The sequence below is a fragment of the Microchirus variegatus genome (assembly GCF_963457635.1).
Source record: "Microchirus variegatus genome assembly, chromosome: 2".
Taxonomy (NCBI): Eukaryota; Metazoa; Chordata; class Actinopteri; order Pleuronectiformes; family Soleidae; genus Microchirus; species Microchirus variegatus.
This window is the reverse complement of record NC_139803.1, coordinates 2,172,832-2,244,920: the sequence shown is the minus strand read 5'-3', so window position 1 is coordinate 2,244,920 and position 72,089 is coordinate 2,172,832. Positions and strand designations below refer to the sequence as shown.

General features: G+C 36.8%; 1 protein-coding gene across 1 annotated transcript; it reads right to left on the bottom strand.

Annotated features, from left to right (window-relative positions):
- Positions 1 to 18,541: 18,541 nt before the first annotated feature.
- On the bottom strand, positions 18,542 to 56,196 carry fhl3a (four and a half LIM domains 3a; the record flags this gene model as incomplete). Its single annotated transcript, XM_083908659.1, has 5 exons — positions 18,542 to 18,693; positions 19,969 to 20,155; positions 20,301 to 20,470; positions 53,607 to 53,781; positions 56,041 to 56,196. The coding sequence occupies 5 exons, from the start codon at positions 56,194 to 56,196 to the stop codon at positions 18,542 to 18,544; spliced, it is 840 nt and encodes a 279-aa protein (XP_083764785.1).
- Between the last annotated feature and the right edge of the window lie 15,893 nt (positions 56,197 to 72,089).

The window sequence follows — 72,089 nt, the reverse complement described above, 5'->3', positions numbered from 1 at the left end:
GTAACATCAGGTTCACCATATAGCGAACGATTAGACGATGCATTAGTTAGCTGTTACTCGATGCTTATTCACTCCAAATAATGTGTTAATGCGGAGTAATGCATAGCTAACAATTACAATGTTACACTTTTATTAATTGCTTTATTACTGATTAACTAACTTTGACTAGTACACATTAAGTAACTGCTTATTAATGTCTTTATATGTTTACTTATATGCTAAGTAATACATACTAATGATAATGAAAGTTCATACATTATTAAACAGTTATTTAGTGTTTAATACTGCGCTACCTAACGTTAATTAAGGGACCCTTATTGTTAAGTGTTACCTATTTATTTTATTATTTAAATCAGGGGTCACCAACGTGGTGCCCGCGGGCACCTGGTAGCCCGCAGGCAGCCAATACGGTGACCGCGGGCTCACTTCACTTCACCTCACTTGCATGTATCCGTATGATCTGTCAGTAAAATATCTTTGATATTGTTTATAAAAACTGGTAATCGTTAGGAGTAAGCACTGGAATGAATGTGTATGCAGTTGAATGCATAATATTAATCCTTTAAATGGTAAACAAACAAAAAAATATTATATGGTAGCCCTCCATATTATTTTTTACCCTTAAGGTAGCTCTCTGACTCAAAAAGGTTGGTGACCCCTGATTTAAATATTGCATAGTTCAGTCGGTGCCGATTTAGTTTTGGGTCAGAAAGGAGACAACGAAGAAAATTATAAACATGGACTCTTGCTCGAGTACAACACGTTGTATAAAGAATACAGGATTATATTCACATATATAACAGGAAATGGATATAGAATGCGAAAAGAACGACTGATTATGTAAGAAAACGTTGAACGCTATAACGAACTGTGCAGGAAGGCAGGTGGATGAGTGACAGGTACGCCTGAAGGAATCATGTTTATTACAGTAAAATGTATTTAATGATGGCTATTAGGAGGTGAAGCAGATTCAAAGTGTGTGTTAGAGACCAATTACAGGCTACGGCTATGATCGCGAACGTGTAACACACCTTCAGTCGTTACGGTACGATCTTCCTCGAATGCTCCGAGAGGCCATCTTGGGAGGTGGACGAGCTAAGATGGTGTCATGGTCCCGGTCGCTGGCCAAACGCTGGCGCCTGGGCAGGGGTCGTAAAAGCAGAGACAGAAATAAAAACTAATGGTGTGTCATAGCCAGAAGGGAGGAGGGGGGGGGGGTGTGGGGGGGGGGGGTATACCATGTCTTGGCCTTGCAACCAAACAGCTGTTTCTCATTACCCAAAGGGGAGGGCAGGGGGAATGGTAGAGTATGCACCATAAATTACACATTCATCGCTCTTCCTGACCATAAATTCTTGCCCTGGCTCCAATGGATAGAGCTCTCCCTCACCTCCCACTCCCTCTTTTTTTTTTATTTTTTTTTTTTTATTCTAACTGTTCCCCACCCTTGTGTTTTCCTAGAGAAACCAATGGTAAATCCATGGGTATATATATATATATGGGTGCCCAATATGCCAAGATGCTCAACACTGGATGATTATATTACTTTTGTTTGGCCTTTAGAGTCCGGCGCCCCAGGGAGTGCATCACATCAATGGGGGGGGGGGGGGGGAAACACCCATGTCCATGCTTGACTTAAACACACAATTCCTGATCCAAATGTAAACAAAAAAGGGTACCACCACCACTAAAAACCGCAACTCTGACTGTGAACATGATATCACTGTCAAGGAAACGGAGCCTGGATGATGTGGAAGTTGCATGTTGCATGAATTTCCCCCATCACCTCTCCCCGTCCCGTCCCAACCTATGCAGCACTGGAGATATGAATAATAATCCTCATTCTGGGGCCAGTGAAAGAGACAAGTCACTTAATACGCATAAAAAAACATCAGTGTAATTATTTTTATTTTTCCACTTCTGGCCAAATGAAAAAATAGTTTCCCATAAATATTACACAATTGAAGGGGGAAACAGCTTTTTCGCATTTATAACTCTGGTACTCTGGTGTTGTGAAAGATGAAAACCGTGAGTTGACCAGCGAGTCGAGATCCTCACACACAAGTTCTTTTTTTTTTGTGTTGTCCAACTTTGAACTAAACAGCTGCGCAGAAAAGAGATGAGTCACACAAAAACAAACTTGCAAACACTTGTCACCAGCAGCTGGTCTAACCCACTTTTTAGTCCCACACTCTACTTCCAGAGGGTCAAGAATTAACTTATTTGGTCCCGTGTTTGCTGTTTTGCAGGAGAGGGAAAAAAAAAAAAAATATTATGATATCGTATTATGATCAAAAACACGCCAAACTTCAGTTTCGACATCGTTTCCCAGAAATAACGGAAAAACCCACTTCCAGAGGGGTTACCCACACACGTCACTGTACGTTTTCCATAAAGACCAGTTTCCCTTTTTAAACAGAAAAACGCTGGAAACCGTCCTCAACAAGGTCTGTAAATTATCTAAAGCAGCACGGACTTGGACGTGGAACGGCATTCTGTCGCGAGGACAAAACAAGACGCTCCGTTTCGCCTCGGCTGAACCTGTCCTTGTTCTGCAAGGTGCGAACTGGAAACTGTGTTGTTTTACACGACGTGACCCCCGTTAAACTCGGAGCGACGTCTCCACCAAACTGAGTGTGAAATCGCTGTCGGGTTGCATCAGTGTGTTTGATTTTCCATGTTTATCTGGAGCTATTACGACGCACGGCACCCGTGACATAATTCTTACAGACTACGCTTTAAGATATTCTGTCATAGTCTTGGGTGAATAAGAGGTCTGGAGGGTACGCGAGGCCACTGGAGTCAGTCGGTGACAACTGCCAGAAAAGTCCACTCGAGTCTCTCCTCTCCTTCCACCTCCTTATAGATCAACTGTCCCACATAATCTTTTCCATTTCTTAAGCTCAATAAGACCAAATCTGAGAGCCTCATCACTTCAAAAAAACCTATTATACGTATATGAACGCTGACGGCCTGTTTCATTAGAAAGAGAATCAAAAAATAACACATATATTGTATAATAACCTAGTTCTCTTTGTTAAAAACAAATAGTAATACGAGAAACAAATCTAACATCTGATGATAGCTACTAATAAAAACCACAAGATCAGGGGATGACGAATCACTGTTATTATTATTATTATTATAAACAAGTGTTTAACACGCACGAGCGGCAAACCTTTAATTTTCCCCTCAGCAAAGCTTCATCTTGTCCTAATGTGGTGCAAAACCGGTCTACAAGATGCCCTGAGGAATTAGGATCGTTGATATGTGCTGCCCCCTTTTGGAGACAGTGAGTACCACATTGGACAGAGAGGTTGACAACAAGTCTTTTATTTAAGCAGGGTGGTTCTCCAGGCCAAGGACCCAGTACAGGGGGTTTACATTCAATGTCTTAATTTGAGGATCGGATTTAAAGGTGCATTATGTAATAAATCTAAAGCAACTGGTCATAAAATCCTCCTAATATGTCACAGAGACTCAGGAATAATGTTCATATAACAAACTGAACTCACCAACAACAACAGCACAGCCAAAATATTTGCATAAAAAAAAAAACATTTTGCAGACTGCAAATCATGTTTATGTTTTGAAATCATGTTTTGGCATGTGGCGCCACCTACCGGCGTCTACCAATCATTGCAGTCAGTAGAGTCTCAGCTGCCGAACAACCACCGGTTGCCAGTTACGTCAGAAAACGAAACCTTAAAGACCTCAGTGTTTTGAATTTGAATGTAGTAACCGTTTTTTGGCCACGTTCTTACATATGGCGCCTTTAAGTTTTAATTTAAGTGTGAAGGTAAAATAATGGGGGGGAAACTGGCATGTGGCGCCACCTACCGCCATCTACCAATCATTGCAGTCAGTAGAGTCTCAGCTGCCGAGCAACCACCAGTTGCCAGTTACGTCAGAAAACGCCAAATGACGTTAGGATAGGATATCTCCACTTTGAGTGATTCTTAATCAAAAACTGTTTAAAGATTTGTACCATTTAATGAAATACTGGCTTCACTGATAACAATGGTGCAGCCAACATTTATTCACAAAATACATTTTCATTTGCAGGCCAGACAAAGTGACAAAGTGCAAAAAAATATTAAACATTATTAGGGGCAGCCTCTAATGTTCTACCCTCTAGGGGCAGGGGTCAACCTTTAGAATGAAAAGAGCCATTTTTGTCCCCTCTTCACCCAAATAAAATTAATCTGGAGCCGCAAAACCTATTTGATCCTAAAAATGAAGATAAAATCACATGAAAAGTAGTTTTTTTTACACATATTTACTCTATTTAAAGAACCACAGATTGTCCAAAGTTGATACCCAACCTTTAAAGTGTAGAACAACGACGAATAAAACAATTTTTTTTATAGTATTTTATTAGCTTTTGTGGGAGGTTTTTCAACTTGATGTGACGGATAAAACATCAAAACATTTTTATTTACGCCTTTATCTTGACAAAAAAGTGTGAACAAGTTTTGAATGAAGAAAAAGGAAGAAGGTCATTGAACATTTACCTTTCAGATTTTACAAAGATTTATGGAGATACATCCAGAACAGTAGAGCAGTGTTTCCCAACCCCGGTCCTCAGGGAACACTGCCCTGCCGTGTTTTAGATGTCGCCATGCTCCAAAAACACCTCGTTCAAATAAATCGCCAGCTCTGCAGAAGCCTAATCAAAAACTTTTGTATTTAAAGAAAGAAAAAAAAAAAAGTTCAACTTTTGTTCTAATCTTTTTTTTATTTTTTATTTAATGTTTCAACTTTTGTCAACTTTAAAAAAAAATAAAAAATAATAACATTTCAACTTTTGTTCAAATTTTTTTTCAAAAATATAATGTTTCAACTTTTGTCAGTTTTTTCCCAAAAAATCTAATATTTCAATTTTCAAATTTTACATTTTTTTTTTTTTAAATTAATGTTTCAACTTTTGTAAAAAAAAATTTAATTAATGTTTCAACTTAAAAAAAAAAAAAAAAAAAAAAAAATCAATAATTGAATGTTTCAACTTTGGTCAACTTTTGTCAACTTTAAAAAAAAAAAAAATATATCAACTTTTGTTCAAATTTGTTTTTCAAGAATTTAATGTTTCAACTTTTGTCAGTTTTTTCCCCAAAAAATTAATATTTAAATTTTCAAATTTTGAATTTAAAAAATAAATAAATGAATGTTTCAACTTTTGTCAATTTTTTAAATTAATGTTTCAACTTAAAAAAAAAAAAAAAATTAAATAATTGAATGTTTCAACTTTGGTCAATTTTTTTTTTTCCAAAAATGTAATGTTTCATCTGAATCAGGTTTTGGAGCAGGGTAACATCTAAAACATGGCAGGACAGTGTTCCCTGAGGACGAGGGAATATATATATATATATATAATATATAATATATATATATTTACTAAGTTTATATACGTTTGTAGTTATTATAGTTATTTACAGTATTTTATTGTTCTATATATTTATATTTTCTTATAATGTGGGGTCTTTACAGTGTAATGTATATCTCTTTACTAGGTTTATTTTTTTTAAAGTTATTTACAGTATTTTATTCTTTAGATATATAGTTTCATATTATTTTCAAAATTACAACCTTTTTCCGTGTTATTTCACTCATTTGGAATAACAAACCTTGACTTCATACATTTTTCATTGGTGTCAGATTATACATAGCATAATAATGATGAAGGGCCCCCTGGGAGTTTTTGCTTAGGGCCCCAACAGACTCTAGAACCGCCTCTGGCATCAGATCAGTGAAAATCTCATTCCTAACCAAGTTAAATTGGTATGAAAACTGAAATATCTCTAAAATGAAACGATATCAAACCAAATAGAAAAATGTAATTGACTTACCTTTTCGTATGATCGTATACAATTGCAATAAATATAATAACCACACGAGGGAGCCGTTCACATATCAAACACATTGGACGACATTCGATGTACTGCATGAGGACATGTATTTTCATATGTATTTTGCATCATCATCATTTGAAAGACCCCACCGCATTATTCGTGAAGTTATAGGAAAGGTTGTGGGTTCTTTTCTATAAAAATGTAAAATAATTTCAGAAACCAGGAAAGACAGCCATGATATTCTGTACACAACAAATACATTTTTCGCTCTTTTGTCTACAATTCAGTGCCAAAAAACACTGTTATGAAGTCTTTTTTTGTCATTATGCACAGACGCGATTAGCGTAACACTTGTGTGCTTGTTTAAAATTTGATCGTTAGTGTTCGTTTTATTGCAAATCCAATATTCTCATAAATGTCTGGATATGTAACCTTTCTTTTATTCTGTAAGAAACCCAGCCTTCATTCTGCTGGAGACATGAATTGGTCACCGCTTTACAAAGAGGTCAAGAACCTTCCTGCTTTGTTTCCAACATCGTTATACATCGTTTAGATGTTTTGAATTACACTCTATCGTGGTCGATCCACTCCTTTCGCATTCCAAACATCTCATCTACAAACAACTGCTGCGTTAGAGAGCTGTGCAGCTGCCGTCGGCACAGGACTGCAGGACTTGGACCGCTCCAAGATGGAAAGTTTCGTGTTTTCGACAAACTAGCTGTTTTACCCTGAAGTTTGTTGCCTGTAAGATAAACACATTCCACTTCAGAAGTGTTTTCACCAACAACCTCAGATTCCAGTGAAGCAGAAAAGTAATCAAAAAGGTCTTCTATTTTTTTTACGGTCATTTGATCAGTCTTTCATCATGGTCCTCACTCTTAACCCTGATTGTGATTGCTGTATTCTTTTACCAACAATCACCAGATAATCAGTGCATTGTGAACCACGCTCCACTGCTGCTTGCCATCTTTCGGTTTACCTTTTAGTACAACGCACTTATTTTCCTTGTCCTTCTTACCGCAGTTGAAAACCCTCCCGTGCCGCCGTCGTTGTGGCAAATTGACTCTTCAGATACCGCACGCGGCGTCGTGGCGAGAAGTCAGAAGCGAATATAGTAAGCGAGTAGTTTAGGAAATGGAAGCTTTTTCTATGCAAACTAAAGAAAATGGCTCCTCCCACATATACACCATGCATAAACCAGTGAAGAAGAAAGAGTTTTGGAAGTGTTTACATTCTTTTTTGGTACGTTAAAGCTCACATAGAGTGGTCCTGTTGCACATATATGTTAGTTATGGAGGTCTACTTACATACATTAACTTGTTTTTATGCTCAAAAACCTCCCAGTTGCTGTAAACTAGCCGATTGAAATCCTCTTTTCTGACGCTGTTCGTCAGCCACGATGTTTCAGAGTGAACTTTCACCCCCAGAAAGAAGACAGAGTCTTGTGATTGGCCAGTACTATTCAGCACACCTGCTCTCAGAAGCGCAGCTCCCCCTTCTGGAAGGGTGGATGCACTGCTCCTAATTATCAAAACATTGTTTTAACAGTGTTTAAAAATAGCTTCTTCACGACTCCCCGCCGCAGTCCCTTTGACGACCTTTGACCCGGAGTCAGAAGACACTGTCGCTCGTGAAACACCTCCACAACAGACGTTCTTATTCTTCTGTGGTTCAATGTACGCAACCGGATGTGCCCGGACTAGTGCCCGGAGCAGGAGGATCTGCTGTTCAGGAGAACCGGTGTTTACGTAACCATAACGGGATTTTCTGAGATCTCGTTGAGCCCCGAGATTACAATAAAACACAACGTTCTCAGAAGTGGCTGAACTGTTTGTTTAGAACCTTCAGGGCTTCATAAACAAGGTAATGACGCAGATACACACTAAAAAAACAGCGTTAATAGGAACTTCCGGTCGAGTTCCTCTTTAAGGCCATTAGTTGCTATCATAGGCAGTTAAAACTTTAAAATACTTATTTTGTTATATAGTTTTGTTGTTGTGATGAAAATACTCCACCTTATAATAACTACTTATATGAACAGATCTTTTGGTTTAGTGCTATGGTGTAAACAACTTCACAAAGGTCACTTCCTGCCTCAAAGTGTTTCTTGCACATTTAAAATGACAACTTTTCATAATTAATCGGCGTCTAAGTATCTTAATTGATTTAATTACATTTAAAGGTGCATTATGTAATAAATCTAAAGCAACTGGCCATAAAAATCCTCCTAATATGTCACAGAGACTCAGGAATAATGTTCATATAACAAACTGAACTCACCAACAACAACAGTACAGACAAAATATTTGCATTAAAAAAAAAATATTTTGCAGACTGCAAATCATGTTTATGTTTTGAAATCATGTTTTGGCGTCATGTGGCGCCACCTACCGCCGTCTACCATTCATTGCAGTCAGTAGAGTCTCAGCTGCCGAGCAACCACGGGTTGCCAGTTACGTCGGAAAACGAAACATAAAAGACCTCTGTATTTTGAATTTGAATGTAGTAACCGTTTTTGGCCACATTCTTACATATGGCACCTTTAAATGTGACATATTTGCCATATTTGCTTCTGTTGGTGGGGGGTGGATATTTTTAGAAATAGTGTTTTCATTTTTGCTGTTTTTGTAGTTTATTTTGATACGTTTATTCGTTGGGTCTTTGGGTCTATTTTTTAAAATACATTGCACGATCTTACCTCACACTTAAGCTCTGAAACGGAACCAAAAAGAGCCAAAGGATGTCGGCTAAGAAAATATTTGCTGACACAAAAATGCTCCTTTTTCTTTTTATTTCTGCACACCGTGCACAGACAAGATGTTTTTTTTTTTTTTATATATCGTCCTCACCAGACCAAATACCAAGAAGAGCAAAGCTCAACAAAAAAAAACCACAGTCACAACAACTGCAGACAACAGCGAGTAATATTCTTGTGTCCTGAGGACATTTAAGTCTGAAGTGCTTCATAAGTATTTATCACATTCCTTCGCTGCCACATTAATACACTGTTTTTGTTCCAAAACCTCATCAAATACTAAGAAATGAACAGGAAGGCAGAACAAACAAACACTGTGGTGGGTTTTTTTTTTGTTGTTGCAGAGAATGTGAGAAAATTAATTTGCAGTCTGTGTGTAAAATACAAGAACTATGAGCATTGGGTGGTTTCATGGATGAGCTACAGTATCTTCAACGTGTTGCTGAGCATCAACGGTTTATTATCACGGTGCACGTGTCAGGTATAGGCCTCATCCTCCAGCTGTGGATCCTGTCCAGCTGTCGACATTCATTCTTAAAGCATAACTAGACCGGAAGTTCCTATTATCGCTGTTTTTTTTGGTGTGTATCTGCGTCATTACCTTGTTTATGAAGCCCTGAAGGTTCTAAACAAACAGTTCAGCCATTGCTGAGAACGTTGTGTTTTATTGTAATCTCGGGGCTCAACGAGATCACGGAAAATCCCGTAACAGTTACGTAAAGCAGCGGTTCTCCTGAACAACCGATCGTCCTGCTCCGGGCACTAGTCCGGGCACATCCGGTTACGTACATTGAACCGCAGAAGAAGAATAACGTCCGTTGTGGAGGTGTTTCACGAGCGACAGTGTCTTCTGACTCTGGGTCTGACTCCGGGTCAAAGTCATAAAAGGGACTGCGGCGGGGAGTCGTGAAGAAGCTATTTTTAAACACTGTTAAAACAATGTTTTGATAATGAGGAGCAGTGCATCCACCGTTCCAGAGGGGGGCGCTGCGCTTCTGAGAACGGATGTGCTGGATAGTACTGGCCAATCACAAGACTCTGTCTTCTGGGGGGTGAAAGTTCACTCTGAAATCTAGCAGCAGAAAAACACTGTCAGAAAAGAGGATTTCTATCGGCTAGTTCACAGCAACCAGGAGGTTTTTGACCATAAAAACAAGTTAATATATGTAAGTAGACCTCCATAACTAACATATATGTGCAACAGGACCAACTCTATGTGACCATTAAGAAAGGAGGAGATATAAACAGAGGTCAAATCAGAAGGGGTGGACACGTCCGAGCCTGAACTGTGGAAAAAAAACGAGGCCTTGTTTTCCTGCTGGGAGCACTCGTTACAAGACGAGTGTATAAGCTCAGTCCCACAGACAAGTACAACTTCTTGACCTCACATTGGAGTGAATGGAAAGAATGGACACTCAGGCCAAGCCACAGAAGTAGACTCAAAAACCAGGCCAACAAGGCACAACAGCCCCTAAGAGTGTCAGCTTGGGACACGTATGTTTGTTTTTTCTCTCTTTTTACTCCTCCGTCCACAACATGCAACATGCAGTGAACTCTGTGGTGATTCAGACAAAAGGCCAGCGCACATTTAGAAGAAAGGTTTGAGTCAATATCATTTTTGTTATAAAAATAGCACAATGGGAAAATGACACACATACACATGTGGCTTCAAAACATGTGAAAAACACATGGAAGACACCAGGGCTGTTTTTTTTTTTGTTTGTTTGTTTGTTTTTTAAACGCAAGAGGTTGAGCTCATCACGAAGCGACCGAATTATTCGTGCATTTAATTATAAGTAAAAGTTTAAACAAAGACAATAAATTTTACCAAATCCCTCATTTACACATATCAGTAAAATAATAACCTATTATAACAACAACTCCAAGTTTGTCCCTTCAGTCGAGGAAGGAACCATTACTTTTGTTTTTCATTAAAGGTCACATAGAGTGGTCCTGTTGCACATATATGTTAGTTATGGAGGTCTACTTACATATATTAACTTGTTTTTATGGTCAAAAACCTCCTAGTTGCTGTAAACGAGCCGATAGAAATCCTCTTTTCTGACAGTGTTTTTCTGCTGCGAGATTTCAGAGTGAACTTTCACCCCCAGAAGACAGAGTCTTGTGATTGGCCAGTACTATCCAGCACATCCGTTCTCAGAAGCGCAGCGCCCCCCTCTGGAACGGCGGATGCACTGCTCCTCATTATCAAAACATTGTTTTAACAGTGTTTAAAAATAGCTTCTTCACGACTCCCCGCCGCAGTCCCTTTGATGACTTTAAACCGGAGTCAGACCCAGAGTCAGAAGACACTGTCGCTCGTGAAACACCTCCACAACGGACGTTATTCTTCTTCTGCGGTTCAATGTACGCAACCGGATGTGCCCAGACTAGTGCCCGGAGCAGGACGATCGGTTGTTCAGGAGAACCGCTGCTTACTTAACTATTACGGGATTTTCAGTGATCTCGTTGAGCCCCGAGATTACAATAAAACACAACGTTCTCAGCAGTGGCTGAACTGTTTGTTTCGAACCGTCAGGGCTTCATAAACAAGGTAATGACGCAGATACACACCAAAAAAAACAGCGATAATAGGAACTTTCCGGTCTAGTTCCGCTTTAATTACTTCTTGTTAAGATTAAACATTGTTAAATCTTCCTGTTGGTTTCCTGCTTCCTCTTTTGAGCACGGACAAACAAACGTGTTACAACCAGGAACCCCAGACACAGTCGGGTTGTAACATATTTGGGGGCTCGTCCGGGATCTCAAAAGCAGTAGTAGGAAAGCTGACGAGGTATATTTTTATGTGTAATTGATTTTCCTTCAACTTAACTGCTTCCCCAGTTCGGTAGGGGAGTGTCCAGCGGGGTTGTTGCAACCCCTCCATCGGGCACTCATTTATTATTTTGTCTTTTTTATTTTTTCGAGTAATCCTGGGTGGAGATGAAAAGGCTCTGTCGGGGGTAAGAGTTCCAGGACTTTGGTCGCTGGAGTTCATGCCTTTTAAAGTCGCCTCGAGCCCGGCACGCTTCAGAAGACAGATAGGTGAGTTATTTTTGATAGGCAGGTGCTCGGGAAGGTGGTTATATGAGGCTAAACAAAGGCCACCGTAGTTCTCTGCCTTATGTTGCATTTTGCAGTCTCAACCTTAGATGTCACTAAATCTTACAGACTTCAAGCTTTTATTTCCGTAAGAGTTCTTCTCTTCAACAGGAGCTTCGTGAAGTTACTATTAATTAAAGTATTTCGCTCTCTTTGTTTAAAAAAAAGACGAAGCCTGACTCTTAAACGTCGACCGCACTCTACGGACAAAATCATTTCCATCACCTCGCGTTGTTTACGTTGGACTGTGAGGATTAAAAAACGCGATAAGTGCTCCCCGAGCCGAGGCCTGAGAGGTGCTCCAGACGGCTGAGAACAGACATCTGGGAATGATACAGATGGGTTTGGTGCTAATCGGCCCTCGCTGCTGTTTTTTTATGGACCCAACTTTCAGTAAAGCCTCAGGATCTGAGCCTGTATTAACCTGATTCTATCTGCCTCCGTCTGCCTCTGATACTTTTACAAGTCGCCCCAAACCTGTGCTGTTAATTCGTCCTTTACTGCGCAAGCTGCAACCGCAACACTTAACGCATACAGTACATAGAATTACAGCTGTGTAGTAAAGTTATACATTAATTGCTATCTAGCATCGGAGGCGTGGTAACATTATCTTACGATACAGTGAGCTCATGTTGGGATGGAGTAATACTCACCTGCATTTTGCTTCATTTAATGTCTGAATCTCTTTTAAGCCGTTTGCAGAAATGCACTGATTCTCTGGAGGAACTTTATCTCGCAAACGCAAAATGTCTGACGACGTTTTGCAGAGATTCTCCTGCCCGATTCCTATGTTCAATCACCAGTTAAAGGTCACATAGAGTTGGTCCTGTTGCACATAAATGTTAGTTATGGAGGTCTACTTACATATATTAACTTGTTTTTATGGTCAAAAACCTCCTAGTTGCTGTAAACGAGCCGATAGAAATCCTCTTTTCTGACAGTGTTTTTCTGCTGCGAGATTTCAGAGTGAACTTTCACCCCCAGAAGACAGAGTCTTGTGATTGGCCAGTACTATCCAGCACATCCGTTCTCAGAAGCGCAGCGCCCCCCTCTGGAACGGCGGATGCACTGCTCCTCATTATCAAAACATTGTTTTAACAGTGTTTAAAAATAGCTTCTTCACGACTCCCCGCCGCAGTCCCTTTTATGACTTTGACCCGGAGTCAGACCCAGAGTCAGAAGACACTGTCGCTCGTGAAACACCTCCACAACGGACGTTATTCTTCTTCTGCGGTTCAATGTACGTAACCGGATGTGCCTGGACTACCGCAGGACGATCGGTTGTTCAGGAGAACCGCTGCTTACGTAACTATTACGGGATTTTCAGTGATCACGTTGAGCCCCGAGATTACAATAAAACACAACGTTCTCAGCAGTGGCTGAACTGTTTGTTTCGAACCGTCAGGGCTTCATAAACAAGGTAAATGACGCAGATACACACCAAAAAAACAGCGATAATATAGGAACTTCCGGTCTAGTTCCGCTTTAATGCCTGAGTGAGATCATGCGAGAACATTGCCAACGCTGGAGCAGTGTGACATTTAAGTTTACGTTTTTTTACGCAGCCGCTAAGCAGAGCAAGCCGATAGGAGCGACCTCCTCGCTCTGTCAACTGCCCTGTGATTGGTCAAAGTCTCACTCGGAAAGTTGAACCTTTCGTCAACTTCTACCACAGGCAGCATAAGTAAAAGGAAAGCAGCACATCCGTGATATGGATCGAGCAAATGTGTGAACCAGCTCCGATCAAAGTGAAAAGGCTTTTTCGTTAGCGTGTGTTATGTCACGCGTCATCACGGTTACTCCTCAATGACACCTGGAATCTCTTTAAACCCCCGGAAAACATGTTTTCTTAACAAACTGTAACAAACTTCATATAAGAATATGATGCAAAAGAGCCATAATAGTTTGCACAAACAAACATGAAGTTGGACTTTAGCTCCTATTAGTGTCCCTGAGCTGGGTTTAGTGTGTGAACTATACCTGGGTTTCTTTTCCACTAACAGTAATGTCCTCTCTTATAATATATATAAATATATAAACTCTTTTAGTCGTTATTCATGTCAAGTTCAGAGGCTAAAAATGTCACACTGTTTGTTGTAGCAGCACAATTGTTGGGCCTAATATCTCCCCCCTTAGGCCTGTGGGAACTCAGGTCTGTTGCTGTTTTGCTCACTTAAGGTTTTGACAGGGGCGCAGCTTGTGAACAGGCAGGGCAGGCAACTGCTTGGGGCCCCCCGAGCTGATAGGGGGCCCCCCGACACTCGGAGCCTGAGGGCCTGTTTTCATTGAAATGTGCAGTGAGCAGCCGCCTCCCCGTCCCCCTTAAACAACAACGGGGCGATTTGCAATGACATCTCAGTAGGAAACCCCCCCCTAAAGGGGCCCCACTTCACTTTAACCTGTGTGAAGTTATCGTTCTGCAAGTTGGAAAATGAAGAGGATTATTTACAGTGTAATGCATATCTTTTTTTACTCAGTTTATATATGTTTTTTTCAGTTATTTGCAGTATTTTATTGTTCTATATATTTATATTGTTTCATGTATTGTTTTTAATTAGTTTATATCGTTTTTAAAAAGCTATTTACAGTATTTTATTGTTCTTTACATTTATATTTTCACATACTTTTTAATGACAAGGTTTTTCATTCATTTTGAAAAAAAAATAATTGAACTCATACAATTCAGTCAGATTATTCATAACATCATGGTGATGAACACTGGTTGGAAGGAAGGGCCCCCTGGGAATTTTTACTTAGGGCCCCTACAGACTCTAGAATCGCCTCTGGGTCTTGATCTTTGATTCTGAGTGACAGTGATGACAAATTTAAGGATATTACTATAAAACGGAGAAGAGAATTAAGCTTAAAAAAACGATGGCTATAAAAAGCACAACAGTCTTCAAATGCAAATATATATATATAACAGAACCATCTCCTTCTGACCGTTTCTGCTTGTTGCCCATCTCCTCCTTTCAGTAAATCCAAAGGAGGCCATGAGTTGAGTTGATCCACCCCCCCCACCCCCCCCCCCCCCCCCCCCGCCAGTGAAAGTGCCATGGAGCAACTCCAGATGTGAACATCCTCCTTCGCTCCTCTCGCTTTCTCCCATACTTTTTTTTTTTTCTCTCTCCCTCCCCCTCTCCCTCCCCCCCGTGCAGCTACGAGTTTTCCATTTCCTTTTTTGGTGAAAAAATCTGAAACGGAGGCAGAGGGAGGAGGAGGAGGACATTTCACCAAAGCAGACAGGAGAGTGGATCTGGCCGCCTGTGGATGTGTGCTTCATCAAGGCGATCAAATGGTCGACTCAGCATAAACAACAGAGTGAGTGCATGTAGGCATTCAGCCTCGCGCATGCACACACACACACACATGCACACACACGCACACACACACACACACACACACACACATACATGTCTTTACCACATTGTGGGGACCCGGCATAATGTCCCCACAAGGAAAAATGTCCCCACAATAAAGGTGTTTTGCCACGGCGTGGTCCACACAAGCATAGAAAGACAAGAGTACCCACACACACACACACACACACACATCTACATATCTTTACCACATTGTGGGGACCACGGTCAGGACCGGGCATATTGTCCCCACAAGGAAAAATGTCCCCACAATAAAGGTGTTTTGCCAGGGCGTGGTCCACACAAGCATAGAAAGACAAGAGTACCCACACACACACACACACACATCTACATATCTTTACCACATTGTGGGGACCACGGTCAGGACCTGGCATAATGTCCCCACAAGGAAAAATGTCCCCACAATAAAGGTGTTTTGCCAGGGCGTGGTCCACACGAGCATAGAAAGACAAGAGTACCCACACACACACACATCTACATATATTTACCACATTGTGGGGACCACGGTCAGGACCGGGCATAATGTCCCCACAAGGAAAAATGTCCCCACAATAAAGGTGTTTTGCCAGGGCGTGGTCCACACGAGCATAGAAAGACAAGAGCATACACACACACACACACAAACATGTCTTTACCACATTGTGGGGACCACATTCAGGACCTGGCATAATGTCCCCACAAGTAAAAAATATTTCCCCACAATAAAGGTGTTTTGCCAGGGCGTGGTCCACACAAGCATAGAAAGACAAGAGTACCCACACACACACACACACACACACACACACACACACACACACACACACACACAAACATGTCTTTACCACATTGTAGGGACCACTTTCGGGACTGGGCATAATGTCCCCACAAGGAAAAATGTCCCCACAATTAAGGTGTTTTGCCAGGGCGTGGTCCACACAAGCATAGAAAGACAAGAGCACACACACACACACGCACACGCACACGCAGATACAGTATGTGCTCACTCTACCATTTACTGCATCTGTCTCTCTCTCTCTCACACACACACACTCACATTTTACACCTACCACTTTTTTGCTTTATTATACCTGTTTTTTCTCACACTCACAGTTTAATGATTCCCCCACGCACGCACGCACGCACGCACGCACGAACGCACGTACGCACGCACGCACGCACGCACGCACGCACGCACGCACGCACACACGCACGCACACACACAGTGTGTGCTTTCCTAGAAAGACTTTTTTGAGCACACCAGATGGGTTTTCTCCGGCTTAGACAGTAAACACAATTCTACAGAAAACCATGAGCTCATAAAGCAGTAATGTTTATTTTTTTTTCACTATGACCACAGAATACAAAAAAAAAAAAAAAAAAAAAAAGTTCAGCAAACATCAGTCAGTGTAAATGTACAAATAAGACTCGTAGCTTTTAGTCGATTTCCGTCTTCTTTTTTTTTAGAGCAGTAAGTTCATACTGTTATCGCCCCTTTTTTTTGGGCTCACTTTTCATTTTAAAATGTATAATTATTTGCCAACTCTGACTCACCAGCATCAAAGCTGAAATAATGAAATATAGACCTATAGACCTTCCACATACAAGTTTAAAAACTAACAATGAAAAAAAATGAAACAGCAACAGTGTTAACAGGAACAAAGAAAGGAAATGAATGTGGCAAGATCTTCTTTCGAGATATAAACGAAGGCTCTTTGAGCAAAAGTGATGCAAAAAAAAAAGTAAAATAAGTGTCATTGCAAAGTTTCACATGCAGATATGTAACTGTAAAAGCGTGTCGTATGCCACTGTCCTGTAAAATGTGTGTTTTATGTGCACATTACATCGGTGGCAAGAGATTATTTTATATCCAAAGTGCAAATGACTTTATTGATCGTGACCCTCATCCGTTTTTCTAAACCTAAATATCCCTCTTACGTTTACTTTATGACACGTTTCAGTTTTTGTTTTTTACTGAAATTGTACGGTGGCCCAGAGGTGTCAGGACAAATACAAAAGCCACAACACGAATGCAAAAGCCACAACACGAATACAAAAGCCACAACACAAATACAACACAAATACAAAAGCCACAACACAAATACAAAAGCCACAACACAAATACAAAAGCCACAACACAAATACAACACAAATACAAAAGCCACAACACAAATACAAAAGCCACAACACAAATACAACACAAATACAAAAGCCACAACACAAATACAAAAGCCACAACACGAATGCAAAAGCCACAACACAAATACAAAAGCCACAACACAAATACAAAAGCCACAACACAAATACAAAAGCCACAACACGAATGCAAAAGCCACAACACGAATACAAAAGCCACAACACAAATACAAAAGCCACAACACGAATACAAAAGCCACAACGGAAGTGAACGGTACCGGATGTTGACATTTTTTTTATTTTATTTTTTTTATGGCTTTTACTTTTGTGTTGTGGCTTTTGTATTTGTGTTGTGGCTTTTGTATTTGTGTTGTGGCTTTTGTATTTGTGTTGTGGCTTTTGCATTTGTGTTGTGGCTTTTGTATTTGTGTTGTGGCTTTTGTATTTGTGTTGTGGCTTTTGTATTTGTGTTGTGGCTTTTGTATTTGTGTTGTGGCTTTTGCATTCGTGTTGTGGCTTTTGTATTTGTGTTGTGGCTTTTGTATTTGTGTTGTGGCTTTTGCATTTGTGTTGTGGCTTTTGTATTTGTGTTGTGGCTTTTGCATTCGTGTTGTGGCTTTTGTATTTGTGTTGTGGCTTTTGTATTTGTGTTGTGGCTTTTGCATTTGTGTTGTGGCTTTTGTATTTGTGTTGTGGCTTTTGCATTCGTGTTGTGGCTCTTGTATTTGTCCTGACACCTCTGGGCCACCGTAAAATTGGTCTTAACAACAGTGTCACAAATAATTCTGTGTCGTTATTTACAGTAAGTTGTTCAAGACGCACAAAGCAAAAACGTACGCTGTGGAAAGATAAATGACACGCGAGAGAAAGCGACATTCAAAAAATGCATAAAACTGCAGTTAAAAGAGCTTTAAAACAGCAACTGTAAGGTTTTAGATTCTATACTGTATCAGTGTTCTGTGTCTTCTCTTCACCTGAAGTAGCAATTTATTCATATAAAATATTAGGGAATTGTTTTTTGGCAAAGTGACTAGCATTTGCTTTGGTTTCATAACACATAACATAAGAAATTTATTTTTTAAGGCACGCTATAAAGTTTAATTCACAAAACTCTTTGGTTAAAAGAAATGGGTGATTGTTGTGTTTCATGCACCAACACAGGATTTTGCACACGAGCTCCTCGATGATGAAAGTCTGATCCCAACAGAGACGATTAGGAACAGATCGTCCCTCGCGGCAGAGGCAGCATTCGTTTTGACTCGTGTTACCTTTCTCAGCGATGACTCTGGGACAAACAAGCACAAGGTCATTCAAGAAGAGACTATTGTGAAGAGTCGGCTGCTCTATAGGTTGCCGTGGCAGTCGCGGCACAGGATCCTCTCTCCGTCGGGGAAGAAGCCGGCGCCCACCAGGGACACGGAGCACTGGGAGCAGGTGAAGCACGGCTGGTGCCACTGACGATCCTCGAACGAGATGTACTTTCCTCCTCCGAAACCTGTGGGAAAACGAACAAATAAAGAGACTAAGGGCCAATTCCAATTCCTATCTTAACCCTCAAGCTCAACCCTTAATCTTAACTGGGCCTCGAAACCAAGTGTCGAGGTGTTATTTTGTCGCTTAGAAACGGGACACCCCTTAAATGCAGATACGTCTTCAGACTGTAGGGGGCAGAATAACGCGAAAGCCGCGTCCAGTCTGTCGACTCCGAAGAAGAAGAAGAAGAAGAAGAACACATTTACGTCAGGATTATTTATTACGATCCGTAATAAATAATTAAATAATAAATAAATACTTCATTTGTAGCGTACTCCTTTTCGCTGCTTTCGGCGCCATCTTTGTTATGTCAAAACACGCAATGCATTCTGGGTAGCCCTTGCTCCCAAGGGTGGTCTCGGAAAAAAATCTCAATATTGAGGGCGATGCGGCCCTTAAACTTGGCCCCTCGACTTAATTTTTCTGAGAATCGGGACAGCACTTGCACTAGAGGGAGCTCACATTTTTGAGATTGAGGGTGAAGCAAGGAATTGGAATTCACCCCTAAATTTAGCCAAAGCTGGCAAAAGAGTTGAGAGATCATTTCAGGAATTATTGATAGAGTAGTATAGTATACTCAAAATTTCGTGCCAACGTGTCTTATTGTTATTATTATTATCATTATTATATTGTGTCTGTGTAATGAATGAATTAATGAATGAAAAAAGTTGAACACTTGTGATAATACTGTCATTTACTGTGAATATTAAATCTCCCGTCGCGTCTCCAGTCTCTGCTCTGAACCATCGTAAGCGGTGCTGCGCTAATGAGCTACGCTAAAAAAAATATTTTGCAGACTGCAAATCATGTTTATGTTTTGAAATCACGTTTTGGCGTCATGTGGCGCCACCTACCGCCGTCTACCAATCATTGCAGTCAGTGGAGTCTCCGCTGCCGAGCAACCACGGGTTGCCAGTTACGTCAGAAAGCCAAACCTAAAAGACCTCTGTATTTTTGAATTTGAATGTAGTAACCGTTTTTGGCCACATTCTTACATATGGCGTCTTTAATTGTCTTGAATAACAAAAATGACTTTAGAGATGTGATTGGTACTAGTGACCCTCATGTGGAGGATTAAGTAATAGACAATAGATTGACTTTTCATGTATGTAGCAAATTAACAATACATCCTTAATATTGTTTTAAAATCCCTTCTTTACAACGTGTATCATAGTTCGTGGCACTTTATTCCTATATATAAACATATCCAGGTTAGAGGACAGTGATGCGGTCTCGCCTGTGATGGGTTTGCTGCAGGCCTCGCACTTCTTGGCGTACAGGCTGCCGAAGCACTTGAGGCAGTAAGGGCTGTCGTCCCTGGAGGTAAAGTGTTGACCCGCCAGCTGCGTCTTACAGCTGGCGCACACGAAACACTCCTTGTGAAAGGGCTCCTCACGGTAAGTCACACCACCTTTAGCCAGGGCCTGAAAACAAAAAAAAAACAGGTCGGATGTTGTTGAGATGTGAAGATTGCTCCTGTAAATCTCTTCCCATGCACATGGCGGCGGTGCGCGGAGCCAGGATTTCATCCCGCTCATGTATCCCATGTGTTTACATGGCTGCACTGACCTTTTTACAGCGTGTGCAGCGCGGGGCGAACTTGTCCTCGTAGCAGGCGACGCAGTAGTGTTCGTCCTTGTCGGGGATGAAGGACTTGGAACCGATGGGCTCTTCGCAGCTGTGACAGATGAAGCAGCCCTCGTGCCAAGTGGAGCCCGCATACTCCAACTTCCTGGTACCTACCACAGACAGAGAGAGACAGAGAGGGGGGGAGGTGAAGTGACTTTTTAACCTTTGACCACCAATCAGTTCATCCTTGAGTCCAAGAAAGTGAAAGTTTGTACAAGAATGGGGTCGAAATGTGACGTTACCGTTTTTGAAATGCCAAAATAAAATGAAGAAGAGAAGAGTGCGACGCCATTGTATTGTATTTGGACTCAATAAGTTAATACTTGAAAATTGCAAATGTAAGTACCCTTCAGCATTACTGCACTGGGAATAATTAATACATCATTATTTGCACAAAAACAATAGCAACTGAAAACAACAAATTAAATCAATATGACCCTGAATATGGTGAAATATTACAAGCATGCATGAACTTTTAATCGTGGTTTTTGTGCTTATTCGTTTCTCTGTTGGTTTATTCTTTCATATTTTGGTGTTTGTTATTGACTCTGAAGATTGTAGACATTTCATTTATGCATGATTTATGTTTCATTTAACTTTAACATTTCAAGTGTTAGAGGGGTTGAGCTTGTTTAGCTTGGTAAATGCATGTTGTATTTTTTTTTGTTTTGTTTTGTTTTACAGATAGAATTGTGGGTTGTTTTTGTTGTTATTTTTTTTCACATACAGGCTATGATTTTACTAAAGAAATACTTCAATTTCTTCAAATTTGAAGAAAATTCACAACAGATGACAGTATACAGTCGCAGCTGCCGTATGTAACCATTTAGTGTAGAATGCAACTTTTACTGTCCTCCACAGGATGGTTTAGGTATTTTTGGTCGTAGTTTTACTAAACTATTAAACTGAATACATGAGCTACACAAAGGCAAGTAAATAAAGCATTTAGATTCATTTCATTTGAAATCAAACCTCCACAGACCCCAAACCAATTCATCTTCTCGCCCGCCTGTTTTTATTTGACTGGTTGGTTTATTCTACTGTGACGCTGTGGTTTGGGTGATGCTGACATTTTGTACTTGTACTTTTTGTGCTGTCTGCACTTTGCTAATGTTTCACTGCTCCGGGCTGTGTGCTGCACTGTTCTCTAATCAAGAACACACACAAAAATCCCCCTCACAAACATTCCAGGTTATGAACTCACAGGAAATGCACTGGTTCAATGCGTTCATTTTTTTGAAAAACGTTTTTTTGGTCCAAAACTTGACAAAAACGTCATACTATACTATGTAGTACGTCCTACTATACTATGTCGTCCATAATGTGACCATTTTTTGAAAAAACGTTTTTTTGGTCCAAAACCTGACAAAAACGTCATACTATACTATGTAGTACGTCCTATTATACTATGTCGTCCATAATGTGACCATTTTTTGAAAAAAAAATTGGTCCAAAATTGGACAAAAACGACATACTATACTATGTCGTCCAACATCTGACCATTTTTTTGAACACGTTTTTTTGGTCCAAAACTTGACAAAAACGTCACACTATACTATGCAGTACGTCATACTATACTATGTCTCCAAAATGTAACCCTTTTTGGAGAAAAAAAATTTGGTCCAAAATTTGATAAAAACGACACACTATACTATGTCGTCCAACATCTGACCATTTTTTTGAAAAAGTTTTTTTGGTCCAAAACTTGACAAAAACGTCATACTATACTATGTAGTACGTCCTACTATACTATGTTGTCCATAATGTGACCATTTTTTGCAAAAAAGAAATGGGTCCAAAATTTGACAAAAACGACATACTATACTATGTCGTCCAAAATCTGACCATTTTTTTGAAAACTTTTTTTTGGTCCAAAACTTGACAAAAACGTCATACTATACTATGTAGTACGTCCTACTATACTATGTCGTCCATAATGTGACCATTTTTTGAAAAAAGAAATGGGTCCAAAATTTGACAAAAACGACATACTATACTATGTCGTCCAAAATCTGACCATATTTTTTAAAACGTTTTTTTACGTCCAAAACTTGACAAAAACGTCATACTATACTATGTAGTACGTCCTACTATACTATGACATCCATAAAGTGACAATTTTTTGAAAAAAAAATTGGTCCAAAATTTGACAAAAACGACATACTATAGTATGTCGTCCAAAATCTGACCATTTTTTTGAACACGTTTTTTTGGTCCAAAACTTGACAAAAACGTCACACTATACTATGAAGTATGTCATACCATACTATATCTCCAAAATGTGACCATTTTCGGAGAAAAAAAATTTGGTCCAAAATTGGATAAAAACGACATACTATACTATGTCGTTTTTGATTCTGACCATTTTTTTGAAAAACGTTTTTTTGGTCCGAAACTTGACAAAAACGTCATACTATACTATGTTGTCCATAATGTGACCATTTTTTGAAAAAAAGAAATGGGTCCAAAATTTGACAAAAACGACATACTATACTATGTCGTTTTTGATTCTGACCAGTTTTTTGAAAAACGTTTTTTTGGTCCAAAACTTGACAAAAACGTCACACTATACAATGCAGTACGTCATACTTTACTATATCTCCAAAATGTGAGCATTTTTGGAGAAAAAAAATTTGGTCCAAAATTGGACAAAAACGACATACTATACTATGTCGTTTTTGATTCTGACAATTTTTTTGAAAAACGTTTTTTTGGTCCAAAACTTGACAAAAACGTCACACTATACAATGCAGTACGTCATACTTTACTATATCTCCAAAATGTGAGCATTTTTGGAGAAAAAAAATTTGGTCCAAAATTGGACAAAAACGACATACTATACTATGTCGTCCAAAATCTGACCATTTTTTTGAAAAACGTTTTTTTGGTCCAAAACTTGACAGAAACGTCACACTATTCTATGCAGTACGTCATACTATACTATATCTCCAAAATGTGAGCATTTTGGGAGAAAAAAAAATTGGTCCAAAATTGGACAAAAACGACATACTATACTATGTCGTTTTTGATTTTGACAATTTTTTTGAAAAACGTTTTTTTGGTCCAAAACTTGACAAAAACGTCACACTATACTATGCAGTACGTCATACTATACTATATCTCCAAAATGTGACCATTTTTGGAGAAAAAAAATTTGGTCCAAAATTGGACAAAAACGACATACTATACTATGTCGTTTTTGATTCTGACCAGTTTTTTGAAAAACGTTTTTTTGGTCCAAAACTTGACAAAAACGTCACACTATACTATGTAGTACGTCATACTATACTATATCTTCAAAATGTGACCATTTTTGGAGAAAAAAAAATTTGGTCAAAAATTGGACAAAAACGACATACTATACTATGTCGTTTTTGATTCTGACAATTTTTTTGAAAAACGTTTTTTTGGTCCAAAACTTGACAAAAACGTCACACTATACTATGCAGTACGTCATACTATACTATATCTCCAAAATGTGACCATTTTTGGAGAGAAAAAATTTGGTCCAAAATTGGACAAAAACGACATACTATACTATGTCGTTTTTGATTCTGACCAGTTTTTTGAAAAACGTTTTTTTGGTCCAAAACTTGACAAAAACGTCACACTATGCTATGCAGTACGTCATACTATACTATATCTCCAAAATGTGACCATTTTTGGAGAAAAAAAATTTGGTCCAAAATTGGACAAAAACGACATACTATACTATGTCGTTTTTGATTTTGACAATTTTTTTGAAAAACGTTTTTTTGGTCCAAAACTTGACAAAAACGTCACACTATACTATGCAGTACGTCATACTATACTATATCTCCAAAATGTGAGCATTTTTGGAGAAAAAAAATTTGGTCCAAAATTGGACAAAAACGACATACTATACTATGTCGTTTTTGATTCTGACAATTTTTTTGAAAAACGTTTTTTTGGTCCAAAACTTGACAAAAACGTCACACTATACTATGCAGTACGTCATACTATACTATATCTCCAAAATGTGACCATTTTTGGAGAAAAAATATTTGGTCCAAAATTGGACAAAAACGACATACTATACTATGTCGTTTTTGATTCTGACCAGTTTTTTGAAAAACGTTTTTTTGGTCCAAAACTTGACAAAAACGTCACACTATACTATGCAGTACGTCATACTATACTATATCTCCAAAATGTGACCATTTTTGGAGAAAAAAAATTTGGTCCAAAATTGGACAAAAACGACATACTATACTATGTCGTTTTTGATTCTGACCAGTTTTTTGAAAAACGTTTATTTGGTCCAAAACTTGACAAAAACGTCACACTATACTATGTAGTACGTCATACTATACTATATCTCCAAAATGTGAGCATTTTTGGAGAAAAAAAATTTGTTCCAAAATTGGACAAAAATGACATACTATACTATGTCGTTTTTGATTCTGACAATTTTTTTGAAAAACGTTTTTTTGGTCCAAAACTTGACAAAAACGTCACACTATACTATGCAGTACGTCATACTAAACTATATCTCCAAAATGTGACCATTTTTGGAGAAAAAAAATTTGGTCCAAAATTGGACAAAAACGACATACTATACTATGTCGTTTTTGATTCTGACAATTTTTCTGAAAAACGTTTTTTTGGTCCAAAACTTGACAAAAACGTCACACTATACTATGCAGTACGTCATACTATACTATATCTCCAAAATGTGACAATTTTTGGAGAAAAAAAATTTGGTCCAAAATTGGACAAAAACGACATACTATACTATGTCGTTTTTGATTCTGACAATTTTTTTGAAAAACGTTTTTTTGGTCCAAAACTTGACAAAAACGTCACACTATACTATGCAGTACGTCATACTATACTATATCTCCAAAATGTGACCATTTTTGGAGAAAAAAAATTTGGTCCAAAATTGGACAAAAACGACATACTATACTATGTCGTTTTTGATTCTGACCAGTTTTTTGAAAAACGTTTATTTGGTCCAAAACTTGACAAAAACGTCACACTATACTATGCAGTACGTCATACTATACTATATCTCCAAAATGTGACAATTTTTGGAGAAAAAAAATTTGGTCCAAAATTGGACAAAAACGACATACTATACTATGTCGTTTTTGATTCTGACAATTTTTTTGAAAAACGTTTTTTTGGTCCAAAACTTGACAAAAACGTCACACTATACTATGCAGTACGTCATACTATACTATATCTCCAAAATGTGACCATTTTTGGAGAAAAAAAAATTTGGTCCAAAATTGGACAAAAACGACATACTATACTATGTCGTTTTTGATTCTGACAATTTTTTTGAAAAACGTTTTTTTGGTCCAAAACTTGACAAAAACGTCACACTATACTATGCAGTACGTCATACTATACTATATCTCCAAAATGTGAGCATTTTTGGAGAAAAAAAATTTGGTCCAAAATTGGACAAAAACGACATACTATACTATGTCGTTTTTGATTCTGACAATTTTTTTGAAAAACGTTTTTTTGGTCCAAAACTTGACAAAAACGTCACACTATACTATGTAGTACGTCATACTATACTATATCTCCAAAATGTGAGCATTTTTGGAGAAAAAAAATTTGTTCCAAAATTGGACAAAAATGACATACTATACTATGTCGTTTTTGATTCTGACAATTTTTTTGAAAAACGTTTTTTTGGTCCAAAACTTGACAAAAACGTCACACTATACTATGCAGTACGTCATACTATACTATATCTCCAAAATGTGACCATTTTTGGAGAAAAAAAATTTGGTCCAAAATTGGACAAAAACGACATACTATACTATGTCGTTTTTGATTCTGACAATTTTTTTGAAAAACGTTTTTTTGGTCCAAAACTTGACAAAAACGTCACACTATACTATGTAGTACGTCATACTATACTATATCTCCAAAATGTGACCATTTTTGGAGAAAAAAAAATTTGGTCCAAAATTGGACAAAAACGACATACTATACTATGTCGTTTTTGATTCTGACAATTTTTTTGAAAAACGTTTTTTTGGTCCAAAACTTGACAAAAACGTCACACTATACTATGCAGTACGTCATACTATACTATATCTCCAAAATGTGACCATTTTTGGAGAAAAAAAATTTGGTCCAAAATTGGACAAAAACGACATACTATACTATGTCGTTTTTGATTCTGACCAGTTTTTTGAAAAACGTTTTTTTGGTCCAAAACTTGACAAAAACGTCACACTATACAATGCAGTACGTCATACTTTACTATATCTCCAAAATGTGAGCATTTTTGGAGAAAAAAAATTTGGTCCAAAATTGGACAAAAACGACATACTATACTATGTTGTCCAAAATCTGACCATTTTTTTGAAAAACGTTTTTTTGGTCCAAAACTTGACAGAAACGTCACACTATTCTATGCAGTACGTCATACTATACTATATCTCCAAAATGTGAGCATTTTTGGAGAAAAAAAAAGTTGGTCCAAAATTGGACAAAAATGACATACTATACTATGTCGTTTTTGATTTTGACAATTTTTTTGAAAAACGTTTTTTTGGTCCAAAACTTGACAAAAACGTCACACTATACTATGCAGTACGTCATACTATACTATATCTCCAAAATGTGACCATTTTTGGAGAAAAAAAATTTGGTCCAAAATTGGACAAAAACGACATACTATACTATGTCGTTTTTGATTCTGACCAGTTTTTTGAAAAACGTTTTTTTGGTCCAAAACTTGACAAAAACGTCACACTATACTATGTAGTACGTCATACTATACTATATCTTCAAAATGTGACCATTTTTGGAGAAAAAAAAATTTGGTCAAAAATTGGACAAAAACGACATACTATACTATGTCGTTTTTGATTCTGACAATTTTTTTGAAAAACGTTTTTTTGGTCCAAAACTTGACAAAAACGTCACACTATACTATGCAGTACGTCATACTATACTATATCTCCAAAATGTGACCATTTTTGGAGAAAAAAAATTTGGTCCAAAATTGGACAAAAACGACATACTATACTATGTCGTTTTTGATTCTGACCAGTTTTTTGAAAAACGTTTTTTTGGTCCAAAACTTGACAAAAACGTCACACTATACTATGCAGTACGTCATACTATACTATATCTCCAAAATGTGAGCATTTTTGGAGAAAAAAAATTTGGTCCAAAATTGGACAAAAACGACATACTATACTATGTCGTTTTTGATTCTGACAATTTTTTTGAAAAACGTTTTTTTGGTCCAAAACTTGACAAAAACGTCACACTATACTATGCAGTACGTCATACTATACTATATCTCCAAAATGTGACCATTTTTGGAGAAAAAAAAATTTGGTCCAAAATTGGACAAAAACGACATACTATACTATGTCGTTTTTGATTCTGACCAGTTTTTTGAAAAACGTTTTTTTGGTCCAAAACTTGACAAAAACGTCACACTATACTATGCAGTACGTCATACTATACTATATCTCCAAAATGTGACCATTTTTGGAGAAAAAAAATTTGGTCCAAAATTGGACAAAAACGACATACTATACTATGTCGTTTTTGATTCTGACCAGTTTTTTGAAAAACGTTTATTTGGTCCAAAACTTGACAAAAACGTCACACTATACTATGCAGTACGTCATACTATACTATATCTCCAAAATGTGACAATTTTTGGAGAAAAAAAATTTGGTCCAAAATTGGACAAAAACGACATACTATACTATGTCGTTTTTGATTCTGACAATTTTTTTGAAAAACGTTTTTTTGGTCCAAAACTTGACAAAAACGTCACACTATACTATGCAGTACGTCATACTATACTATATCTCCAAAATGTGACCATTTTTGGAGAAAAAAAATTTGGTCCAAAATTGGACAAAAACGACATACTATACTATGTCGTTTTTGATTCTGACCAGTTTTTTGAAAAACGTTTATTTGGTCCAAAACTTGACAAAAACGTCACACTATACTATGCAGTACGTCATACTATACTATATCTCCAAAATGTGACAATTTTTGGAGAAAAAAAGATTTGGTCCAAAATTGGACAAAAACGACATACTATACTATGTCGTTTTTGATTCTGACAATTTTTTTGAAAAACGTTTTTTTGGTCCAAAACTTGACAAAAACGTCACACTATACTATGCAGTACGTCATACTATACTATATCTCCAAAATGTGACCATTTTTGGAGAAAAAAAAATTTGGTCCAAAATTGGACAAAAACGACATACTATACTATGTCGTTTTTGATTCTGACAATTTTTTTGAAAAACGTTTTTTTGGTCCAAAACTTGACAAAAACGTCACACTATACTATGCAGTACGTCATACTATACTATATCTCCAAAATGTGACCATTTTTGGAGAAAAAAAATTTGGTCCAAAATTGGACAAAAACGACTTACTATACTATGTCGTCCAAAATCTGACCATTTTTTTGAAAAACGTTTTTTTGGTCCAAAACTTGACAAAAACGTCACACTATACTATGCAGTACGTCATACTATACTATATCTCCAAAATGTGAGCATTTTTGGAGAAAAAAAATTTGGTCCAAAATTGGACAAAAACGACATACTATACTATGTCGTTTTTGATTCTGACCAGTTTTTTGAAAAACGTTTTTTTGGTCCAAAACTTGACAAAAACGTCACACTATACTATGCAGTACGTCATACTATACTATATCTCCAAAATGTGACCATTTTTGGAGAAAAAAAATTTGGTCCAAAATTGGACAAAAACGACATACTATACTATGTCGTTTTTGATTCTGACCAGTTTTTTGAAAAACGTTTTTTTGGTCCAAAACTTGACAAAAACGTCACACTATACTATGCAGTACGTCATACTATACTATATCTCCAAAATGTGACCATTTTTGGAGAAAAAAAATTTGGTCCAAAATTGGACAAAAACGACATACTATACTATGTCGTTTTTGATTCTGACCAGTTTTTTGAAAAACGTTTATTTGGTCCAAAACTTGACAAAAACGTCACACTATACTATGCAGTACGTCATACTATACTATATCTCCAAAATGTGACAATTTTTGGAGAAAAAAAATTTGGTCCAAAATTGGACAAAAACGACATACTATACTATGTCGTTTTTGATTCTGACAATTTTTTTGAAAAACGTTTTTTTGGTCCAAAACTTGACAAAAACGTCACACTATACTATGCAGTACGTCATACTATACTATATCTCCAAAATGTGACCATTTTTGGAGAAAAAAAATTTGGTCCAAAATTGGACAAAAACGACATACTATACTATGTCGTTTTTGATTCTGACAATTTTTTTGAAAAACGTTTTTTTGGTCCAAAACTTGACAAAAACGTCACACTATACTATGCAGTACGTCATACTATACTATATCTCCAAAATGTGACCATTTTTGGAGAAAAAAAATTTGGTCCAAAATTGGACAAAAACGACTTACTATACTATGTCGTCCAAAATCTGACCATTTTCTTGAAAAACGTTTTTTTGGTCCAAAACTTGACAAAAACGTCACACTATACTATGCAGTACGTCATACTATACTATATCTCCAAAATGTGAGCATTTTTGGAGAAAAAAAATTTGGTCCAAAATTGGACAAAAACGACATACTATTCTATGTCGTTTTTGATTCTGACCAGTTTTTTGAAAAACGTTTTTTTGGTCCAAAACTTGACAAAAACGTCACACTATACTATGCAGTACGTCATACTATACTATATCTCCAAAATGTGACCATTTTTGGAGAAAAAAAATTTGGTCCAAAATTGGACAAAAACGACATACTATACTATGTCGTTTTTGATTCTGACCAGTTTTTTGAAAAACGTTTTTTTGGTCCAAAACTTGACAAAAACGTCACACTATACTATGCAGTACGTCATACTATACTATATCTCCAAAATGTGACCATTTTTGGAGAAAAAAAATTTGGTCCAAAATTGGACAAAAACGACATACTATACTATGTCGTTTTTGATTCTGACCAGTTTTTTGAAAAACGTTTATTTGGTCCAAAACTTGACAAAAACGTCACACTATACTATGCAGTACGTCATACTATACTATATCTCCAAAATGTGACAATTTTTGGAGAAAAAAAATTTGGTCCAAAATTGGACAAAAACGACATACTATACTATGTCGTTTTTGATTCTGACAATTTTTTTGAAAAACTTTTTTTTGGTCCAAAACTTGACAAAAACGTCACACTATACTATGCAGTACGTCATACTATACTATATCTCCAAAATGTGACCATTTTTGGAGAAAAAAAATTTGGTCCAAAATTGGACAAAAACGACATACTATACTATGTCGTTTTTGATTCTGACAATTTTTTTGAAAAACGTTTTTTTGGTCCAAAACTTGACAAAAACGTCACAATATACTATGTAGTACGTCATACTATACTATATCTCCAAAATGTGACCATTTTTGGAGAAAAAAAAATTTGGTCAAAAATTGGACAAAAACGACATACTATACTATGTCGTTTTTGATTCTGACAATTTTTTTGAAAAACGTTTTTTTGGTCCAAAACTTGACAAAAACGTCACACTATACTATGCAGTACGTCATACTATACTATATCTCCAAAATGTGACCATTTTTGGAGAAAAAAAATTTGGTCCAAAATTGGACAAAAACGACATACTATACTATGTCGTTTTTGATTCTGACAATTTTTTTGAAAAACGTTTTTTTGGTCCAAAACTTGACAAAAACGTCACATTATACTATGCAGTACGTCATACTATACTATATCTCCAAAATGTGAGCATTTTTGGAGAAAAAAAATTTGGTCCAAAATTGGACAAAAACGACATACTATACTATGTCGTTTTTGATTCTGACAATTTTTTGGAAAAACGTTTTTTTGGTCCAAAACTTGACAAAAACGTCACACTATACTATGTAGTACGTCATACTATACTATATCTCCAAAATGTGACCATTTTTGGAGAAAAAAAAATTTGGTCAAAAATTGGACAAAAACGACATACTATACTATGTCGTTTTTGATTCTGACAAGTTTTTTGAAAAACGTTTTTTTGGTCCAAAACTTGACAAAAACGTCACACTATACTATGCAGTACGTCATACTATACTATATCTCCAAAATGTGACCATTTTTGGAGAAAAAAAAATTTGGTCAAAAATTGGACAAAAACGACATACTATACTATGTCGTTTTTGATTCTGACAATTTTTTTGAAAAACGTTTTTTTGGTCCAAAACTTGACAAAAACGTCACACTATACTATGCAGTACGTCATACTATACTATATCTCCAAAATGTGACCATTTTTGGAGAAAAAAAATTTGGTCCAAAATTGGACAAAAACGACATACTATACTATGTCGTTTTTGATTCTGACAATTTTTTTGAAAAACGTTTTTTTGGTCCAAAACTTGACAAAAACGTCACACTATACTATGCAGTACGTCATACTATACTATATCTCCAAAATGTGACCATTTTTGGAGAAAAAAAAATTTGGTCAAAAATTGGACAAAAACGACATACTATACTATGTCGTTTTTGATTCTGACAATTTTTTTGAAAAACGTTTTTTTGGTCCAAAACTTGACAAAAACCTCACACTATACTATGCAGTACGTCATACTATACTATATCCCCAAAATGTGAGCATTTTTGGAGAAAAAACAATTTGGTCCAAAATTGGACAAAAAACGACATACTATACTATGTCGTTTTTGATTCTGACAATTTTTTTGAAAAACGTTTTTTTGGTCCAAAACTTGACAAAAACGTCACACTATACTATGCAGTACGTCATACTATACTATATCTCCAAAATGTGACCATTTTTGGAGAAAAAAAAATTTGGTCAAAAATTTGACAAAAACGACATACTATACTATGTCGTTTTTGATTCTGACAATTTTTTTGAAAAACGTTTTTTTGGTCCAAAACTTGACAAAAACGTGACACTATACTATGCAGTACGTCATACTATACTATATCTCCAAAATGTGACCATTTTTGGAGAAAAAAAATTTGGTCCAAAATTGGACAAAAACGACATACTATACTATGTCGTTTTTGATTCTGACAATTTTTTTGAAAAACGTTTTTTTGGTCCAAAACTTGACAAAAACGTCACACTATACTATGTAGTACGTCATACTATACTATATCTCCAAAATGTGACCATTTTTGGAGAAAAAAAAATTTGGTCAAAAATTGGACAAAAACGACATACTATACTATGTCGTTTTTGATTCTGACAATTTTTTTGAAAAACGTTTTTTTGGTCCAAAACTTGACAAAAACGTCACACTATACTATGCAGTACGTCATACTATACTATATCTCCAAAATGTGACCATTTTTGGAGAAAAAAAATTTGGTCCAAAATTGGACAAAAACGACATACTATACTATGTCGTTTTTGATTCTGACCAGTTTTTTGAAAAACGTTTTTTTGGTCCAAAACTTGACAAAAACGTCACACTATACTATGCAGTACGTCATACTATACTATATCTCCAAAATGTGAGCATTTTTGGAGAAAAAAATTTTGGTCCAAAATTGGACAAAAACGACATACTATACTATGTCGTTTTTGATTCTGACAATTTTTTTGAAAAACGTTTTTTTGGTCCAAAACTTGACAAAAACGTCACACTATACTATGTAGTACGTCATACTATACTATATCTTCAAAATGTGACCATTTTTGGAGAAAAAAAAATTTGGTCCAAAATTGGACAAAAACGACATACTATACTATGTCGTTTTTGATTCTGACCAGTTTTTTGAAAAACGTTTTTTTGGTCCAAAACTTGACAAAAACGTCACACTATACTATGCAGTACGTCATACTATACTATATCTCCAAAATGTGAGCATTTTTGGAGAAAAAAAATTTGGTCCAAAATTGGACAAAAACGACATACTATACTATGTCGTTTTTGATTCTGACCAGTTTTTTGAAAAACGTTTTTTGGTCCAAAACTTGACAAAAACGTCACACTATACTATGTAGTACGTCATACTATACTATATCTCCAAAATGTGACCATTTTTGGAGAAAAAAAAATTTGGTCAAAAATTGGACAAAAACGACATACTATACTATGTCGTTTTTGATTCTGACAATTTTTTTGAAAAACGTTTTTTTGGTCCAAAACTTGACAAAAACGTCACACTATACTATGCAGTACGTCATACTATACTATATCTCCAAAATGTGAGCATTTTTGGAGAAAAAAAATTTGGTCCAAAATTGGACAAAAACGACATACTATACTATGTCGTTTTTGATTCTGACCAGTTTTTTGAAAAACGTTTTTTGGTCCAAAACTTGACAAAAACGTCACACTATACTATGTAGTACGTCATACTATACTATATCTCCAAAATGTGACCATTTTTGGAGAAAAAAAAATTTGGTCAAAAATTGGACAAAAACGACATACTATACTATGTCGTTTTTGATTCTGACAATTTTTTTGAAAAACGTTTTTTTGGTCCAAAACTTGACAAAAACGTCACACTATACTATGCAGTACGTCATACTATACTATATCTCCAAAATGTGAGCATTTTTGGAGAAAAAAAATTTGGTCCAAAATTGGACAAAAACGACATACTATACTATGTCGTTTTTGATTCTGACAATTTTTTTGAAAAACGTTTTTTTGGTCCAAAACTTGACAAAAACGTCACACTATACTATGCAGTACATCATACTATACTATATCTCCAAAATGTGACCATTTTTGGAGGAAAAAAATTTGGTCCAAAATTGGACAAAAACGACATACTATACTATGTCGTTTTTGATTCTGACAATTTTTTTGAAAAACGTTTTTTTGGTCCAAAACTTGACAAAAACGTCACACTATACTATGTAGTACGTCATACTATACTATATCTCCAAAATGTGACCATTTTTGGAGAAAAAAAAATTTGGTCCAAAATTGGACAAATTCGACATACTATACTATGTCGTTTTTGATTCTGACCAGTTTTTTGAAAAACGTTTTTTTGGTCCAAAACTTGACAAAAACGTCACACTATACTATGCAGTACGTCATACTATACTATATCTCCAAAATGTGAGCATTTTTGGAGAAAAAAAATTTGGTCCAAAATTGGACAAAAACGACATACTATACTATGTCGTTTTTGATTCTGACAATTTTTTTGAAAAACGTTTTTTTGGTCCAAAACTTGACAAAAACGTCACACTATACTATGTAGTACGTCATACTATACTATATCTTCAAAATGTGACCATTTTTGGAGAAAAAAAAATTTGGTCCAAAATTGGACAAAAACGACATACTATACTATGTCGTTTTTGATTCTGACCAGTTTTTTGAAAAACGTTTTTTTGGTCCAAAACTTGACAAAAACGTCACACTATACTATGCAGTACGTCATACTATACTATATCTCCAAAATGTGAGCATTTTTGGAGAAAAAAAATTTGGTCCAAAATTGGACAAAAACGACATACTATACTATGTCGTTTTTGATTCTGACCAGTTTTTTGAAAAACGTTTTTTGGTCCAAAACTTGACAAAAACGTCACACTATACTATGTAGTACGTCATACTATACTATATCTCCAAAATGTGACCATTTTTGGAGAAAAAAAAATTTGGTCAAAAATTGGACAAAAACGACATACTATACTATGTCGTTTTTGATTCTGACAATTTTTTTGAAAAACGTTTTTTTGGTCCAAAACTTGACAAAAACGTCACACTATACTATGCAGTACGTCATACTATACTATATCTCCAAAATGTGACCATTTTTGGAGAAAAAAAAATTTGGTCAAAAATTGGACAAAAACGACATACTATACTATGTCGTTTTTGATTCTGACAATTTTTTTGAAAAACGTTTTTTTGGTCCAAAACTTGACAAAAACGTCACACTATACTATGCAGTACGTCATACTATACTATATCTCCAAAATGTGACCATTTTTGGAGAAAAAAAATTTGGTCCAAAATTGCATTTGTCCAATTTTGGTCCAAAATTGGACAAAAACGACATACTATACTATGTCGTTTTTGATTCTGACAATTTTTTTGAAAAACGTTTTTTTGGTCCAAAACTTGACAAAAACGTCACACTATACTATGTAGTACGTCATACTATACTATATCTTCAAAATGTGACCATTTTTGGAGAAAAAAAAATTTGGTCCAAAATTGGACAAAAACGACATACTATACTATGTCGTTTTTGATTCTGACCAGTTTTTTGAAAAACGTTTTTTTGGTCCAAAACTTGACAAAAACGTCACACTATACTATGCAGTACGTCATACTATACTATATCTCCAAAATGTGAGCATTTTTGGAGAAAAAAAATTTGGTCAAAAATTGGACAAAAACGACATACTATACTATGTCGTTTTTGATTCTGACCAGTTTTTTGAAAAACGTTTTTTGGTCCAAAACTTGACAAAAACGTCACACTATACTATGTAGTACGTCATACTATACTATATCTCCAAAATGTGAGCATTTTTGGAGAAAAAAAATTTGGTCCAAAATTGGACAAAAACGACATACTATACTATGTCGTTTTTGATTCTGACCAGTTTTTTGAAAAACGTTTTTTGGTCCAAAACTTGACAAAAACGTCACACTATACTATGTAGTACGTCATACTATACTATATCTCCAAAATGTGACCATTTTTGGAGAAAAAAAAATTTGGTCAAAAATTGGACAAAAACGACATACTATACTATGTCGTTTTTGATTCTGACAATTTTTTTGAAAAACGTTTTTTTGGTCCAAAACTTGACAAAAACGTCACACTATACTATGCAGTACGTCATACTATACTATATCTCCAAAATGTGAGCATTTTTGGAGAAAAAAAATTTGGTCCAAAATTGGACAAAAACGACATACTATACTATGTCGTTTTTGATTCTGACAATTTTTTTGAAAAACGTTTTTTTGGTCCAAAACTTGACAAAAACGTCACACTATACTATGCAGTACATCATACTATACTATATCTCCAAAATGTGACCATTTTTGGAGGAAAAAAATTTGGTCCAAAATTGGACAAAAACGACATACTATACTATGTCGTTTTTGATTCTGACAATTTTTTTGAAAAACGTTTTTTTGGTCCAAAACTTGACAAAAACGTCACACTATACTATGTAGTACGTCATACTATACTATATCTCCAAAATGTGACCATTTTTGGAGAAAAAAAAATTTGGTCCAAAATTGGACAAATTCGACATACTATACTATGTCGTTTTTGATTCTGACCAGTTTTTTGAAAAACGTTTTTTTGGTCCAAAACTTGACAAAAACGTCACACTATACTATGCAGTACGTCATACTATACTATATCTCCAAAATGTGAGCATTTTTGGAGAAAAAAAATTTGGTCCAAAATTGGACAAAAACGACATACTATACTATGTCGTTTTTGATTCTGACAATTTTTTTGAAAAACGTTTTTTTGGTCCAAAACTTGACAAAAACGTCACACTATACTATGTAGTACGTCATACTATACTATATCTTCAAAATGTGACCATTTTTGGAGAAAAAAAAATTTGGTCCAAAATTGGACAAAAACGACATACTATACTATGTCGTTTTTGATTCTGACCAGTTTTTTGAAAAACGTTTTTTTGGTCCAAAACTTGACAAAAACGTCACACTATACTATGCAGTACGTCATACTATACTATATCTCCAAAATGTGAGCATTTTTGGAGAAAAAAAATTTGGTCCAAAATTGGACAAAAACGACATACTATACTATGTCGTTTTTGATTCTGACCAGTTTTTTGAAAAACGTTTTTTGGTCCAAAACTTGACAAAAACGTCACACTATACTATGTAGTACGTCATACTATACTATATCTCCAAAATGTGACCATTTTTGGAGAAAAAAAAATTTGGTCAAAAATTGGACAAAAACGACATACTATACTATGTCGTTTTTGATTCTGACAATTTTTTTGAAAAACGTTTTTTTGGTCCAAAACTTGACAAAAACGTCACACTATACTATGCAGTACGTCATACTATACTATATCTCCAAAATGTGAGCATTTTTGGAGAAAAAAAATTTGGTCCAAAATTGGACAAAAACGACATACTATACTATGTCGTTTTTGATTCTGACCAGTTTTTTGAAAAACGTTTTTTGGTCCAAAACTTGACAAAAACGTCACACTATACTATGTAGTACGTCATACTATACTATATCTCCAAAATGTGACCATTTTTGGAGAAAAAAAAATTTGGTCCAAAATTGGACAAAAACGACATACTATACTATGTCGTTTTTGATTCTGACCAGTTTTTTGAAAAACGTTTTTTTGGTCCAAAACTTGACAAAAACGTCACACTATACTATGCAGTACGTCATACTATACTATATCTCCAAAATGTGAGCATTTTTGGAGAAAAAAAATTTGGTCCAAAATTGGACAAAAACGACATACTATACTATGTCGTTTTTGATTCTGACAATTTTTTTGAAAAACGTTTTTTTGGTCCAAAACTTGACAAAAACGTCACACTATACTATGCAGTACATCATACTATACTATATCTCCAAAATGTGACCATTTTTGGAGAAAAAAAATTTGGTCCAAAATTGGACAAAAACGACATACTATACTATGTCGTTTTTGATTCTGACAATTTTTTTGAAAAACGTTTTTTTGGTCCAAAACTTGACAAAAACGTCACACTATACTATGTAGTACGTCATACTATACTATATCTCCAAAATGTGACCATTTTTGGAGAAAAAAAAATTTGGTCCAAAATTGGACAAATTCGACATACTATACTATGTCGTTTTTGATTCTGACCAGTTTTTTGAAAAACGTTTTTTTGGTCCAAAACTTGACAAAAACGTCACACTATACTATGCAGTACGTCATACTATACTATATCTCCAAAATGTGAGCATTTTTGGAGAAAAAAAATTTGGTCCAAAATTGGACAAAAACGACATACTATACTATGTCGTTTTTGATTCTGACAATTTTTTTGAAAAACGTTTTTTTGGTCCAAAACTTGACAAAAACGTCACACTATAGTATGCAGTACATCATACTATACTATATCTCCAAAATGTGACCATTTTTGGAGAAAAAAAATTTGGTCCAAAATTGGACAAAAAAGACATACTATACTATGTCGTTTTTGATTCTGACCAGTTTTTTGAAAAACGTTTTTTTGGTCCAAAACTTGACAAAAACGTCACACTATACGATGGAGTACGTCATACTATACTATATCTCCAAAATGTGAGCATTTTTGGAGAAAAAAAATTTGGTCCAAAATTGGACAAAAACGACATACTATACTATGTCGTTTCTGATTCTGACCAGTTTTTTGAAAAACGTTTTTTTGGTCCAAAACTTGACAAAAACGTCACACTATACTATGCAGTACATCATACTATACTATATCTCCAAAATGTGACCATTTTTGGAGGAAAAAAATTTGGTCCAAAATTGGACAAAAACGACATACTATACTATGTCGTTTTTGATTCTGACAATTTTTTTGAAAAACGTTTTTTTGGTCCAAAACTTGACAAAAACGTCACACTATACTATGCAGTACGTCATACTATACTATATCTCCAAAATGTGACCATTTTTGGAGAAAAAAAATTTGGTCCAAAATTGGACAAAAACGACATACTATACTATGTCGTTTTTGATTCTGACAATTTTTTTGAAAAACGTTTTTTTGGTCCAAAACTTGACAAAAACGTCACACTATACGATGGAGTACGTCATACTATACTATATCTCCAAAATGTGAGCATTTTTGGAGAAAAAAAATTTGGTCCAAAATTGGACAAAAACGACATACTATACTATGTCGTTTTTGATTCTGACCAGTTTTTTGAAAAACGTTTTTTTGGTCCAAAACTTGACAAAAACGTCACACTATACTATGCAGTACGTCATACTATACTATATCTCCAAAATGTGACCATTTTTGGAGAAAAAAATTTGGTCCAAAATTGGACAAAAACGACATACTATACTATGTCGTTTTTGATTCTGACAATTTTTTTGAAAAACGTTTTTTTGGTCCAAAACTTGACAAAAACGTCACACTATACTATGCAGTACGTCATACTATACTATATCTCCAAAATGTGAGCATTTTTGGAGAAAAAAAATTTGGTCCAAAATTGGACAAAAACGACATACTATACTATGTCGTTTTTGATTCTGACCAGTTTTTTGAAAAACGTTTTTTTGGTCCAAAACTTGACAAAAACGTCACACTATACTATGTAGTACGTCATACTATACTATATCTCCAAAATGTGACCATTTTTGGAGAAAAAAAAATTTGGTCCAAAATTGGACAAAAACGACATACTATACTATGTCGTTTTTGATTCTGACCAGTTTTTTGAAAAACGTTTTTTTGGTCCAAAACTTGACAAAAACGTCACACTATACTATGCAGTACGTCATACTATACTATATCTCCAAAATGTGACCATTTTTGGAGAAAAAAAATTTGGTCCAAAATTGGACAAAAACGACATACTATACTATGTCGTTTTTGATTCTGACCAGTTTTTTGAAAAACGTTTTTTTGGTCCAAAACTTGACAAAAACGTCACACTATACTATGCAGTACGTCATACTATACTATATCTCCAAAATGTGAGCATTTTTGGAGAAAAAAAATTTGGTCCAAAATTGGACAAAAACGACATACTATACTATGTCGTTTTTGATTCTGACAATTTTTTTGAAAAACGTTTTTTTGGTCCAAAACTTGACAAAAACGTCACACTATACTATGCAGTACGTCATACTTTACTATATCTCCAAAATGTGAGCATTTTTGGAGAAAAAAAATTTGGTCCAAAATTGGACAAAAACGACATACTATACTATGTCGTTTTTGATTCTGACCAGTTTTTTGAAAAACGTTTTTTTGGTCCAAAACTTGACAAAAACGTCACACTATACTATGCAGTACGTCATACTATACTATATCTCCAAAATGTGACCATTTTTGGAGAAAAAAAATTTGGTCTAAAATTGGACAAAAACGACATACTATACTGTCGTTTTTGATTCTGACAATTTTTTTGAAAAACGTTTTTTGGTCCAAAACTTGACAAAAACGTCACACTATACTATGCAGTACGTCATACTATACTATATCTCCAAAATGTGACCATTTTTGGAGAAAAAAAATTTGGTCCAAAATTGGACAAAAACGACATACTATACTATGTCGTTTTTGATTCTGACCAGTTTTTTGAAAAACGTTTTTTTGGTCCAAAACTTGACAAAAACGTCACACTATACTATGCAGTACGTCATACTATACTATATCTCCAAAATGTGAGCATTTTTGGAGAAAAAAAATTTGGTCCAAAATTGGACAAAAACGACATACTATACTATGTCGTTTTTGATTCTGACAATTTTTTTGAAAAACGTTTTTTTGGTCCAAAACTTGACAAAAACGTCACACTATACTATGCAGTACGTCATACTTTACTATATCTCCAAAATGTGAGCATTTTTGGAGAAAAAAAATTTGGTCCAAAATTGGACAAAAACGACATACTATACTATGTCGTTTTTGATTCTGAAATTTTTTTTGAAAAACGTTTTTTTGGTCCAAAACTTGACAAAAACGTCACACTATACTATGCAGTACATCATACTATACTATATCTCCAAAATGTGACCATTTTTGGAGAAAAAAAATTTGGTCCAAAATTGGACAAAAACGACATACTATACTATGTCGTTTTTGATTCTGACCAGTTTTTTGAAAAACGTTTTTTTGGTCCAAAACTTGACAAAAACGTCACACTATACTATGCAGTACGTCATACTATACTATATCTCCAAAATGTGAGCATTTTTGGAGAAAAAAAATTTGGTCCAAAATTGGACAAAAACGACATACTATACTATGTCGTTTTTGATTCTGACCAGTTTTTTGAAAAACGTTTTTTTGGTCCAAAACTTGACAAAAACGTCACACTATACTATGCAGTACGTCATACTATACTATATCTCCAAAATGTGAGCATTTTTGGAGAAAAAAAATTTGGTCCAAAATTGGACAAAAACGACATACTATACTATGTCGTTTTTGATTCTGACAATTTTTTTGAAAAACGTTTTTTTGGTCCAAAACTTGACAAAAACGTCACACTATACTATGCAGTACGTCATACTATACTATATCTCCAAAATGTGAGCATTTTTGGAGAAAAAAAATTTGGTCCAAAATTGGACAAAAACGACATACTATACTATGTCGTTTTTGATTCTGAATTTTTTTTTGAAAAACGTTTTTTTGGTCCAAAACTTGACAAAAACGTCACACTATACAATGCAGTACGTCATACTATACTATATCTCCAAAATGTGAGCATTTTTGGAGAAGAAACATTTGGTCCAAAACTTGACAAAAACGTCACACTATACTATGCAGTACGTCATACTATACTATATCTCCAAAATGTGAGCATTTTTGGAGAAAAAAAATTTGGTCCAAAATTGGACAAAAACGACATACTATACTATGTCGTTTTTGATTCTGACAATTTTTTTGAAAAACGTTTTTTTGGTCCAAAACTTGACAAAAACGTCACACTATACTATGCAGTACGTCATACTATACTATATCTCCAAAATGTGAGCATTTTTGGAGAAAAAAAATTTGGTCCAAAATTGGACAAAAACGACATACTATACTATGTCGTTTTTGATTCTGAAATTTTTTTTGAAAAACGTTTTTTTGGTCCAAAACTTGACAAAAACGTCACACTATACAATGCAGTACGTCATACTATACTATATCTCCAAAATGTGAGCATTTTTGGAGAAGAAAAATTTGGTCCAAAACTTGACAAAAACGTCACACTATACTATGCAGTACGTCATACTATACTATATCTCCAAAATGTGAGCATTTTTGGAGAAAAAAAATTTGGTCCAAAATTGGACAAAAACGACATACTATACTATGTCGTTTTTGATTCTGACCAGTTTTTGAAAAACGTTTTTTTGGTCCAAAACTTGACAAAAACGTCACACTATACTATGCAGTACGTCATACTATACTATATCTCCAAAATGTGACCATTTTTGGAGAAAAAAAATTTGGTCCAAAATTGGACAAAAACGACATACTATACTATGTCGTTTTTGATTCTGACCAGTTTTTTGAAAAACGTTTTTTTGGTCCAAAACTTGACAAAGACGTCACACTATACTATGCAGTACGTCATACTATACTATATCTCCAAAATGTGACCATTTTGGGAGAAGAAAAATTTGGTCCAAAATTGGACAAAAACGACATACTATACTATGTCGTTTTTGATTCTGACAATTTTTTTGAAAAACGTTTTTTTGGTCCAAAACTTGACAAAAACGTCACACTATACTATGCAGTACGTCATACTATACCATATCTCCAAAATGTGACCATTTTTGGAGAAAAAAAATTTGGTCCAAAATTGGACAAAAACGACATACTATACTATGTCGTTTTTGATTCTGACCAGTTTTTTGAAAAACGTTTTTTGGTCCAAAACTTGACAAAAACGTCCCACTATACAATGCAGTACGTCATACTATACTATATCTCCAAAATGTGAGCATTTTTGGAGAAAAAAAATTTGGTCCAAAAATGGACAAAAACGACATACTATACTATGTCGTTTTTGATTCTGACAATTTTTTTGAAAAACGTTTTTTTGGTCCAAAACTTGACAAAAACGTCACACTATACTATGCAGTACGTCATACTATACTATATCTCCAAAATGTGACCATTTTTGGAGAAAAAAAATTTGGTCCAAAATTGGACAAAAACGACATACTATACTATGTCGTTTTTGATTCTGACCAGTTTTTTGAAAAACGTTTTTTTGGTCCAAAACTTGACAAAAACGTCACACTATACTATGCAGTACGTCATACTATACTATATCTCCAAAATGTGACCATTTTGGGAGAAGAAAAATTTGGTCCAAAATTGGACAAAAACGACATACTATACTATGTCGTTTTTGATTCTGACAATTTTTTTGAAAAACGTTTTTTTGGTCCAAAACTTGACAAAAACGTCACACTATACTATGCAGTACGTCATACTATACTATATCTCCAAAATGTGACCATTTTTGGAGAAGAAAAATTTGGTCCAAAATTGGACAAAAACGACATACTATACTATGTCGTTTTTGATTCTGACCAGTTTTTTGAAAAACGTTTTTTTGGTCCAAAACTTGACAAAAACGTCACACTATACAATGCAGTACGTCATACTATACTATATCTCCAAAATGTGAGCATTTTTGGAGAAAAAAAAATTTGGTCCAAAATTGGACAAAAACGACATACTATACTATGTCGTCCAAAATCTGACCATTTTTTTGAACACGTTTTTTTGGTCCAAAACTTGACAAAAACGTCACACTATACTATGCAATACGTCATACTATACTATATCTCCAAAATGTGAGCATTTTTGGAGAAAAAAATTTGGTCCAAAATTGGACAAAAACGACATACTATACTATGTCGTTTTTGATTCTGACCAGTTTTTTGAAAAACGTTTTTTTGGTCCAAAACTTGACAAAAACGTCACACTATACTATGCAGTACGTCATACTATACTATATCTCCAAAATGTGACCATTTTGGGAGAAGAAAAATTTGGTCCAAAATTGGACAAAAACGACATACTATACTATGTCGTTTTTGATTCTGACCAGTTTTTTGAAAAACGTTTTTTTGGTCCAAAACTTGACAAAAACGTCACACTATACTATGCAGTACGTCATACTATACTATATCTCCAAAATGTGACCATTTTTGGAGAAAAAAAAATTTGGTCCAAAATTGGACAAAAACGACATACTATACTATGTCGTTTTTGATTCTGACAATTTTTTTGAAAAACGTTTTTTTGGTCCAAAACTTGACAAAAACGTCACACTATACTATGCAGTACGTCATACTATACTATATCTCCAAAATGTGACCATTTTTGGAGAAAAAAAATTTGGTCCAAAATTGGACAAAAATGACATACTATACTATGTCGTCCAAAATCTGACCATTTTTCTAAAAAACTTTTTTTGGTCCAAAACCTGACAAAAACGTCTTACTATACTATGTAGTACGTCATACTATACTATGTCGTCCAAAATCTGACCATTTTTTTGAAAAAAAAATTGGTCCAAAATTGGACAAAAACGACATACTCTACTATGTCGTCCAAAATCTGACCATTTTTTTGAAAACGTTTTTTTGGTCCAAAACTTGACAAAAACGTCATACTATACTATGTAGTACGTCCTACTATACTATGTCGTCCATAATGTGACCATTTTTTGAAAAAAAGAAATGGGTCCAAAATTTGACAAAAACGACATACTATACTATGTCGTCCAAAATCTGACCATTTTTTTGAAAACGTTTTTTTGGCATAAAACTTGACAAAAACGTCATACTATACTATGTAGTACGTCCTACTATACAATGTCATCCATAATGTGACCATTTTTTGAAAAAAGAAAATTGGTCACAAATTTGACAAAAACGACATGCTATACTATGTCGTCCAAAATCTGACAATTTTTTTGAAAACGTTTTTTTGGTCCAAAACTTGACAAAAACGTCATACTATACTATGTAGTACGTCCTACTATACTATGTCGTCCATAATGTGACCATTTTTTGAAAAAACAAAATTGGTCCAAAATTTGACAAAAACGACATACTATACTATGTCGTCCAAATTCTGGCAATTTTTTTGAAAAACGTTTTTATGGTCCAAAACGACATACTATACTATGTATAGGCGTTTTTGCATTTTTAATGGATAGTATGGTGGAGACAGACAGGTGGGGAACGGCCGCCTGATGCGGGATTTGAACCAGGTTCACCTGCATAGACAACAGCCTCAACATGTGGGGCAGGTTAGGTGCTCTACCATCTGAGCTAAACACGAAGTCTTACTATAGTATGTCGTCGACCTCAATGTCATACTTTACTATGTCGTCCAAAATTGTGCAATATTTTTTTTCGTGCTTTCTTGCCTTTTTGATAGATGTTGGGGAGCGGTCGCCTGGTGCGGGATTTGAACTAGCGTCACAAGCAGCGAAGACGATAGCTTCAATACATGGAGCAGGTTAGATTCTCTACCATCTGAGCTAAACACAAAGTCTTACTATAGTACGTCGACGACCTCAATGTCATACTACACTATTTCGGCCAAAATCTGTCCGCTTTTTTGAAAAAAAAATTTGGTCCAAAATTTGACAAAAACGTCATACTATACTATGTCGTCCAAAATCGGAAATTTAAAAATATTTTTTTTTTAGCCCAAAATGTGACCAAAACGTCATACTATACTATGTCGTCGACCTCAATGTCATACTTTACTATGTCGTCCAAAATTGTGCAATATTTTTTTTTGTGCTTTCTTGCCTTTTTGATAGATGGTGGGGAGCGGTCGCCTGGTGCGGGATTTGAACCAGGGTCACCTACAGCGAGGAGAATAGCCTCAACACATGGGGCAGGTTAGGTGCTCTACCATCTGAGCTAAACACAAAGTCTTGCTATAGTATGTCCTCGACCTCAATGTCATACTACACTATGTCGTTCAAAATCTGACCATTTTTTGAAAAAAAAAATTTGGTCCAAAATTTGACCAAAACATCATACTATACTATGTCGTCCAAAATCGGACCAGTTTTTTGGAAAACATTTTTTTACCCCAAAATGTGACCAAAATGTCCAACTATACTATATCGTCGACCAAATGTCTTCCTACACTATTTTGTCCAAAATCTGACAATTTTTTGGAAAAAAAAAATTTGGTCCAAAATTTGACAAAAAAATACATACTATAGTATGTCGTCCAAAATTTGTCCAAATAATCATACTAAAGTATGTCGTCCAAAATTTGACCAAATAGTCATACTATAGTTTGTCGTCCAGAATTTGACAAAAAAAAGTCATACTATAGCATGTCGTCCAAAATTTGACCAGAAAGTCATACTATAATAAGTCGTCCAGAATTTGACAAAAAAAGTCATGCTATAGCATGTCGTCCAAAATTAGACAAAAAAATCATACTATAGCATGCTGTCCAAATTTGGCAAAAAAGTCATACTATAGTATGCTGTCCAAAATTTGACCAAAAAGTCATACTACAATAAGTCGTCCAAAATTTTACCAAAAAGTCATATTATAGTATGTCATCCAAAATTTGACTAAAAAGTCATACTTTAGTATGTTGTCCAATATTTGACCAAAAAGTCATACCTAATGCCATATTTACTGTGGGTTTTAAGAATAGATGTATATTTAGCCTTTGAAATCAATCTCAATTGAGATACCCAGTCACTAAGCACGGCTACAAGCAAACTGGCTGGCTGTCTTCTAACAAGGACAGTCATTGTGCTCAGTGTGCACAACAACAGCAACGTACAAGACTTTCTACAGCGACAGAAGCATTTTTATCTGCTCAATCTTTTCAACCCAACAGCTCATGAGGAAACTGTTTACGTAGTTTTGAATTTAAGTTTCTTTTCTCACTTTGTTACCAACATAAACCACTTAAGCTCCAGTCATTAAACATACAAATGTACAGTGCCAGTGTGACCAATGTGCCAGTGTGACCAATGAAACACATGCAACATAATGTGTAAATCAAGTTATTTATAGTACATATCGTAGTAGATAATATTTGCTTCCTGATGTCTTGTGGTGCAGAATGACAAGATGAGATTCTGATGGTATAACCTTAAGCAAATATATCACATTATCACTGTTACGTTTACAGCTCTGAAAAGTCGCCTCCTTTAACCTCATACCATCAAAACCACAGCTGACTGCTCACACAAACCCAGAGGGGTAGAGGTTGTATTACTCAATGCCACACACAACCTGAGTGATTCATTAAATATAGCTCATACCTTAGGCACGGTTTGATACCTTGATTATTTAATAGCACGGCATACCTTGAAACCTTTATTATGGGCCCATGCCTATAACATTTACAGCATCTTTAACAATAGTCAGAGATTCAAACATTTTAGACATTCCCTTGCATCAACACACCTGATTCAAATGGTCAGCTCATCATCAAGCATTGCAGAAGCGTGACCCATACATCTGAATCTGAAAAAGTCATACTATAGCATGTCGTCCAAAAATAGGCAAAAAAGTCATACTATAGTATGTCGTCCAAAATTAAACAAAAAAGTCATACTTTAGTATGCTGTCCAAAATTTGACCAAAAAGTCATACTATAGTATGTCGTCCAAAATTAGACAAAAAAGTCATACTATAATATGTCGTCCAAAATTTGACTAAAAAGTCATACTATAGTATGTCGTCCAAAATTTAACAAAAAAGTCATACTATAATATGTCGTCCAAAATTTGACCAAAAAAGTCATACTATAATAAGTCGTCCAAAATTTGACCAAAAAGTCATACTATAATAAGTCGTCCAAAATTAGACAAAAAAATCATACTATAGCATGCTGTCCAAATTTGGCAAAAAAGTCCTACTATAGTATGCTGTCCAAAATTTGACCAAAAAGTCATACTACAATAAGTCGTCCAAAATTTTACCAAAAAGTCATATTATAGTATGTCGTCCAAAATTTGACTAAAAAGTCATACTATAGCATGTCGTCCAAAATTTGACCAAAAAGTCATACTATAGTATGCCGTCCAAAATTTGACCAAAAAAGTCATACTGTAGCATGTCGTCCAAAATTTGACCAAAAAGTCATACTTAAGTATGTCGTCCAAAATTTGCCAAAACAGTCATACTATAGTATGTCGTCCAAAATTTGACCAAAACGTCATACTGTAATAAGTCGTACAAAATTTGATCAAAAAGTCATAAGATAGTATGTCGTCCAAAATTAGACCAAAAAGTCATACTTAAGTATGTCGTCCAAATTTTTACTAAAAAGTCATACTATAGTATGTCGTCCAAAATTTGCCAAAACAGTCATACCATAGAATGTCATCCAAAATTTGACCAAAACGTCATACTGTAATAAGTCATCCAAAATTTGATCAAAAAGTCATAAGATAGTATGTCGTCCAAAATTTGACCAAAACGTCATACTGTAGCATGTCGTCCAAAATTAGACCAAAAAGTCATACTTTAGTATGTCGTCCAAAATTTGACCAAAAAGTCATACTATAGTATGTCGTCCAAAATTAGACAAAAAAGTCATACTATAGTATGCCGTCCAAAATTAGACAAAAAAGTCATACTATAGTATGCCGTCCAAAATTTGACCAAAAAGTCATACTATAATAAGTCGTCCAAAATTTGACCAAAAAGTCATACTATAATAAGTCGTCCAAAATTTGACCAAAAAGTCATACTATAATAAGTCGTCCAAAATTAGACAAAAAAGTCATACTATAGTATGCCGTCCAAAATTCGACCAAAAAGTCATACTATAATAAGTCGTCCAAAATTTGACCAAAAAGTCATACTATAATAAGTCGTCCAAAATTTGACCAAAAAGTCATACTATAATAAGTCGTCCAAAATTTGACCAAAAAGTCATACTATAATAAGTCGTCCAAAATTTGACCAAAAAGTCATACTATAATAAGTCGTCCAAAATTTGACCAAAAAGTCATACTATAATAAGTCGTCCAAAAAGTCATACTATAGTATGTCGTCCAAAATTTGACCAAAAAAGTCATACTGTAGCATGTCGTCCAAAATTTGACCAAAAAGTCATACTATAGTATGTCGTCCAAAATTTGACCAAAAAGTCATACTATAATAAGACGTCCAAAATTTGACCAAAAAGTCATACTATAATAAGTCATCCAAAATTTGACCAAAAAGTCATACTATAATAATTCGTCCAAAAAGTCATACTATAGTATGTCGTCCAAAATTTGACCAAAAAAGTCATACTGTAGCATGTCGTCCAAAATTTGACCAAAAAGTCATACTTAAGTATGTCGTCCAAAATTTGCCTAAACAGTCATACTATAATAAGTCGTCCAAAAAGTCATACTATAGTATGTCGTCCAAAATTTGACCAAAAAGTCATACTATAGTATGTCGTCCAAAATCAGACTAAAAAGTCATACTTAAGTATGTCGTCCAAATTTTTACTAAAAAGTCATACTATAGTATGTCGTCCAAAATTTGCCAAAACAGTCATACCATAGAATGTCATCCAAAATTTGACCAAAACGTCATACTGTAATAAGTCATCCAAAATTTGATCAAAAAGTCATAAGATAGTATGTCGTCCAAAATTTGACCAAAACGTCATACTGTAGCATGTCGTCCAAAATTAGACCAAAAAGTCATACTTTAGTATGTCGTCCAAAATTTGACCAAAAAGTCATACTATAGTATGTCGTCCAAAATTTGACTAAAAAGTCATACTATAGTATGCCGTCCAAAATTTGACCAAAAAGTCATACTATAATAAGTCGTCCAAAATTTGACCAAAAAGTCATACTATAGCATGTCGTCCAAAATTTGACCAAAAAGTCATACTATGCCGTCCAAAATTTGACCAAAAAAGTCATACTGTAGCATGTCGTCCAAAATTTGACCAAAAAGTCATACTTAAGTATGTCGTCCAAAATTTGCCAAAACAGTCATACTATAGTATGTCGTCCAAAATTTGACCAAAACGTCATACTGTAATAAGTCGTACAAAATTTGATCAAAAAGTCATAAGATAGTATGTCGTCCAAAATTAGACCAAAAAGTCATACTTAAGTATGTCGTCCAAATTTTTACTAAAAAGTCATACTATAGTATGTCGTCCAAAATTTGCCAAAACAGTCATACCATAGAATGTCATCCAAAATTTGACCAAAACGTCATACTGTAATAAGTCATCCAAAATTTGATCAAAAAGTCATAAGATAGTATGTCGTCCAAAATTTGACCAAAACGTCATACTGTAGCATGTCGTCCAAAATTAGACCAAAAAGTCATACTTTAGTATGTCGTCCAAAATTTGACCAAAAAGTCATACTATAGTATGTCGTCCAAAATTAGACAAAAAAGTCATACTATAGTATGCCATCCAAAATTAGACAAAAAAGTCATACTATAGTATGCCGTCCAAAATTTGACCAAAAAGTCATACTATAATAAGTCGTCCAAAATTTGACCAAAAAGTCATACTATAATAAGTCGTCCAAAATTTGACCAAAAAGTCATACTATAATAAGTCGTCCAAAATTTGACCAAAAAGTCATACTAAAATAAGTCGTCCAAAATTAGACAAAAAAGTCATACTATAGTATGCCGTCCAAAATTTGACCAAAAAGTCATACTATAAGTCGTCCAAAATTTGACCAAAAAGTCATACTATAATAAGTCGTCCAAAATTTGACCAAAAAGTCATACTATAATAAGTCGTCCAAAATTTGACCAAAAAGTCATACTATAATAAGTCGTCCAAAATTTGACCAAAAAGTCATACTATAAGTCGTCCAAAATTTGACCAAAAAGTCATACTATAATAAGACGTCCAAAATTTGACCAAAAAGTCATACTATAATAAGTCATCCAAAATTTGACCAAAAAGTCATACTATAATAAGTCATCCAAAATTTGACCAAAAAGTCATACTATAATAAGTCGTCCAAAAAGTCATACTATAGTATGCCGTCCAAAATTTGACCAAAAAAGTCATACTGTAGCATGTCGTCCAAAATTTGACCAAAAAGTCATACTTAAGTATGTAGTCCAAAATTTGCCTAAACAGTCATACTATAATAAGTCGTCCAAAAAGTCATACTATAGTATGCCGTCCAAAATTTGACCAAAAAAGTCATACTGTAGCATGTCGTCCAAAATTTGACCAAAAAGTCATACTTAAGTATGTCGTCCAAAATTTGCCTAAACAGTCATACTATAATAAGTCGTCCAAAAAGTCATACTATAGTATGTCGTCCAAAATTTGACCAAAAAGTCATACTATAGTATGTCGTCCAAAATTTGACCAAAAAGTCATACTCTAGTATGTCGTCCAAAATCAGACTAAAAAGTCATACTATAGTATGTCGTCCAAAATTAGACAAAAAAGTCATACTATAGTATGTCGTCCAAAATTAGACAAAAAAGTCATACTATAGCATGTCGTCCAAAATTTGACCAAAAAGTCATACTCTAGTATGTCGTCCAAAATCAGACTAAAAAGTCATACTATAGCATGTCGTCCAAAATTAGACAAAAAAGTCATACTATAGTATGTCGTCCAAAATTTGACCAAAAAGTCATACTCAAGTATGTCGTCCAAACTTTGACTACATACATCTGAATCAGGTGTTGGTGCAGCCAAACTTCTAAAACACAAGGGAAGATTGAGAAACACTGCTCTAGGGCAATCTTCACCTCCTATGACTCAACTAGGCTTGAATTACTCATAACCCTGTGGTAGAAATGATGTGTGGGCAGCACACGAGATTTACCGAGAGTAGAAAAAGAAGTGGAATGTTGTAAAGTACCTTCATGGAATCAGTTGCTGCTTTGTGGAGGCTGTGTTAGGCTACAGGAATAACTGACTGGCTTATCTCTTGTTATCATCAGTCTGCTGGCAGCCCGCCTTCCCCGTGGGTTCTGGTTTACAGACAATAAGTCAAGCAGATTGGCAATTACCCTGTCATATTTAGCCCTGGCTACTGCTCAATCATGGACTCTCACCTCATTTGTCATCCACTAAAACTTGGTTCCTCACTGTATCTTCTCAATCTGTTACTTCATACTTTTCATCTGTCCCTTCTTCCTGAAGTGTGTTATGTCATCATTTTCCAAAGTCATTTGCCTTTCTATTTCTGTTTTAGTATAGGGTTATCTCTGTGAAACGCAAGATACTTTACAAGTTACGCGCACTAAATTTTGAACACTATTTTAATCAGGTGATTATCTAAGCCAGAAATAGAATTTTCAAAAAGCTCTAGTGAAAGAATGTGCGGAACATTGAAACAGAACATTTTGTCCTGATCACCATCAACTAATAAAGTTGCTTGGAAAAAGTATAATGTGGTGTTTGTAGCCCCCAAGTACTTAAATAGACACCAAAAAACAAATTCATTCAAATTGAAGTGATTGATCACTCGACCTGCACAGCTCACTAAGATAATGTTTTTCCAGCACTGTTGCCTCACAGGAAGTAGGTCATCGGTTCGGCTCCTGGTTTGACCGAGAGCCTTTCTATGTGACACTTTAAAGCTCACATAGAGTGGTCCTGTTGCACATATATGTTAGTTATGGAGGTCTACTTTCATACATTAACTTGTTTTTATGGTCAAAAACCTCCTAGTTGCTGTAAACGAGCCGATAGAAATCCTCTTTTCTGACGCTGTTCCCCAGCCGCGATATTTCAGACTCAACTCTCACACCCAGAAGACAGAGTGTGTCGTGATTGGCCAGCCAGCGTAGAGGATTCCCAACTGTCTTGTGATTGGCCAATACCCGGAAGTGATATATTCAGCACACACGCTCTCAGAAGCGCAGCCCCGCCTCCCCCCTGTGGAATGGTGGATGCAATGCTACTCATTTATAGATACACCTAGAGTCAGAAGACACTGTCGCTCGTGAAACACCTCCACAACGGACGTTATTCTTCTTCTGCGGTTCAATGTACGCAACCGGATGTGCCCGGACTAGTGCCCAGACTAGTGCCCGGAGCAGGAGGATCTGCTGTTCAGGAGAACCGCTGTTTTCGTAACCAGACCGGGATTTTTTCAGAGATCTCGCTGAGCCCGAGATTACAATACAACACAGCGTTCTCAGCAGTGGCTGAACTGTTTGTTTAGAACCTTCAGGGCTTCATAAACAAGGTAAATGACGCAGATACACACTTAAAAACAGCGTTAATTGGAACTTCCGGTCTAGGTCCGCTTTAAATTAAACTGTAGGTGAGATTGTGAGAGTGAATGGTTGTTTGTCACGGTTTGTTGGCCCTGTGATGGACCGGAGATCACTTCCCGTGTGCAGTGTAAGAATATCGCCAGGACCACATGAGATCAAAACACCTCCATACTGAGCAGAGTTACTGTATGTAGAGCTGATAGATTGAATGCAAAAGTTGTATTTATTAAAAAAAAAAAAAAATGTCTGCACTCCAGTTTTAAATAATGATAACTCATAGTATGTGACACCATCTGTGTGTCTGTCGTACCTGGCATCACAATCTTGTCACAGGCTACACACTTGGAGGAGAACTCATTACAGTAGCAGTCGTTGCAGAGCAACGCGTCGTCCTGGCTGGTGAAGGGTTCGTCCGCCAGCGAGCGGTCGCAGCGGAAACAGCGGAAGCAGTGCTCGTGATAGTGCCGGTCCTCATAAAAGAGCTCCTGGCAGCAGAACAGAGGGAGAGAACAAGGACGTTTCATACAGTTACGTTTAAACACAGCACATTCATCATTTTTTTTGCCATTCCTGCAAAACACTTATCTTCCAATGCTATAGGATTGGTGTGTACAATTTAGTGGTAGGGCTGCTCAATGAATTGCAGTACAAGAATACGAGACACTAACAGAGATAACATGTGTGTCAAAACAGCACTACAATAAAATACTGCAGTAATGCAGAGATTCTCTGGCCCAAAAACTAGCTCTGCAGAAAACAAAAATGTGTACAATTGGTGACATGTAACGGTGAGACTCCCCTGTTCAGCCCTCCCATTCCAAAGCATGACAGGAAAATTAAAAGTGGCCTTCACGAACCAGAAATTATGTAACTCTCCTTCGTTCATGTAGTAAACTTTGGCTTCATAACACAAAACACACACTCAGACTGGTTTAGCTGTTCAAATAAGACTCTTCCCTTATAAAGTACATATAAGTACATATAAAATGCTCTTTCTCACGCTACAAAAACCAAACTATTTTTTTATTTCCGAGCAGTTATATTCTAGAAGTGACATGAGAAAATAAAAGAAAAAATGACGAACAAAAAAAATCTTGTTTCCCAAAACAATATGAAAAAAAACATTAGAAAAAAAAATTCAAAAAAAAATGGAAACTCGAGATCTCGACTTCGAATGTTTTTTCAAAATTATGAAAAAAAAAAAAATTCAGATTTTTTTTTAAATTTTTTTGGAAACTCGAGATCTCGACTGAATTTTTTTCAGAATTGTGAAGACAAAAAAAAAACATTTTCAATTTTTTTTTCAGATTTTTGATGAAAAATTATGAAAAACAATTTTTTTTTTTTTTTTGGAAAGTCGAGATCTCAAGTTTTTTTTCAAAAAATTTTTTTTTTCATATTTTTTGGGGGAAACTCGAGATCTCGACTTTGAAACTGGAGATTTCAAATTCTTTTTTTTTCATCATTTTTTTCATTTTTTTTTTCATGTCACTTCGATGGCTCCGTAATATTCACACAAACATCCTTCTGGGTAGTATATTTAAATTTAATTCAATAAACCACTCTGGAACTTTAAAGAAAATGTCTATGCTCTCAATTGTGAATCTCACAATCACAATATTGGCCAAAATAATGGCATTATGATATTTTGATCATATTGTGCAGCTCTATTAACTGGTGAATAAAGACAATACAGTGGCTCTCAGACTGCTTATGGCATTAGAAACAAGAAGGCGAAAGATCCATTCCCAGCCCTTAATTTAAAGAAGTACAATTTTGACAAACACAAATTAAATTATGTTTATGAATTCATTTTATTTGTACCAATAGATCCATGTATTCTTACAGACAGTGTAGTCATTTCATCTGCATGAAGTAAAGTACAGGAAAGACTTGAGGCGAGACTAAACAACACCAAACCAAAAAAGACGAGTGTGAAATCTTTCTGTTTTCAAAATGACACACATGTAACGTCTGCATACGCAGCCTCGGTCAGTGGGCGGTTACCGGCACATATTGTACTTTTAGCGCATGCTTCTGTTTAAACATGTTTTACAAGAGCGGGAGTGAAATCATTGTTTGCAAGGCATCGACCCAACAAATCCCTGGCTCGAACCCTTCGCTATCCAAAACGAGTCAACACGGAAGCATGCCGCGTCCTATAAACTCAAATAAGTAGCATAGTTCAGTCCTCTAAATGGACCACTTCATGTTAGTGTTTCCCATTAAGGGGAAATTGAATTTTAACTTGATTGTGGTAAAAGGAGACGTTCTCTCATGCTGCATTTTTACAGTCTAGCCTTTTGGCTTCTGTGGACTTAGTGGAAATTGCCTGTATAATTGGGAGGTAAATTAGCCTTTACTGCGTCTTGCCACACAAAATACATAGAACACGCCTCATTTACTACGAATGATGCGTCATTAAAACGGCATGACTTCTGGTTTTCGCTGCCCCGAGGCCACATCACAACATGACAAAAATGACTCGGAGCTAATACGGGTAGTAGCTCTTTTGATGTGCTTTGTCTTTGTTTAAACTGTTAATATGTTGCTCCCGGTGTGGAAAGACTGAGGTCATAATATGTGGGATTCATTTCAGTGTAAACAGTACATTAGAGAGAATAAGGGTTAGGGCTGAATGTTTTTTAATTGATTTTTTGAAAACCTGCATCTTCTACCACTTGATACTGTTGTGCAAGTGATAGCTGATTACATGCCCGTTCATGTTATGATAGATGCCTTACCCTTGCATCATGGCCGATCAGTTCTTTGCACTCATCGCAAGTATTTGAGAACCGGCTGTCGTAACAGGGGATGCAGTACGGGCTGCTGTCTGACTGGATGTACTTGCGGCCGTACAGCGATTCTTTGCAGTTGTCGCAGTCAAAGCGGTCGGCCATCGCTCTTTTCCTTCTTCAAGTCTGAAACAGAAAGGAAAGGATTTTCGATGAGAATCTCAACAAAAAAACAAACAAAACGCAGAATTACGCAGCGAACAAGGAGATTAGACGGAGCTTCACCCTTTAAAACACACGCAACGTATTGAATTTGTGCCACTAGAGGTTTTAAAATCAAAACTATAACAAAAGACCTGGCTTGATAATGTCGGGAATCAGTGCGGGATCATGGGACTTGTTCTCTTATTGTCTCGTTTGTTTCTCTTGTGAGACTGAGCTTTCCAAGGAGAACTTTGGCAGCAGAACCGACGCAAACGCCGGTAAAAAATGAAAATAAAAGACAACACATTGACCAGTTATTAGAACGCCAATATTTCCTTTTTTTTTACCCCAGTAATCTTAGCAGAGACGGGTAAAAGATGGCTAAAATGAAATGAACAGAAATGTGGCCTCTGTTATAGGAGCTCAAACAAAACACAAAGTGCAAGTGGAAAAAAATGGCTATTAACTTTTATTGGTGTGTGATGAAAGTGCAGCGGATGCAGAGGGGAGAGAGGGAGCTGTCACTTTGCTGTCTTACAGTAACAACCAGACTCTTTCCTGCCGCTGTCAACTGCGGCACAGTCTTATCAGCAAGTGGGAAAATCACTGGACGTGAAAGCCACACACACACACACACACACACACACACATACACATACACACCTGTACATCTGAGGCAAGAACAACAAATACAACATTTTTTTTTCAAAAAATGCTTTTCAAATTTTTTTTCAGATTTTGGATGACATAGTTTTTGTTAAATTTTGGACCAAATTTTTTTTTCAAAAAATTGTCACATTTTGGACGACATGCTATAGTAAAACGTACTGCATAGTTTTGTATGACGTTTTTTTTTCAAGTTTTGGACCAAAAAAATGCTTTTCAAAATTTTTTTCAGATTTTGGACGACATAGTGTATAGTATGTCGTTTTTGTCAAATATTGGACCCAATTTTTTTTTTTTTAAATTGTCACATTTTGGACGACATACTAATGTAAAACGTACTACATAGTTTTGTATGACGTTTTTGTCAAGTTTTGGACCAAAAAAATGCTTTTCAAAAAAATTGTCAGATTTTGGACGACATAGTATAGTATGTCGTTTTTGTCAAATTTTGGACCAAATTCTTTTTTAAAAAAACAAATACAAAAATGCCGTGAAGTGTTTTATAGATGCTTCCGTTTAGCCTAAGGATGCACCTACAGTAACACGCGAATACAGACACTGTTGAAAACACGGTTTTCAATTGTGCAACGGACCCTTGATCAATTTGATGCACTGCAACAATGTCAAGTTGACAAAACACTGCGACATGAGAGAAAGCTCTAAGTTCTAAAATCATTCAACAGGTGCACTTTATTTACTCTGTTATAAGTGTTGTTATTTCTCATTAATGATTATCGTGTAATGATTGTAATTATGTAATGATATAGGCCTGAGAAAAGATGCAGTGCAGCTCATTTACTCTCTGACCACACACTTACAATCATCTCCTCTTTAATATCACAATCAATTAAACTTCAAACTTCAGGTACTGCCTTTCTCACACACACGTAACCATGAACATCAATCACAATACGAGCGTGCGAAGAACGAAGCAGGCAACCACATAAAAAGCACAGGGTGACGTAGAAAAAATTAATAAAACGTAAAAGCCAAATCACACAGATTCTGTCACGAAGGAAAACACTAGTCCCAGACTCTCGTATTTCATCCGTCTCAGCCTTTTAGCTGAGACGCGAGCTCTTAATGAGTTAAGGTGAACAAGTTCGCTCGCCGCCACAGTTCAACAGCCATTTCCCAACCAAACTGGAGTGTCGCTTTGGGCTCCCTTCAACAACTCCAGGACATAGTTCAGAAAAATGTAAATACATGACAACCCTGCAGTCGTGTGTATACACTGGCTTGCATCACCGCGCGGCCATAACTCTCTGCCTAATGACTGAATGGATACATCTCACATATCTCACATGCATCTGAATGTTATGGCAAGGTTCTCAGAATAAGCAGCTGCGGTTTTGGCCTTGTGTGATCTGCGACAACACGCTGAACGCGCAAGTCTCTGTTTTAACACCGAGGTTCTGCGCATTTGACACTTTCATCCATCAGGAAAATTCCAGTGACGTTTGAACGTAGGACGCCCGCGTAACCACAACGTCAGCGCTTAGATCAACCGAGCGCACGGTTGAGAATGAACACGGCACCCTAATGTTATCCGCGGCACCAGGTAGGTATGCGGCGTCCGCGGTTGCCAGGTAAGGCGAAACGAGACGAAGCGTGACTCGCGAAAGCCGGGAAGGCAGCGCCGTGACGTCCGATGTCGGCTTTAATTTCCAAAGCAAATCCACACATCATTCACGCGATCCACGTAACCGTTTACTTCGACGCCGAGGAAAGTAGGTCAGGATAGGTAGAAACACAGTACCTCTCTTACAGGGTGATGAATATTCGAACGCAGATGTTTAACTATAGCTGACATCCCCCCGTGCCTGGGTTAGATCACCCACCGTGTTCCCGGGTTCCTAACCATTAAAGCCCTGTGCAGCCTTGGCCAGTCGCTCCCGCTCTGCAAGTGTTTTAATGGTCTCCAGCGAGATGAGGGTTTGGACAAGAACGACCGGGTTTTCTAGCACTAAGCACTAAGGTAAGGTTTGGTGCTCCTCAGAGGATTTTTTAAAAATGTGAAATCTTTAATTTTCATTTACTCCAGGCAAGTCCAAGAAGTAGGACCACACACGTGCCACGGGGGGGGGGGGGGGGGAATTGTCATTAGTCAAATGTAGCACAAGAGGAAAGAAATGATGGACGCATGGCTCAGAGGATGAAACTCAATATGAGCAATATGAAGCATAAGATGGAGCTGATTTAGGAGTAAAGTTTAGTATGCAATGTTTAGTTTCAACCTGCTAGCAAGATACTGCAACAGAAAGGAGGAGGAAGCATGTCATCATTAGAAATCTAGTCTTTCTTGTATGTATCCATGTTATGTAGGTTAATGATAACTGCTGGGTAGAAACGAATCGCGTGATGTGATATTTCTGGGCACTCATTGGCTCTTCTGCCCCAGATTCCATTGCTGTCCCTCTGCACAATTATTCCAATTAATAACAGAAAATCTGGAGAAATTCCATTTTTTTTCCCCACTAGCATAGTACCTGGTACCTGCTCTGGCGAGGTTCCAAGCATACTGAGTAGGAACTATGCGTGCCGTCATGACTGCCGGCCACTGATTGGTCAGAACGCCGTCACAGGAAGAGACGTCGGACGCGAGAAACAAGCCCGAACAATACCGAACTGTAGATCGGTTAAAAAGACATAACAATGTTGAAAAGAAAGAGTAAGGGTGAATTCCAATTCCTTGCTTAACCCTCAATCTCAAAAATGTGCGCTCCCTCTAGTGCAAGTGCTGTCCCGATTCTCAGAAAAATTAAGTTGAGGGCCAAGTTTAAGGGCTGTATCGCCCTCAATATTGACATTTTCCCGAGACCACCCTTGGTAGCAAGGGCTACCCAGAATGCATTGCGTGTTTTCTCATCACAAAGATGGCGTCGAAAGCAGCGAAACGAGTACGCTATAAATTAAACCATTGTATATTATCTTAGTTTAGGCCCATATTATGGATTACTGACGTCATTGTCGCATTTATTTTACGATATTTTGTCAATAGCCGGCCCGGTGCGGACAAGCGAGCTTTCGCGTTATTCTGCCCCCTACAGTCTGAAGACGTATCTGCATTTAAGGGGTGTCCCATTTCTAAGTGACAAAATAACCCTCAACACTTGGTTTTGAGGGCCAGTTAAGATTAAGGGTTGAGCTTGAGGGTTAAGATTGGAATTGGAATTGGCCCTAAGTATTTCTTTTATAGGGTGAACACGCACAGTGACAGTGAAAATGAATTATCAGAACTTTTCGCTCACTGCTGAAAGTTCGAGTTCGAGCCGATTCCTTTTGGTAGCATCCCTATCAGCCAAATCAGGAATTCCAAAGGCCCATAATAATAATATCATACAGTGTAAAGCCAGAATAACTGTGGGCAAGAATGCATGCACGAAAACCACAGATGGCAACATAATACCTATTTACAATTATCGCAAAACCCTGACAAATAGATATATATATATACAGAATATTACTGTTATCGTTCTGACTTCCGGTCAGAAAGTGTTTTCATTATAGTGGGATTCACTTTGGTGGCCTGGAATGAGCTCCTGATGGTAAATGCTCTCACAGCAGAGGGCTGTGACGTCAGAGCACTGACCCCTGCTGTGGCGGACTAAGACGCGACTGCGTGCCGAAGTTACTGACCCAAAACCCGCTATACTGAAACTGAAGACTTGGCTCCGGGTCACGGTGAACTCTGGTACAAAGGCCAATTCTCACAAGGCTTTGTATCCACTACTGTGCAAGCTCACTTCCCAGCAGCAGTCCGTCTCCGTGTTGTCCAGAACACAGTGACTAAGAACCCCACTTTGGGGTTAATAACGTTCACAAATACCAAAGCCGTGAGTGAACTCGTCCCCCTGGGGAAAGTGAGGCTTTCAAGGAAAACTCTCCACAAAAGACAACCATCCAGAAATATTTGAACCCATTTTTCCTTAAAGCTCTGCAACAAAAAGTGGAGATCCTCATTTAATATCGGCATTACATCCGAGAAACAGCTATATGAATTACATTCAGCTACAAGATATGGGTCAGAGTGAATGACTTGAAATTTACCATCATAATTGTCGGCATCGCCCTGAACAAGGATCCGTTGAAAATATTTGCAAACCTCTTAAGGAATAATTTTAATGAATTTTTGAAATTCAGGAAATGATCCATTTGCCCTGATGCACTTTGACAGTGAGCTGACTTTCTTAAAAAAACCCAAAAATCTTGGAATGACTTAAAATTTACCATCATAATAGTCGGCATCGCCCTGAACAAGGATCCGTTGAAAATATTTGCAAACCGCTTAAGGAATAATTTTAATGAATTTTTGAAATTCAGGAAATGATCCATTTGCCCTGATGCGCTTTGACAGTGAGCTGACTTTCTTCAAAAAAAAAAAAAAAGTATCTCAGAATGACTTGAAATTTACCATCATAATAGTCGGCATCGCCGTGAACAAGGATCCGTTGAAAATATTTGCAAATCGCTTAAGGAATAATTTTAATGAATTTTTGAAATTCAGGAAATGAGATCCTCATTTAATATCGGCATTACATCCGAGAAACAGTTATATGTATTTCATTCAGCTACAAGATATGGGTCAGTGTTAGTGACTCTGCAGGAATTAAATAATTAAAAAGTCAGGCATCTCCAAAACAGATGTTATGAAAGTTGCAGAACATTCATTTGATTTGATTTTTTGGTATTATTAGTATTAGTATTATTATTGCAAATAAAATATGCCCATAAAGGCTTGCAAGACTTTCTAATCTAGAAATACAGACAGAGAAGAACGAAAATTACAAATAATATTAAACAAATAATCCTTCTTGACATTTTTTCCACCAGGAGCTGATGTTTCAGTCCATACAGGTGTTCTTAATTAATCATGTGAACGATGCAGAAGAAAATGTGACTCATTCTTAATTTGACCTAATTCGCATAATAACCTGTTTTCCTCCCGAACATTTTTAAATCTGCCAACTTCCAGGACAAGAGGAACAATTCTGTTCTCAGTGGAGCAAATTAAAACCTCTGATAGGTTTGCATATGTTTGTAATTTAGATTTTGCCACTTTCTTCAAATCTAGACAGTAATGTACTTGTTATTGTTCTGCATCAAAAAAAACATTACAATGAATAAATTGTAAATCCACATTCTCGAGAGTGGCTTCGATCTGTTTCAATCCACAGAGAACAACTGCATGCTTTATGCAAAAGGAAAAAAGGAAAATCTTCAAATTCACCCGGATTCCACAGTTGAATCATTTCACGTTTACATCTTATTACAGTCCACATCACCTTGAATAGCCAGAATAGGAGCACCCTAAAAAAAAGACAACGTGCAGCTGTGTTTTGTATAAATCTCCAGGTATTTGAGGCAAATTTAATATGGGAGACACACAATCATGCATCGTAGAGTTAAGAGTAGATGTTCATGGTTCTGATATTAGGCTTATTCTTTTGTTGCATTTTAGTACTAACATCATAACAAAGCTTCTTTTCTCCACTTGCCACTTAAGGGAATTCCTTAATTCCTCCAACATGAGACCTATTTCATTGTCTCAAGAAGACAAATAGCATGTTATTTATTCCATGCAAATGTTGTCGTGTTGTATTCTGGGATGTGCCAAATAAACCGTGCAACTTCCTTGACCTGTCTGTTGTTGTCCCACATCCAGTTGTTCAGATTGCAGAGGAACGCCAAGGCTGAATTTCTGCTATTCATCACAACCCTTTGCTGATTGACATCAGGGGTGAGGTTCAGGGCCAACTGTGAGACACTACAGAGCAGAAGACCAGCGTAAACAAGACAATGTGCTGTTGCCCGGGTGATGGTTGGTAACAGAAGGGCAGACACAGATAGCCTGTCCAGTCCAGTCTCACAGGCACAGGCTTGTTAATCCCCAGACCCAGACATTGCTTATGATCTGGTTGATCCCAAATGAACAGTCTGCACAACCTGCTGCTGAAAAGCCTGCCAGCTCTTCTTCCCTCCTGCCCTGCCGTCTCTCTGAAGAATGCCCCTCGTAAAATATCTGTTTCACTAAAAACTAGAAAAAGCATTTACATGATGGTACATTAGCAGAGGGGAGACATTATCTTGTGTCGTCTTTCTAAAGTCTCACCTCCAGATGAGAAAAGAGAATAACACTATGTAAGCACTTTGGAAAAACAATTGTTCCATTTTAAGGATTGGATTGGATTTTGTCACTTTGTCATTTTAATAGTCGGCATCGCCCTGAACAAGGATCCGTTGAAAATATTTGCAAACCTCTTAAGGAATAATTTTAATGAATTTTTGAAATTCAGGAAATGATCTATTTGCCCTGATGCACTTTGACAGTGAGCTGACTTTCTAAAAAAAAAAAAAAAGTATCTTGGAATGACTTGAAATTTACCATCATAATAGTCGGCATCGCCCTGAACAAGGATCCGTTGAAAATTTTGTAAACCTCTTAAGGAATAATTTTAATGAATTTTTGAAATTCAGGAAATGATCAATTTGTCCTGATGCACTTTGACAGTGAGCTGACTTTCTAAAAAAAAAAAAAAAGGATCTTGGAATGACTTGAAATTTACCATCATAATTGTCAACATCGCCCTGAACAAGGATCTGTTGAAAATATTTGCAAACCTCTTAAGAAATAATTTTTATACATTTTTGAAATTCAGGAAATGATCCATTTGCTCTGATGCACTTTGACAGTGAGCTGACTTTCTTCAAAAAAACAAAAAGTATCTCAGAATGACTTGAAATTTACCATCATAATTGTCAACATCGCCCTGAACAAGGATCTGTTGAAAATATTTGGAAACCTCTTAAGGAATAATTTTAATGAATTTTTGAAATTCAGGAAATGATCCATTTGCTCTGATGCACTTTGACAGTGAGCTGACTTTCTTTAAAAAAACAAAAAGTATCTTGGAATGACTTGAAATTTACCATCATAATAGTCGGCATCGCCCTGAACAAGGATCCGTTGAAAATATTTGCAAATCTCTTAAGAAATAATTTTAATGAATTTTTGAAATTCAGGAAATGATCCATTTGCCCTGATGCACTTTGACAGTGAGCTGACTTTCTAAAAAAAAAAAAAAAGTATCTTGGAATGACTTGAAATTTACCATCATAATTGTCAACATCGCCCTGAACAAGGATCTGTTGAAAATATTTGCAAACCTCTTAAGGAATAATTTTAATACATTTTTGAAATTCTGGAAATGATCCATTTGCTCTGATGCACTTTGACAGTGAGCTGACTTTCTTCAAAAAAACAAAAAGTATCTCAGAATGACTTGAAATTTACCATCATAATAGTCGGCATCGCCCTGAACAAGGATCCGTTGGAAATATTTGCAAACCTCTTAAGGAATAATTTTAATGAATTTTTGAAATTCAGGAAATGATCCATTTGCCCTGATGCACTTTGACAGTGAGCTGACTTTCTTCAAAAAAACAAAAAGTATCTCAGAATGACTATAAATTTACCATCATAATAGTCGACATCGCCCTGAACAAGGATCCGTTGAAAATATTTGCAAACCTCTAAAGTTATAATTTTAATGAATTTTTGAAATTCAGGAAATGATCAGTTTGCCCTGACACCTGATACAAAAAGTATCTCGGAATGACTTGAAATTTGCCATCATAATCAAGGATGCGTTGAAAATATTTGCAAACCTCTTAAAGAATAATTTAAATGAATAACGCATGCATCAATTCTATCAATTAATTTGTGAACTACCTCATTGTCAATAACCACAAGTAGCACAGATATGGACACAAATAAGTCGAACTGACGCGACTGAAGCATAAATTAATTTAGTCAAAGTCAACCTGGAGAATACATTGATTTAGTCAAGTGAAAACCATTCAAAGTGTCAAGTGACAGATATAAATCAGGCTTTTATGATATCACTTTCAGACTTTCAAATCAACACAAAAAGCACCATCACAGAATGTGTCACAGTAACTCCAGTTTACAACAACACTCAATTCAGTTTACAACAATGTTGTTGTTTTTTTTAATGATGTGCAGTACAGCTCTGCTATCTTGGAACATATATACAAGTATCCTATTGGCAAGATTATCTTTATGAGGTATTTCCTGCTCTTCCTGTGATAAGACTTGCTGCCTCACTGTGTCTTTTCCATTGGCGGACTTCATTTATCTGATCCAGGAAAAGTCAAGCGTTTGACTAATATTTAATGAACATACTTCGGGGGCTTTATCGTCCACCTGGAGAAAAAATGGCACACAGAGCAGCGCAAAATGTCTAATTCCCAAATAGCAGCACACCACGCACAGATGCAGCTGGATTTTTTTAAAGTAATGACAAGTGAAACTCTGATTGGCCTCTTTGACGTTACACCCATGACACACCTACAAATATTTCAGACTAAATACAAGATTACATGACGTACAACTTGGTGCACTAAGGACATGGCCTCTGAGTCACCGTACCTTTGAAGAGAGACGTGCCCATAATCACTCTGACATTGTGTCATAAACATAAGCGCAATTGCAATTTAGTCACCAAATGTAAAGTCTTGCATGTCACGAGGTGCTGAAACATCACTGTAACCCTTACTGGTTGTGCCACAGGACTAAGACAAATGAATTTTTTAAAGTGGGTTTTTGACATTTTACTTATTTTTGATACGCTCAACCAAGCCCTCAAATGATACACTAAAGTGTCCAGCTCTCTTTTCCTTATCCCGACTCGACCAAGGAACTTTACTGCGTGTGGAAGACGTCCAAGCACCAGACGGAGAGCGATGCGACGGTATGTGTTTACGCAAAAGAAGCCGTTGCACTTTTCCTCTGATTTGATTTAAGACCTGGTTTAGTGTAAGGTTTAGGCTTAATATAGGTTTGGGATTAAGATCCTGCTCCAGCATTCGTCTGTCCTCATTGTTTCCATCCTTTTACTTTTGTCTAATCCCCTCCTAGTGTTTTGACTTCTCTATTTCGTCGTTTCTCTTCTCTGTGACATTTTTTTGTAAAAGGAAGCAGTCGTGTGTACTTAAAGGAGACCTGCTTAACTGCACACACCGTCCTGTGTGCCGAATTCGTCTATTTGCTGCCATAACACTCGGGCAGTTAAACGTGATTAAGTGGCTTTTATAGGCACTACTTTTTCGAGCAAATTAGACCGTACTTTTCACAATAAAGCCCACACTTGTTTAAGTGTCCCACTTGGACATGAAAGTGCACGAGTCACAATGGACACATAAACACAGACTACTAGGCTTTCTCTTGTACTGAAATAATTCCTTTTTGAGTGTGTGAGCAAATTTGACCTTATTTGAAATATTGACCCTGTGAGGACATTTCAGTTGGTCCAAACAACTTTAAAGTTGTCGTTTTTTTAGGCTTAAAGCGGACCTAGACCGGAAGTTCCGATTAATGCTGTTTTTTTTAGTGTGTATCTGCGTCATTACCTTGTTTACGAAGCCCTGAAGGTTCTAAACAAACAGTTCAGCCACTGCTGAGAACGCTGTGTTTTATTGTAATCTCGGGGCTCAGCGAGATCTCTGAAAAAACCCGGTCCGGTTACGTGAACACACCGGTTCTCCGGAACAGCAGATCGTCCTGCTCCGGGCACTAGTCCGGGCATTAGTCCGGGCATTAGTCCGGGCACTAGTCCGGGCACTAGTCCGGGCACATCCGGTTGCGTACATTGAACCGCAGAAGAAGAATAGCGTCCGTTGTGGAGGTGTTTCACGGGCGACAGCGTCAGAGTCTGAAATATCGCGGCTGGGCAACAGCGTCAGAAAAGAGGATTTCTATCGGCTCGTTTACAGCAACTGGGAGTTTTTTTGACCATAAAAACAAGTCGACCTCCATAACTAACATTATGTGCAACAGGACCAACTCTATGTGAGCTTTAATACTTGGTTTTCCAAGACTAAACTTGGGTCGTCACTACATGTCAGTCCCATGTAAATCCTGTAAGTGGTCTACGGCTACGTGATATTTCTAAAGTAGCCAAACAGACAGAGCTTGTGGAAATCCCTGCAGCTGGTGTGGAGGTGATTGGGGTGACTGCCAAGCTAAAACATGTCCAGATCAGCTCTGATCTGGTACTTGCCATTGGGAAATCCCGTAAAAAAAAAAAAAAAAACTTTACTTCTAATGTTACACAGAAGGATTTTGCTTTTTGTAGGTAGTAAAAAAAAAAATCTCAAACAGTACAGTTACAGATCAACAACAATAAGGATTAACAGATCCATTAGTCATTTGACATTGATTCCTAACCAGAAAACCATAACTGCAATCACAACCATGATACTGAGGACTTTACACAATCTGCGGGTATCAGAGTTTATACTGTGGTATCTGCAGCGATCCTGCTGAGATGTTGTTTGTAAACAACCAGTGGCTCAAACATGAGCGCTGTCCTTTTTTTTTTTTTATCGCTGCCTGTCTTCCATTAGTGGAGAGTCCAGGCCACCCACATTTCTCAGGACACTGCGGAAGTGTATACGCAGGAGGCTACGGAGAAAACAATATCATCTTCCCTTCGTTCCTTTTTAAGAACCATCAGTGAACGAGTTGTGGCAGGGTGGATGTGGCGGTGGGGGGGGGGGGGGGAAGGGGCGGCACCTGAGACTGCTCCTCTGTGGGAGCCCGGGTCAGACTTGAGGATCGAGTAGAGGCTGAAGGACCAGACACTGGAAACACTAACCTGTTATTGTCCCAAAGCATTTAAACACCAGCTGGTGTGGAGTGGGAGGCGACCGGGGAGCTCAAATCAAAGCCGACATCATAAACATAAAGGAGGGAAAATGACTACCTGCAGCAGAAAATGTCACCGCGGCCTTTGTAATTTGTCCCTTCTTGGCAACTTTTAATGACCGTGCGAGTGCAGGGATATGACTTGATGTCTTTTAATATTAGCCTTGAACCTATTGTGCGGCACACACTGTAGAATTACAGGGAAAATCTACGACCGAAAGGAAAGCCGGCCCGAAAGAAAATGCACGTCAAACTTTGCGGCCTCAATTATTAAAAGGGATTTGACAAGAGGGATTTTATCGTAGAAACGATAAACAAAAGCACAGCACGTATATACCGCTGACGTATGCCGAGAAAGGATAATCCGACACTTACTTGGCACAGTGAGGACTTGAAGACGTAATGGTTAAGGAAGACTCCACATACATGGAACTTTCTGAGGGGAGAAAGTGCAGCTGAAAAGGCAATCGTCGCGTCTCGTCTGTCGCCTTCCGCAAGTCTCAATCCCGACTTTTTTCCGCAATACTCCGCCGACGACCAAACAATAACATCGCAATTACTCTAAATCATACGGTGCCGCGCTGCCGTCCCAACCACCGCGAGGGAAAGTTTGGAACGGAGGAACAAAACTGAATGTATTTTTACATCGCTCTGGTGTGGATGGCCCTAAAGACTGCATTTTTGGCCTACATTTGTCTTCCTTTGAAGAAAGAAAAAAGAAAGAAAAAAGAACTGCCATACGTTAGACAGTCACATCTGGTTTGCATTGGGGGAAACTATGCAGTCGACTCCTGAGTGCCAGTGGAGGTTTTTTTGGAGAGTCACTGCCTGGAGAATGCAAAAAAAAAAAAAAAGGTAGTCTTTCTCTCCGTGCTGGTATTTTGCCGGTAATTGTTTAGATGGCAGATGGACAACTGTAACGAGAGTGAGAAAAGAGCCGGCAAATCTTGAAAGTTGACGGTCTGCCGGCTGCTATTTGGACACACTTTGAGGTGGTAAACATATGATGAATGGAGATACAAATAATCTGTGATATCAAAAACATTAAAAGCTGATTCTCGCCCCCCAACGAAAATGAACTGGCACTAAGATAATAAGCATGCTGTATATAGCAAGAAGAAATACAAGAAAGGTGCTAAAATATCTCAGGGTAACAGTCACATTTTCTGGGGATATCTTTGGTGTGGCAACATGTTTTTGTGAAAGATTGTGTTCCTCTGCAGGCCCCTCGTGGTGCCCGAAACGCACTGCAATTTTACGGCCGATCAGTAGGGGTCGCTACGCAAGGTTGTTGTGCTTCCTGCTACGGCGAGCAATGGCGTCCGAGAGCGAGAGACTGTTGCGGTTGCAGCTGAATAACATTGAAATTGAAACAGTGGCCCGAAATAATTATTTTCGATCATTTGAGAAATTAGCCATTTAGAGTATAAACGTGTGGTGTGTGTGTATTAAGATTGCTGTGCGAAATACAGGGGGGTCTGGGGGGGTTTAGACCCCCCTGATTAACACTCATGACCCCCTGAAAGCCTCAAATGCAAAATTTGAGGGGGGGTCTAAACATGTTACAGTGTAATTGGAAAGCATGTTTTTTTTCCTACAGATTTTTGTAATTTCAGTTTTACATATATGATCTACATACATAATACACTTTGCATTCTTTCTTATCCTTTTTAAACAGACAAAATTATGTTTTAATTATTCTATTTCTAATTGTGTATTTTTAATGTTTTAATGAATTGCTTTCCAAATGGCGCTGTGGAAAAGGCCCCACACAAGCCCACGTCTGACAGGGAAGATAGCCAATACTGCAGGGTGGCACCTGGGGTTGGTGAAACAGTATTGTGCAACAAATGGGAGATGGGACCCCCCCGATTATTAATGGATATTTCACACACTGATTAAGATATATGACGTATTTATAGTTTGGCAGCTCCGCCTCTGTGGACGCTCGGTGCGCACTGTGAGCCGGCGCAGAGCAGCGTTATCTCCGCCTGTTCCTGAGGACCAATCGCAAAATGTAAAAAATGTTTCGTGCACCAGGAGACGACGGAGAGACTCTCCGACAGGCTCTCCGGCGACGTAGAGGGGTCTCCGTAACCTACGTAGTAGAGCACTTTACGCAGTGAAGTAATCCCGGGAACCCCTATACCTCAGAGTTTCCCAGGCCAGAGCTGTGACCAAAAATGGTCTTTATCTTTAGTCGCTGTCCTGATATCTTCACATCCTCCCTGTCATCCTCAGCCCTGTGATCCAAGGGATAGGGAATCCCTTTGAAATCCGAAGCCTGCTCTGTTAAGCCAGAAACCCATTTCGACACCTGCTTGAGGACTGTGGACCCGTGGAACTTATCAGGCCAACACCTTATCTTCATTCAAATCAAACCACAACGAGAAGCATGCTCAGTGAGGAGCGGGTACTTTTACTTTACAAGTCTGGTGATTCAATTATAATCATCTTTCCCACTGGTTGAAAAACGTTTTAATCCTGACTTTAACGTGAATTTTGCCCAGTGTGAAAGCATTTCATTGGCATTCACTACACTGCAAGTGGGTTTTTGTATACGTTTTCTCTCTGATCAAACATTAGTAGGAATGCAGGTGAACCCAATTTTTTTTTGTCTGCTTCATTTTTGGCAATGATGTAAATTGTGGAGTCCACATGTTCTAATCTTCTGGCCGTTAATATAGCCGTTAAGCCTGAATGGTTTAGCAAAACTTAGTCTCTGGAACAGCGTTTAGTAAAACATATAAAATAGTAACGACTGTAACATTTTCCCTGAGCTCCGTCTTCTTCTCCCTCGGGCGTGTTTGAGATGTCACATTTAACGCACGGGTGAAGCAGGGATGAAAAATACACCACAGGACACGACCGACATCTAGCCAGGGTAATGGTGTTAATTGCCTTAGTGGGTACGCTGAGGCTTAAAAAAAAGCCACCGAAATAACAGCTAATTTCAGTACGAAAGAGTCCACAAGTTCCACAAGAGGATGTTTCTACTAAACAAAACCTCCGGAGGTGGAACCAAAAGAGACCCTCTGCTAAATCTCAATGCCTGTCTCGGTCTTTGCTGCATGACCAGAGAAACCTGCACTTCAACTAGTGTCCAACCACAAGTCACCACAATGGAAAATTACATCTGGAGAGCTCTTATAAATAAAACAAACGTGTCAATAAGGATCTCAGGTGCATGACTTTGAGCTGCTGCTATGAAGGTTTGGTTGGAGACATAAGATCACACTTTCAGGACACTTTAACAGTCATACCAGCTTTGTGACATGATGAGGAATTTGGTCACGTTTGCTTTGACTATCTTTACAATTGAATTTCATTAGAAACCACATGCAGCAGCTGTGTGGCCTTGATCTAAGCCAAAATACTTTTAGCGGTCTTCGTCGGTTCTAGACGCAGAAGGGTTGCAACGTGCCTAGTGCCTAAAGTATTTTGCACCATCCATGAGCAATTCAGAGCAGAAAATACTCTTTAAAAGTCTTAAACATGCATTATATATGATACAAATGGTCAGTCTATGATAAATGATAAATCCGTACCAACCTCCTCCATCACAATCACCCTTCTCTCCTTCTATACACTATATGAACTGTATCTGTATTGGTTTTGGATGTATTTTTAAAGCTCACATAGAGTTGGTCCTGTTGCACATATATGTTAGTTATGGAGGTCTACTTACATACATTAACTTGTTTTTATGGTCAAAAACCTCCTAGTTGCTGTAAACGAGCCGATAGAAATCCTCTTTTCTGACGCTGTTTCCCAGCCGCGAGATTTGAGACTCAACTCTCTCACCCAGAAGACAGAGTCTTGTGATTGGCCAGTACCCGGAAGTACACCAGTTCTCAGAAGTGCAGCTCCCCCCTCTGGAACGGTGGATGCACTGCTACTCATTATCAAAACATTGTTTTAACAGTGTTTAAAAATAGCTTCTTCACGACTCCCCCGCCGCAGTCCCTTTGACGATCTTTGACCCGGTTATTCTTCTTCTGCGGTTCAATGTACGCAACCGGATGTGCCCGGACTAGTGCCCGGAGCAGGAGGATCTGCTGTTCCGGAGAACCGCTGTTTACGTAACCGGACCGGGTTTTTTTCAGAGATCTCGCTGAGCCCGAGATTACAATGAAACACAGCGTTCTCAGCAGTGGCTGAACTGTTTGTTTAGAACCTTCAGGGCTTCATAAACAAGGTAATGATGCAGATACACGCTAAAAAACAGCGTTAAATTGGAACTTCCGGTCTAGGTCCGCTTTAAAATATGCCTCTCTGTGGTATTGACATACATATGCAGCACAAAGGAAACACAAGGAAAATAGACATGCTCGATTTTAGCCTATTGTGATATTTTGCAGCATGTTCGAGTCGTTAGAACACATAATTTGACATGCTTTGGATATATTTTATTGGCCCTAATAATACATATTTAAAGTCTAATGGACAAACATGATCC